The sequence below is a fragment of the Paralichthys olivaceus genome, chromosome 4 (assembly GCF_024713975.1).
Source record: "Paralichthys olivaceus isolate ysfri-2021 chromosome 4, ASM2471397v2, whole genome shotgun sequence".
Lineage (NCBI taxonomy): Eukaryota > Metazoa > Chordata > Actinopteri > Pleuronectiformes > Paralichthyidae > Paralichthys > Paralichthys olivaceus.
The window spans coordinates 19,093,947-19,166,035 of record NC_091096.1 but is presented as its reverse complement, the minus strand read 5'-3'; the positions used below and the strand labels follow the sequence as shown (position 1 = coordinate 19,166,035).

The window sequence follows — 72,089 nt, the reverse complement described above, 5'->3', positions numbered from 1 at the left end:
TGTTTTAAGTATAACCTACATTTCACTCCCTGCTGTTTTATATTTGCTAATAAAAACTGATAGATGGATAAATCAACGTTTGTGTGCTTCTTGCGTGGCCTCACAGGTCAAATCCACAGCGTGCGAGCTGCTCTGCTTCCCAGTTATTAAGCGTTGACTGACAGCTGTCATGTCCTCATCACTGCAGACTGATATTTGTCAGGAGCCATCTCTGTGACAGAGGATCTGAGGGTCTTCTCAGTCGAGTAGACGGCTCACTCCGCGACACTGCACACAAGACTTCACCTGCAGGAGAGCGATGCCTGTAATCAGCCTCTGCAGATGAAATTATGTCCTTATTAATTCATGTTATATTTTGTCATATCAAAGCACAATACATCCTGAGGTTTCTTTTTTATTGTGATGATTATGCATTGAGCTTTATTGTATCATTTGATCATGTTGTTACTGCGAAGCAACGTAGCATGAATACACAACTGGATTTACAGTAATGATTATTAACTCCAACTGCATTATTTGCAGGGGAGACAATACGCATACCTGTAATCCATTTCTGCATCAAGCTGTTGTCTGGGTTTTTAATGATGCGTACTTTATAATTTATTTAAAAGTCTATCTTTCACCACGTGGCTCTGCGAGGTGTTTATCATCATTTATCATCTGCATCAATGTGCCCGGCTGTAGAGAACCATGCTGTGAGAATGAGTCACTGCTGTTACAGTTGCTTTGTACCGCCGCCTGAACAACCCAATCATCTGGCCCCACTCTCACTCTCCTCATCAATGCAAGCGCCGTAATGTATGATAGAGCTATGATTTATAATCCACGCTCAAAATTAAACAGCATAAATTACTCTTATTTACTCTGCAGGTGATAAAGATCCCGTCAAATAATGTCACTTGAGCATAATTTTTATAGAACAAATGAAATTTGTTATCAGGGAAAAGCAGGTCAAGTTCATCAATTAAAAGTCTACTCTTTTTTTCCCCTCCCCCTCCCTTCGCTGTAAATGGTCCAGTGCTATTTAAAATGATTGATTTTATTATTTCTTCATTTATTAAAGTACTACGTGAGGCTGTAGCATGAGCAATCAAGACAACAGATACTGACTCAGCAAAAAGTCTTTAAACACCCGCACTTCACATTTCAACTCACGCTCTGCTCGTCTTTATGAGCGTTTCGACCACGTTTGCTCAGGCACAACACACTGGGGAGAGGGTTCAAGATAAAATTCAGAGAAAAGTGACATTTCACTTTTAAAAGGGCCCTATTTAAAGAAACATCCTATATTCCGACTTTGAGTGGAGCATAGATGTTAAGTGCTTTTATGTCTGTCAAACCTTTGGGAAATGACTTTCTGAATAATGTATACAGCAGAGGGAAGTGGAAGGATTTTTATAAATGTCTTGTCACCGACTCAAATCATTCAATAAACGAGATGAATTCAGTTTTTTACCTGATGTATTTTAAATTTTTTATTGTGTTATATCTGTGTACTCAGGAGTGACCCCCACTGCAATCGAGGGCGGAAAGAGTTAAAATCTATGTGCTCCCTGTGTGAGTGTGTCCCCCAAGGAAAAGGAATGAGGTCCCGGGGAATGTTTTACAGATAAAATAAAAAGAATCAGGAGAATGAGGGAAAGAAGAGAAGTTGAATATATATTTCATGTGATAAGAGAAAGATGAAGCGCGAGAAAAAAGATTCCATTACAGCTGCGACAGTTACAAAACTGCTGCTGTGTGGAGTAGCCTCTGTTGAAAAGATTGATGCAATAAGGACTGACCTTGGCTTGGAGCAGGAGTCGGTGATGTATGTATGAGCATCTCCCTGCTAAATGGACCCAGATTTGTAGCACTAATATACATGGAAGCCCAGTACCAAACTCGCCACGGCTATAAATCAACAGCCACTTTGGGTGTCATTTCTGGTTTATATTCTACTATTGTTCTGTGCTTTTAATTCGTGTCACTGCCATCTGTTCATTTGATACAGTTTCATACTGTATGATTTGGCTGCAGAGATTCTGTGCAGACAATCTCTGTTGGACCATCAGTGTGGATTAACTGCACCGGGTAAATTCCTCTGGGGGTTTTCTGGCTATGTAAATAGAATGTGAATTGAGGGAAATCTTTACACATTGTTTCAGTGCAGAAAAAAAATATAAAGATAAAATTTAAATAAAAAAGAAATGTGTGTGTATATATATATATACACACACACTTCCTTGATTTGTCAAATCTTTCTATATAATGCTTCATGTATTTGAGACCAATGTGTTGGGGAGTCACGTTCATTTTATTCAGTCAAACTGCAGGTTTTAAAGTTGATCCTACAGTTAACTGACACTTGTGTCTCAGTGTTCATGTGCATAGGTTCCATCTACAAAGCATCTAAGGTTATTTTGGATCACATGATTAATTGACTTGACAGTGGATGTGAGAGCCCTTCACAGCTCAACAAAGAAACTTCGTTTAATCACCTTCATACTTCAGGAGTATCTCTTTTTTTAAGTATAAACTTAATTTTGTTTACAAATTCCATGACTTTAGTTGTTAAAATGTGGTTTAATACAACAGATTTTCAAATGCTCAATGTGTGATTTGTGCAAATGCTTCTTTTAATCAACCCTTAATCCCAATACTATTATATAATATTATTTATGTTTTTAATAGTTAATAATAAAGAACAAAAAAAGTCCTGCTAATAGATGAACCGTATGAATGTGTGTGTGAATGGCAAACTGTACTGTACTGCACTGCACTTTCAGTGGTCATCAAGAGTACCCTGCAGGAACACAGAGTTTTATATGCACTGAAGGAACAATGAGACTGATCATTACCAGACCTGATTAGACAGTGGTCAACTCTGTCCTCGTCTGCGACGGTAAAACGACCGGAGAAGAGTCGACCACTGAGCAGAGATAATGTGACTCGATCTCCATGTAGTGTCCCCCATCTATGGATTCTTTATTTTGGATTTAAATAACACAATAAGGAATAGTGCCCGAATATAGTTTTATCAGAAAGTAAACTTAGAGTAGTTTCCCTTTCACTAGAAAAAAAATTGCATTGAGATTAATTTTGAGAAAATGGGGTAAAATAAAATAAAGAAGAACCCTTTTTGACATAAAACTTTTCAATTCTCTGTGTAATTCCTTAAACTTTGCTGTCTATTCATTTTTGACACACATAATAGGATAATATTTTCTCTTCCTTTATATATATATATATATGTGTGTGTGTGTGTCTGTGTGTGGGTGTAGAGACGAAGTACAATGACAGAGGTCATAAAGGCCATTTTTGTTTTCCTTCTTAAATCCCCAGCAGTGGTGGACTGGACATTGTGTCTTAAATTGTGTGCATCACCCTAAACCAAAAATCATCCGGCGCTGCCTTTAACAAAGCCCCCGATAAGTCCCCTTTCATCCCGCGGCCGCTTCAATTTTAGTGTGCCTCTGAAGTTATTTAATCAGCGCTGCAGTCTCCCCATTCACAGTGTATTACCAATTCTGTCTGTGATCTTTATCAGTGCAGTGATGTATGTATGAGGCAGATGTTCCAAGAGGCAGAGGAAACAGAGGCCATGAATGAATGAATTATTGGACCCACGAAAAGCAGCTATAGATATAGAATTTTGAGCCCTGTAATATGTTTGCTTTCACTCCCTTATCTTGCCAGACAAAAATATACCTTATCTCAGACTGCTGGGGTCTGCATGAATGTGGAGCCTCTCCAGATCGTCCTCTTGTTCAGTTTCTTTGTGTTGTGTTTGGGTATGTTGTTGCTGTTTGTTAGGGCTCTTGTTATTTTCGCTGTTGTGTTGCTCTCTGTGTGTAATTCAGGATCGGATCTTCTGCTTTGTTTTTTGTCACTGTTGCTGTCAGCTCAGGTGAGGACAATGTGCGGAGATTTACTTTTGATACTGAGTGTACTTGAGTTTATGAAAACACAACATAATCACCTATACAGGCAAAACACACATGCACGCTCGTGCAAGGCCACGCCCTACATTTTGCCAGAAACACACATGCGTAAACACACATGTCCTCCCTTTGCCCCAATTTGGCTGCCTTGACAACAATGAAACGCAATGATGCCAAATGTTTCCCCACCATGTTTCCTGTTATGTGAATTTGCAGTGAGTGTGTGGAGAAAGGAAAGGGCATCTGCGCACACACACAAACACAAACACATACACTCATACATACAGCTGCGAGCCAGAAATACACTAGGCTGCTGGATAATGAGGGTGGACAGGGCGGAATTATCACTTCACATCACAATAATATTATCCTTCTCACAACTCCTGCAGCATCTTCCATGACGGTGTGACATTTCCATTTTACTCGAGTTTAATCTTGGTCCTCTAAATAAAACCGCAGCCTACAGGCCCTTCCCAAACTGACCCAGTCCTATTTTAATCACATGGAATTAAATAACTACAGTTTAACACTGCACTTGTTCTGACAGCAGTCATGACAAGTGGTTTCCACAGCAAACTTCCCCTCTAGTCAAATTCAGAATAAAAACAAATGGAGGCTGAAGATGACAGAAGTGATACAGGGAAGTATTTAAATTTACAGTGGAAACAGAAAAGAACTGAAAGAAATCTGCATTTCCTGATTAGATATACGCGACTCCATTATTATTTAAATTTGCGAGCAGTTTTTCTTTAAAAATAAATGCAGTTTAAATAAATTTGACTTTGTAATGCATAGCTACCATTCTACACCATAGTCACTGTACACACTGTAAATCATTTTCAGCTGGTTCAACTTAAAAATAGGTTTTGCCTTTATATGTGAGATAACTGGACTAAAGTTAAACATCTAATTCACAGTTGGCTGATGAGTTGTGAAATATCCAGAAATAGTCTTTACTTAACAACAAAGCAAGTTTCCATCACTTTCATTAAATGATATATGTTCATCATGTTTCCTAAGAAACTTTAGTTTAATGAGTTGAGTGAATACTGTGCATTACAGCAGCACATTCATTTAAAATCAAAACAAATCATGTTTTTCTATAAATTGGACTTAAAATATAAATTAGATATTTTAAGCTGAATTTGCTTGAAAAAGACAAAAACAATCTTCACGGGATGACACAAATAAAGTCCATTAAATTACTGTTTATCATTCAACCTGCTGCCTCTGCTCTTCTTTTGCTAACAACTTGATAATTTGATGAATCCTAAGCAAACCGAGCAGGAGAGATTTTTACTGGCTTGTAAATATGTCTGTGATTTTCACATTATGTTGCAGTTGTTGCATTTAAGTGCCTCCAATCATCACCTCTGGTTTAACAATGCGAACGTCAAACCACTCAGTTGGCTAGACTTGATTTCTTGGTCAGACGTGACAGAAATATGTACTTGCATGATATTTTTCTGCACTTCAAATTACACCGAAACAACTTCCATTTTGCATTTCTTGTCAATTCAAATGCTGTGCATCTCTCCCTGTGAGCTCGCTCTCCTCCTCCATCTCATTCCTTTGTTGCACTGGGGCTGAACACTATGTTAACCTAGTAATTGGCACTGGGCCTTCCCCATTATACAGCTTTCTATTGAGCCGTTCTACATGACTAGTTAAAGAAGATGGCATGAAGATTAATGAAGTCCAGCTAATACAGGAGGGGGGTACCTCTCCAGCACTTCCATTGAGGAGATAGCACAGACCAACAACAGTCTGCTCCCTCAGCCGTTACTCTACACCTTTTTTTTAATATTGCCTGTTTTAACCCATGAACTCTGGACCTTCCACTTGTGTTGCAAAGCCACCGCAGCGTCCTGGTTTGATTTATGTCGCCAGAGCAGTCAGTCTTTTCCCTGTGAATTGAAAGGCCTGGCTCTCCAAGATAGATTTTACAGCACAATTCACACCGGCTGCAAGTAGATAGAATGGCAGGGCAGCCCTTTATGCAGTTTCATTTAAAACCTCGGGGTGGCTGACATGTTCATTCACTTTCAGCAAATGTACCTTTGGATAAAGTCCACAGTCCACACTTTTATATTGTCTGGGGAGGCTTCATCCCTAATCTTTATCAGTAACATGGAAGTGATAACACAGAGAATGTGTGCCCACCAAGAAACACAAAAACAAAATAACATTTAATACAGAAAATATGAATCACCTGGGGGCTGTATGTTCAAATAATCACATTGGCCTCAATCTTTTTATTTGGGCGTCAGTTATTTAAGTAACATAGCTTTTTTTCTTGCACGCCAATCACTGCAAGTGTATGGAGATGTTTTTTTTATAGAAATTCTGATTCCTCTCATGATAAACAATAGAATTTGCAAAATTTGGACAGTTGTTCAGTAACAGAAACAAGTGGGTAAGCACATGAAATACATCTTATCACCATTAACATTTATATGGCTCTGTCAAAGTTTGTGTGGAGAGCAAGGTGGGCCTAAAATGTAGGAGCGAGGCAGTACCAATTCAAAAAACTGAATTTATACCAAATAGGAACAAAACAGGGAGCAGGCGCAGTAGGAAACAAAGACAACACTCAAACAGTCCAAGAAAAAGAAAACAAGGCAGCAAAAAAACAACCTGAGAACACTGGAGACAAAACCAACAGAGACTACAATCACAACCAAACAGACAACTCGACCGAGGCAGAAGAGAGTGACTTAAATACTGAACTGATGACAAACTAGCGACAGGTGACACAGGACACACAGGTGAAGCAAATCAGGGCAGCAAAACTGGAGGGAAACACACAAAGGCAGGAAGTAATTAGAACAGAAACAAGAGGGAGATCAGAATTTCAAAATAAAACAGGAAACAGAATGAAACACAAATCTGAAAACAAGGAAACCTAGGTAAAAGTCAAATAAGAAAAAGAAAAAAACTCTTTATCCAACCTTAGTATAAAGCCTGACACAATCATGACAGGCTGGTGTATTAGGAAAAAGTTCACACATGTATAAAATTATTATGATTCGCAGATTGTTTTTCTGTCAAGTAATAAGTGTAAGTCCAATATTCCATCTTATTTCAGCCCTGTTTTGGTCTCCACCGACTGACAGATATATGTGTCAATCTGGCAGCTAACTTTGTCTGTCTGCTGTTCAGAAGTGGGCAGGTGGTGGGGACCAAAACAATGCCAAAATAAAAGATAATATTGGACTTTTTTTTGGGTGGCCATCAACAAAACCACATCATCGTTAATGCTACTGTATGTGAGGATAGACAACTTCATCTTAATACGTCAGCCATATCATCGTAAATGGTGACATCAATTGTTAGAATTATACAAGTCCAACATTTCCTTATATTTTATGTCTGATTTTGTCTCCACCAACTGCCAAGTGAAATATAAGCAGGTAAATGTTCTACTATGTTATCTAGCAGGTGGTGTACAATAAAGTTTCAGAAATTTTAGTTACAACAAAATAGTGTCTATATCATTTAATGGTATGATTGTCACAAGAAAACAGTTGAGGACCATTAAACCAATAAACTACAAACAAATAATGAGCTAAAATTCATTAAAACAGTGTAGAGCTGAGGGGATGTGCAGGGTCAGGGGATATTTTTTAGTGGGTTGTCACAAGGAATCCTTTTCATGTTGTAAGCAATAAGTTGTTCCATTGCGCAACCTAAAATATGATTATAGCATCTTTAAATAAACATATATGAAAAAGCTGTTCTTACCAAGGACGTATGTTACCGTTTTTATTGTATTTGAACCAAAAGAGGATGGTGTATCATTGCTAACGGACGTCTTCGTACACTGTGTAAAACCCCAGAACTGCTTAGATGCAACACTTGTGAAAGGTTGACTGCAGCTTGTTCTTTAGGTGCTCTTGTAATCAGATAAATTAACCAAAGCTATCAAAAGATTGCAATAACACTCAACGGCGCCATAAACCTAAGAGCTGCGACTGTGGCGGGAGCTTTATGACAGACGTCACCAGTGCACGCTGATTTATTTGTGCACCCCTGTCCTATCGATCTTTAGTACGGAGGCCTTGCTTTGCCTCTCAAGAGAGACCTCTCAAGCCAGGTTCTCACCAGCAACCATCAAAATCAACTCCAAAGCAGAGGGATATTGAATGTGCGTGCATGTGTGTGTGTTCATGTGTGTGTCACTGCTTTTATGACCCTGAACATGTGAAAGTGAGTAGATTTTTTTTTTTAGTGAATGCATGCATGTATTCCTCTGGTGTTTGTGTAACATTAGTACATCAGGAAAGAACGCAGCTAATGAAATTAAATAGAAAGCATGTGTGGGTAGCAAAGTGACCCGTATCCCGTTTGTGCATGTAATCAATATTATAGCTTGGCCTCTCTCGGTTGTTACTTTAATCAAGAACAAGCTCTACCTCTCTTAATCGCTTGGTCCCAAGATGAATGTTTCACAAATGCTGCGGAACATATGCTTTGATATATGCATCTGATTGGTGCGTATAATGTACGAGGGCTTTCTTTTTCAATCGGCTCTGAGAAATGTTATAATTTGGATGGCAAATTTCATTAATTATTCTTATATATTGAGGCCTTTTAAGAATCTCTTTTTTTTCCCTTAAAGACACCTTTTTGCCATTTTAATCATAAATGAAAAGTATGACACATAAGGGCACCCAATCATATGGTACACATTGCCTCATCCTTTTAACAAATATGTTTCATAGCCCTATTAAAAGGGGTCTTCATCTGTCCTGTCAAAAGGCAGCCTAGCAGGGTTTTTTAGTTTAATTACACTATCCAATTAAAAAGAAAAAAAAACGGAGCTGCATTCTGATTCGCCTCTCCTTGGGTTTGAGTGGATATGACATTTACAAGGCTCGCCTTTCAAGCAGACAATGGCGTGATTGATGAGGTGCAGACGCTATGAAGGAGGCGATTGCCATGTGGAAGCAGTGCTTAGTGCACTCTGATTTATTTATTATCTGTTTCTAAAGCAAGGCTGGCTGCTGCGGGTCCACACACTTGCTAAGGTGAGGCTGCAGGCGGACGGTAACCTTGGTTGCTCTGTGCTCGGGAGTTTAAACAGCGGCAAGGCTGCTACATGACACTTTAACATAAGAGGCACCCCTTGTAAGGCCCTGAGTGGCAGTATCTTAAGGAGTATCAGGCCTCCAAATTGTTGTTCTCATTGTGCGCTGGTGTTGAGTCCAGTAAATGTTGCTTTTATTGACACTGACACGCTGTGGTCAACCAGCAGGGGCCTCTTGTTAGCTGACTCTTGCTGTTTTGTGTGTTTAGAGAATGATTAATTCATTGGGTAGGGAGAATAGCTGGATACAGTCCACAGACATACGCTGACGAGAGAAAACCAGAGGCTGCGGGCACAATCATACGTTGCCTTTATGTCAGAAGTCTTTGATAATATTATAGAAATAGATTAAATTTACAGTCTGATGTTGAAATATTTTTTCTGTGTGAGGGAGTTATTGGCTCTCTATAAATTGTGTTAGACCACATTTATAAAGAATTCAATATCACTTTCTATGAAACTAAACCATTCTGAAATCTTTTCGTCCTCAACCACACTAAGACTTTTTGGCACAAATGTGAGATCTCGTATCGTGTTTCAGAACTCGCATTCTCAAGCTCTGCTCAAGGCGAAGGTAACATCTTGATTGGAACAAGATGAAAAGCGCAGCTGCATTGAAACGCAGCGAGGCGTGCTCACTCACTGCAGCCGCACCACCGACCTCATCAGAATCCACTGATGAACTTAGCCTCTGACATCTCTCTTGTCTTCACACTTGTACCGTCATGGAGTCAGAATAATTTAAAGCAATATTTCTCTTTCTTTTTTTCCCCCCACACAAATACCTCGGTATGGGTTCATGAACTGTTAACCAGTGATCCTGGCTGACTGAGGTATCCATAGTGATGTCTCTCCCTCGCCTTCACTTGGAAACGTAATAACTGAAAGTCACACTTTTGTACGCATTCAAGACGTTATCATGTGGGGGTGAAAAAAACCAAGAGAATCTAAGAAAGTCTGTTTTACTCTTTTGAATAATATTTCACGAGGTGGAAAATAATGAATGAGCCTATTTGCGTGACAACAATTGCAAACCTGCAGGTGAATATGATCTTTAAATATAACAACCATCTCATTTCCACAGTACAGGGTTATAAAAACATCTAACTCAGAAACTCTCTGATTCGTCAACATCATCTCCTTCATCCCGCTCACACCCAGCAGTGATGGGTGGCACTGATAACTCAGCATGATGATGGTCAGCCCTTGGAGAGGGAGCAAGGGTGAGCCACCTCTGTTGTTTATGTGCTGCCTCCCCGGCCGCCTCCTCCATACACAGACTCAAGGGGGGAGTCAAGAGACAGATGCTTAACGACTCCCTCAAGGCCACGGCTCCGGCCCTTATCTCATCCCCCAGTTTGCGCCGCAGGTTGCCATAGTAACTGACCAGAACACTTGAAAGGACGAGTAACACCACAGTATATATTGGCCCCCTAGAAGAATTTATTGAACGCACATACCAATAAAAGCCTAATGTAATGTTGGGTTAATGCAGTTATAATGTTCACTGCATTGCGTTGCTCACTATTATAAATGTGTTGTTTTTTTGCTGTAACATTGAGCAAAATGTTTACATTGGAAGCCATATTTTAATAATCAATGAAGTAATTCAGTGTCAATATGCAGCTCCTGTGGTACATCAGGCCATTTAATATGACAGGTAACCCAGATATTCCCACTTATTATAGGAAATTGACAAGGACAATGTCGCATAATAAATTATTCTCCATCTTCTGTCACAGTGACTGCACCACACAGACAGAAAGTAAATGTAATAACCGAGGAAAGAGAGATTAAATCCACTGTGTGAATTGTAGACCGAAATTCTGTGTCTTCTTTCACATGTGCAGTCGTATTTGGAAAAAAGAAATGTGCAGTGTCTTTGTCAGCAGACGTGTCCATTGTGTAGTCCCAGCCTGGGCCTTGAAGAGGAAGCTAAACTAACAAGGACTGGTTGCACTGTTGCTGGTTGCTCCAGCATGTGCACCATGGTGATCAGACAGGTGTTTTGACATCTCCCTCTCTCCTCTCAGAGAAACATCTGGCGCTGCTGCCAGGCCTAATTGTAACAGTATTTTGCAGGCTGTCAGTAACCTGGACACTAACAAGCAAAACAAAATTATAATAATGATGCAAGTAAAGATTTTTTTTTTTTTACTGTCGGCCGATGATACACATTTCTAGGCGAGTAAAATATATTTGACTTGTATTCATCTTTTTCGAGTTAAACTTTCCCAACTTGTATTGCATGTATACTATCTGCTTATGACAGCTATTACTGGACAGCATGAATATCAAAGTTTTAAAATATTTTTCTCAGGTTTTTTTTCAACTCATTTTCCAAAACAGTTGACAGAAAATCTTTCTGTTTTGCTGTAGACAGAAAAATGTTTTGGATACAGGTACATTTTCACCTCTTGGTTGTTAGCTATTAACATTGAATAATCAATAAGGCATCTATTTGAAACTTTTCTTCAATAATACTGTGAAGATATTACAAATCAATCCACCGATGATTCCTAGTTTTGGCTGAAAAGCTGTTGATTGGTTCACGTATCTACTAAAAAGAGAAGTTACTGACACTTCTGTCACTTAACTTTCTTAACACTTTAATTTTACTTTCCTCATTAGGCACAGTGTGTAAGAGCAGTGACACATGGTCCCATGTGAGGGCAATGACTGCTGGCAGCCTGCAGAGCCATTCACATATACATATATACTCTATTACTGTCTCATGTAGTCTGACTTATGCTGGATATCTGCACACATCATTCTGCTATTGGGTAAAAAAAACACTGTGGTTTACTTGTATTTCTTTAAGGCAAACACAATTGTGCCTTTGCAAAATAGGGGGACTGTTCTTGCATGTGGGCAGGCAATCACTGTCATTAAAATACCTAATTACCTGCTAAGACGTATATTTTTCAAACAATGTTGTTTATTCCTATAGCATAAGGGATTTGGAAAACTTTGTGTAGCTTTATTGATAGTCTGTATATCTCTATGCGTCTTCACATAATTTCTTTGTATCACAACCACAAAACACAATTTCTAAATCATATATCTTGAAATTAGTCATGATTATAATTGCTGCCTATTTAACCCTGGCTGCTAGATTTCTGCGTGTAAATTGGTTTGAAACAAATCCATATGGGTATGGATTATATAAGCACATTATGGATTCTTCCCCATGAGGTTGACAGCATCAGTCGTTCACTAAAATGTCTGTGTCACCACCAATCATCCCTAAACCAACCACACAAGTGTTGATTATTGTAACTATAACAATGAGGTCCTCTAAACTGAACAAGTTAGTCAATTGATGGTGTTTCTCTTCTCTTTTCTGCCCAAACCAAACCTTATCATTAATCTGCTTATCAATACAGAGGGAACATATTTCATTCTGAAGAGAATGGACAGGGTTGGATGAGGCCATGTAATATCATTCAATCAATAATATAATTGTGATACAGGGCTCTGGTGCATTATAGATGAAATATTAACTAATTATACGGCATAAGTAAAAAAAAATAATTATCTTTAGATGTTTGATAAGTGAGCATTGATTTGTAAAATGTAAATAACCACAATAAAAATAATAAAAGCAGCAAAAGTCTGACAGTGGGTGGAACAATAACTGATTTGTGATGTTTATCATCACATTAATCATACTTTCATTTCATGTTTTGTGTTTTCATTCAGTTTGAATGATGGCTCAGTAAAATCAACCATTGTCAGTCAACCAACAGTTGTATATCATGATGTATAGTCATTAACATACTTTATACCATAGAAATGACAACATGTCAGTCAACAGGTGTTTATCACAGATTGTAAACAAAACTACACTTCTGATTGACACTGCACTCTGTGTGACTTTCCATTATGCCATAATACTTCAAACCCGGTGTGTCTGTGTGTGTGTGTGTGTGTGTGTGTGTGTGTGTGTGTGTGTGTGTGTGCATTCTTTGACAAATGGAGAATGAACAGTTTTATAAATGTAGACAAAGGGTGTTAAGTAGGACCGTGGCACAGAAATTAAATGAGTACAATAAAAATGGTGAGAGCCATTTTGCGAGTGACAAAAGATGCTTACTTTTACAGCGTCCAGAGGACAAATTCCTGTGGCAGTTGTAAGGAACAATTACTTAAATAACTGGGCTTTCAAAGAAAAGATTGATTGTCTAAAAGCTGTTTTCTGTGGAGAATCCATTAGGGGAAACCATTTTTTCTGGCTCCTTGACATAGTGTTTTTATTAATTTCTACTTGCAAAGACGCATGATTCCTTGGGTTTCTTTGCAGTTCTGTCACTGGCCTGTATGATGAACTGCGCTGCATGGGGAGAAGTCATCAGATGAACAATTTAGATGAACAATTTAGATTTAACCTCTGATTTACCGTGGCTATATACATATAGATTTCTCAAGCCAAATTTTATTTTCATTTTGCACTAAAATAAATGTGTGCTGTAGATCTGAATGTGAACTGTAATGTCTTGATGAGAGAAGAAAGTGTGTGTGCAGTACTCTACGCGCGTGTGTGTGTGTGTGTGTTTTGGTGGTTGCAACAGTACGGTAGCTTCTTTATATTCACAAAGCTTAATTAGCAGCTATTCACTACATGCTCTTCACACTGTGAGGAGAGGTGAGGGCTGCGAGCCGGCTGAAGGTTATCTCCCAGACAAGCCTCTCGGAGACGCCGCAGCCTCGTTCAGAGTCGACCGCGAGCCACGTCAGGCGGGTCGTGCCCTGTCATCTTAAACCCGATTTTGTTTTGTCTCATTTTGAGGAATATATTTCCTCATCTAGATCTCATTTCTCGTCTATGTGCGATAGGCCCTACCCTTGACTTTAATGTAACACTGTAAGTACCCAGATGATTGATTCAGCATCTCCAGCGGTGTGATGTGGGGTTAGGGTTTTGGGGGGGGTGGGAGTGGTGGTGGTGTGGATGTTGTTAAAAACGTATCAAGCTGGCGGGATGATAAGGCGTCTCCCTGAATGCTGTTAATGTGAGGGGGGCCCGTGGCCATCTTGAGTCCCCCTTCTGTTGTGCTGATGGGACAGAGCCACTGCCATCTGCTTCCCATCCTCCCTGTTCCCCCACCCACGGACACGGCCGCTCTCCGATGCCCTCTTACATTGTCTTCCATCTCTCCTTGGAGGTCATGCGGTGTGTGCAAGTACAATAGCCTGAGCAGCAGGAGCGAAAGCAGGCCTTCATCCCTCGGCCAAGATGCTGCTGGAATTATTTCACACACGTAAAGAAGGAGCAGGTGAAAGAATATGTTGGAAAAATATATGAACATACCTGCAGTAAACATGATGTTTTGAGTTGCACTGCTAATATTTTTGGTTTCTGATGTGAATTCCAGGCCGGTCCTGCTGCAACATGCATCATCACATGACTCCATAAACCTTGGGGCTGATAGAAGTGATGGTGTGCATGGTGGAGTATTATGTAAATGTGAGGAGAGGGAAGTGTATTCCAGGAAAAAAAAAATCTCTTTATTTATGTGTCCTACATCTCAACTTCTATTTCAATCATCCCCCCCTCTGCTCCCCCTCCTCCTGCCCCCTCCTCTGAGAAGGGACCGGCAGCTTTGCTCCGGGGCAGTCTGGTCCTCCTGTGACTGACACCCTCCACCGCAGCCCCCCCACCGGGATGCTTCACACACAACCTGCGGGGCCCGTGTAGAATTAGCTTTAAAAGTAGGGCACGGATAATTGTCTGGACAAGAAAGTGTATCAGTGCTCTGTCATGTTCAAGTTCCTGCCACTCAGCCTCATAAGGCTAATCCAGGAGAATTACCTCATGCTGTAGGGGCAGAGTCGCCGCTCCGCTTTTTGACTTATTTCTCTGCACTGGTACATACATGTTAATGCACACCTCAGCCCAGGCTGCTGGATATAATTAATATGTAAGAAAGGTGAAAAGGGAAGAAAGAGGTGTTTTTGATTAATTGTTCCACTGTGTTGGCTTTACCGTATTAATAACCAGGAGGATTAAGAAGGTCAGGACTGACCTGGTAAACATTAAAATTTCATGGAAGTACTACACATAGCTGACAGTAAAAAGACAGTAAGCGTACACACGCGGGCTCTCACGCTGGCATGAATATAAATTACTCACATGGCGTAACACCAACCAAATCTGAAAAGTGTGCTGGGATGTCATTAATAATAAACAGGCAGGCTCCCATTTATTAGAATAGTGAAAAGTCATGTTTTCTCCAATGTGGCCTATTTTAAAAGTGCGTCTGTGGGAATAGAGGAAGCGCTCGGTGCTTGTCTCAGAGCAGGCTTTCAGGTCCCCGCTGGGAGGAGGGATGGCTCGCGAGCAGCTGAACACACTCCTCATTCTGGTGGGACAGCGCTGGGACAAATAGTAGAGGGAATATTTTTGCAGAGGCTTCACTCCAGCTAGATTTCCTTTAAACTCTGTCTCCATTCTGCTTATCATGTAAAGATCTGGGGTTTTATTAGCCATGAAAATGTTCCGTATATTTTTATGCTTTAAGCTATAAAATGTAATGAAAGGGGAACACCCCACGGTGCATAAAAATTGTTCAGATTGTAGCACGCCACCATAGGATCCAGCTGATACAAGGCCAAAGGGTCCATTTTTATCTTTTGATTCTTGCATTAACCTTCCATTAAAAATTATCTATGTTATCATCACCCGAGATTTAGGCTAATAAATTCCAGTTTTATGAGCCATCTTGGAGGAGAATTATCATGATGTTATAGTTTAAGCAACATATGTTCCAATTTACTGACATCTACTGGATTTGACGTGGCATCAGCCATCCATTCACATCATCATCATTTCATGGCATGAAATCCCCTGCAATAAGTCGCCTTTGGATTTTGGTGATCAAGCAGCACATGGAGCCAGAAATGAACCGGCTGCTGCCGAACCAGGAACAGGGACTGCTGTAGAAGCTAATGGGCTTTTATGCTTATTATGATCACATAACATAATGTAGCAGAGTCTCTTTAAATAGGAAAAGAGACGCTGCCACTGCACTGAATAATCACCCAATTTTCTTTGTGAGAATCCAATTCATCTGTAATGCTGAATCCTTATATTTATATTTAAACTTCTTTATTGAGTGGAGTCCTATTAAGAAAAAATACATTGGATTTCTACGTGATTAATGTTGGAATATTGTTCAAAATCCCTCCTCATATACTTTATTTCCTCCATTGATGTATTGGACGTTGTGAAGCAAAGCACCATGTAGCCATTCATTTTGCACGAGTTGTAACTAATGGTGGAATTTTAATCAGAGTCAAATATTTTCTGAGGTCACTGGAGAAGTCTTGAAGGTGTTTATTGCCAGGTTTACTCGTAGGAGGTCGGCAAACGCAGATGTAAATCAGAATTTTAAAGGTTAATGCTTTTAAGAGTTCAGGAGTCGGATTCATAAGTTTTGATTTGCCCTCTGGAGAGCTGATTATCTTTTCTCCATGCTTACTTAATTTTTATGACAAAAATAAACTATGATCTAATTTAAAGATTTGTATTAATAGTAGAAAAGAAATAGTGAATTTAATGAGTGTTTAGCAATGTCCCCACCTTTGTTGCTCCACTGAGAAATTTGAATTAACTGACTCAAAAACGAGATCACAAGGTAGTCATCATGTTTTTGAAAATACTGGAACAAAAGTCTGCATGTGTTTTTAAATCCCTGTGTATTTCAAGTGTAAAGTGTGTTTGTTACATTTATATATCATCTATATTTTTATGGTGTATTTAGAAAATATATATTGATGTAGATCTGTGATTCTGAATGAACCTTAATGACACAGATTGTAGATGCCGTTCTTTATTCTTAAGAAAACCACTGACGTCAGTTGTACGCTGTGGTACCGTACAGTCATGAGTCATACAAATGTCACAAAGTAGAACTGGAGTGAAATCACTAAATGTCTCTCACCTCTACATGGGGCCGAGCCTTTCAGCAGGTCAGCTGGAGTCAGATGGTTGAAGGAAGACGCTGGGACAAAAAAAAATGAAGCTTCCCATGGACAGCTGCTGCAATAACGTGAATAGATGTCTTCCCCTCTGCAATTAAACCCTCCCTGATTACGTCTCTCCGGCTATCGATTGGAAACTTTCACTTAATAACCACTAACATGGTCTCTTATCTTAACCCCAAGGTCCAGCCTTCAAGCACTGACTGTGCAGAGATTTATGTCCCCTTCCTTAGCGAGTCCTCCGGGACATTGTGTCATTTCTGTATTCCAAAGTGTGGAGAGGTCTGTTGATTACTTGTTAAATACAAGGGTATAAAATGACTCATTGTGCCATCGCACCATAACTTCCTCTCATTGTCACTCACTATACGTTAAAAGCAGCATCAAGGTCGTATGATTGTATTACTGCAAAAAATGCTGAATCCAGTTAAGTATTTAAATTCTGTTGCTTCTCTTATAAAAGTGCTGCTCTGAAAACCAGTCGATGGAAAACAAACAAAACACAAATGTAGGTTTCCCCAAAACTGCCCTTTAAAAATAACAGCGACTGTCACATGAAAGTATGTGAAAAATGATTGTGTATAACTATGATTTTCTTTTAGTTTTGGTCATTGGTCCTATCAGTAACTACAATAGGACTCAGTAGAGATCACCTCAGCCAAGGCCCAACACCAAGCTGCATCAAATCACACACAGATATAAAACAATCCTGGGTCTGCTCCCTGATGTAGATCCACACCAAACTTGAATGCTTCCCTGACCCATCCTTTCATTAAGTTTTATGGAAATCTGTCCTGCAGTTTTTGCAGAATCCTGCTAAGTAACTAACAAACACAGATGGAAACATAACCCTTATGGCAGAGGCAATAATAACTTTGGATTTATGAAGATATTTGCTAATGAAGCAAGAGGCAAGAAACACAAGTAGACATATAATTTTATAGGATTCAAACAAAACCCTTACTAATGATATAACTAATTTTTGAATAGATAAAACTATTTCACACTTTGATCCAATAAAATGACTAAGATCTATACAACATAACAGTTTGTCCAGTTCCATGAGGGATAATTACTGACAGTACTGCAAATACACTATCAGACATTTCAGGTAAAGTATGTGGGAAATGTTTTACAGGCTGTGATATGTAGAATAAATAAGAGGTCACTTAGCCCAGGGTGTTAAACACAGCAGGGGGAGCAATGTTCATGTGCTCCAGATGTCACTAATCTTTGTATCTATGTATATGTAATAGTACATTCATAAATATATTACTACATTATTACCCTTTAAGTACAGAGCATCTCAAGCATCTCGTAGCAATCCCATTGCCTCCATGTTGTTCTGAACCATCGGAATAAATCGACAACAAAGGAGTAATAATTAAAATGATGGGATAGACTATGCTTAAAAGTAATAACATGTGACACAATAAAATGTATTAAAACTGTTTCACCCTTAACTATAAATGGATAAGACATATTATTCATCATTCATTCAGAATCCATGCAGTGTGTGAAAAGTTTCTTGGTATTGCTATGTGTTGGTCGAATCTTTTTAAAGAGTAATACACTGATGCACTGGGTGTGATGACTTTTTAACAACAACAGGCATTTATATGAAAAATAACATATAAAGGCCCATATATTTATAATAAATAAATAATAGAGGTGATGTTGTCTGTGGGTGAATGTAGACAGCCTCCTACACAATCTGAGATCTCACCGAGAAAATTCAGATTTTACACAACTCACATCATGGTTTAAAAACAGAAAGCTCAGTGCCGTGCTATAATTTATATTTTACTTGACATGTTGATCGATGGGATTTTAACCAACATTTACTCTTTTTACTTTAACCCTAGTGCATTAATAAAGTTACACAAGCAATGCAAAGTTCCTCTCTGTCTGTGCCATGAAACAATAGAAACCCATTTTGGCTTTGGAGAGGAAAGAGTCACAATGCGTGTAAATGTTTCCTGGGACGGCTCCAAGCCGCTGTTTGCTCCAAAAGCAACACTGACTTGTATAAGAAATTCACCCTTCACAGCTCACGCCTCTGAATCATACACCTGTTTGGTTTCAGCGTGCCAGTCTTCCTCACTCGCTCTCTGCTCAGCCATGTGAACACAGCGCAGGTTGTCCACAGCACTACCCTCAGGCCCCGCAATGTGTTCACAGCCCGGCTGGCTGGATGGGTGGATGGGTGGATGGGTGGAGGGCTGGGTGGGTGCCGGATGCATGCAAGAGAAAGGAGAAGGAGGGATGGAGGACAACTTAAATAAATAATAGCATGGCCTTTCTGTGGGTGAGTAAACAAAGAGAGAAGCAGAGTTTTCAAGTGGTAACATGGTGCCCATATATTTTCCAGAGCATAGAGTCTGTGCTCTTGATGGTAAATACAAAGCTTAAGATGATATAGTTTGTCTCACACTGTTTGATGCAGGAGGAGATCCACCACAGCTATAGACGTGAATATATTGAATATTTTAAATAGGTAATGGTCATTTGTTGAACATAGCGATGCATTATCTTTTGAACTATTAATGGATTGATGGGTTTTTTTCTCTGCTCTCTCTGTTTGGTGTCTGATCCACAGCTAACTGCTGCATTCATCAAAGGCCTAGTCAGACACACACAGACAATAGCTAATGAGTAGAAGCTCCCAGTTGGGCTGATCTGGGCTTTGGTGCTCCAGACAATGCAACAACATCTGTGCTGCCGAGTGCTGGTGTGTGCTGACAGAGGCGTCCCCAGAGAGAGAGAGGGAGGAAGAGGGAGGGAGAGGGAGAGAGAGATGGGGGGTGTTTTCATATGTCCAGGACACAGCCTTTCTTTCCCACCCCCCCCCCTCCATCCAAGCCCTCTCCTCACCCATCTGTATAGGGTCTTGACACGCAAGAGGGGATGGGCGGTGTGCAAACCGTGATCCATTCCTCAGCCCAGGTTCACCAATTGCACAAAACTTGAAACCCCAACTAAAGAAGCATTTGAAACGTCAAGAGTTTTGACTTACCACTGGAGGAGGGAGAGAGATGATTTTTCCAGAGTGAGGAAAGAGGAGGGGAGGGGGTGAGGAAACAGGTGTGGACCTCCCTGTGGATAGAGCTCCTCAAGGGGAGGGTTAGCAATGACTGGGGCTGGATGGATGCCTCCCCACAGGGAGAGAGGGGCACATAATTCAGGGAAGATGGCGGTCTCTCCCATATACGGAATTAGTTATGTTGAGTGGTGACAGGCCAAGCATGAACAATAGGATCCCCGTTTGCACTCGAGCATTATACGTTACAGTGTTTAAGGGAGTATCTCATTGTAAACACGTGTGTAGGGATAAAGCGGGTCTGAGAACAGGCACGTCTGCACGCTCACTCCCACCAAGGCGATGACCCATCAGGAGGACAAGGTGTACCTGGTAATTAAAATGCAATCTCTGCTGCTGTGCCCCCTGGAGTGGTGGTGGCAGCGGACTCACCCAGGAGCCTGAGGGCGAGAGGTGCCACCTGCACTGCCACACCACCTGCGCCACTACTGCCTCCCTTCATTAAGCCTGGTATTTATACTAGTGTCTGAACCCCCCCTTCCACCACCACCTCTCTCCCTCTCCACAGCTCTGGTCTTCATGGGCCCTGGTAAGGCAGCGGCTTTATTAGAATTAATGTGGCACTTCAGAGGAGAGTGTCAGTGTGGCGCGTACCTGGGTGCCGGGAGAAAGAGTCCCCAGCTCTCCTCTGTCACATTGAATAAAGGCGGCGCGGCCGGCATGAAGCTGAGATGAGCGTGGACAGCACATGACAGAAATGTTTTCCAGGGCCGAGGGAAAGCAAAAAATATTCTTTATTCAATCTGGTCTCATGTTTACAGGATGAGCTATTATATCATACACAGAGAGGATCAAAGCCTCGAAGAGAAGGCAGCGGCGTGAGACAGAAGGTGGTGTCAAACGTCAAACAAAAATCGGACATCGAACAAATCTCAACAGAGAACATGTGTGACAGCTGAAGGAAATTAATATCAAATGCCCCCTACACTCTGAGGGTTTAGTGGAGCCTCCCTGTCATTCAGTTTTGAATGATGTCATTGTCAACTGGGTCTAGATATAATACATCATACATTACACCCAGTTTTCTCACTTAACATGTTGGTTTTCATGTCTGCTATATGAGCAGGACTGATGAAACATAAACCTCACCCACCTTAATATGGCCAGTTATCAAAAACCAAAAATAATCTGATACAAACATGATTTAATAAAGTTACATTTCTCACATGAGTCATGAGACTGTATCCATGGCAGGAGTGTCACAAACACTTTTGCACTTCCTCACGTGCCAGGAAACAAAAAAAGAACTGTGGCATTTAGATTACTGCCTAATATCTGCATTTTGTGTTGCCACATTTAGCGGGGTGTTGGTGCGAGGGTGTTTCAGACATTGTTAGCAGCATGTTTGGTCATTTCTGCGAGGATAGATGGAAAAGGAGGGGTGGCAACACTGATGCTACTTGTAGTCAGGCAGCAGGGGAGGGCATTAAAACCTAGTTTGCATCACTCAGCGCCTCCAATTAAACACGAATAATCAGATACAAGTTCCTGTCTTCAGATGTATTTTATGAGCCTGTGTGCAGCGGGGGAATTCTCCAGATATACTGTACATCTCCCCGCAGTTGCAGATCTCCACTGCATGCCTCAGTTCATTAGCGTTAAAAATGGTAAGCATTTTAGAGCCAGATGTACTTTTTAAGTCTTATTAGCTTCAGATGATGTTGTTTAAGGGGCATGTGAGGCTTCCAATTAAAGTTGTAGGAAACTAAAACAGAAGTTTCTCCAATATATTTTTTTTTCCTAGAGTTCTGGTTGAACTTTTTCTAAGCCCTGGGCCTAACTGTTAGCACCCTCCTTATCAAAGGGAGACATCAAAGGACTTGTGCAGCTTCTGCACACACAGCCATATTAATCCAACAGACAAAATCTTACAAGCTTGACTCTAAAAGAGAAATGAACAGTCGTCAGACATCACAGGCTGTTGATCTCGCCCGGACTCCCATACGCAAAAGTGACTTGAAGATAGCAGTGGTGTGGACAAAAACAAATCTTAGCATTGGCAATACTGTACATATCTCAGCTCCTATTCACTAAAACAAAGTTGATTTCTTTGCACACTACAATGCTGTTGTACAGTCACTGAAATATCTTTAAAAAGTAGCATAACATCTTATCTGAAAATCCCCTTTTGCGTGAGCTAGGTTAAAACGCATTTGACTTAATTTGTCTGCAGGCCCTTTGGGAAAACTAATCCAACAGTTTGTTCCTGAATATGTCCAACTTGACTTTGACCAAAACACAGCTCTGTCTGTTTTCTAATTTTGTGTTTGGCCCATTCTAATGAGTTCATCCTGAGCAGCGGCAGAGGCATGAACAAAGCCCTTTAGCATCTCCCAGTACGGGGAGGTGCACCGAGGCCGGGGCCGCACCGCACTCCCAATCCCCTTACAGTGCTGTCACTATTCATTCACAGCCTGCCCTTCCTCCTCGCGCCACAACCTCAATAGGGGCATCGCTCATGATAGAAAACAATGAGCATGATTTGTGAACTCTCGCCGTCTTTGTAATTTCATCAGTGTAATGGGATTATATTTCAAATCACCACTCCTTTGTTCATTACACATTTAAACTCCTCTGACAGACAAAAACTTAAATAAAATGTGCTTGTCAACCCTGGTTGACTTTGCCTGCTCCTGCACTTGATTAGACAAACAGTGTACCGGGGCTGTGGAACAGGGGGAAATAATGTGCTCATTTATTCATTTTTCAGACAAGTCACAATAGATTTTTAACGACCAGTGTCTGACCTCCCTTAGGTACCTCTTGCTTAGGGGGGTTAATAAAGCCTAACGCTCTAGCGCTCAAGCAGCATGGCGAGGAGCGGGCTGCGAAGACGCCTGTGATGAAATAAAGACAGGACCAAATCAAGAGTCTCCAAATGCGCGATCCAACCCCTGAGAGAGGAAGGGAGAGAAGGAGGGTGTGGGGGGAGTGGTGTTGGCGGTGTCAAGGGGGGGGGGAGGCTGGAGAAAGAGACTGGTATTCCACTTAGACTCCAATTCCATAGGTCTCTAAGGGACAATTATACCAAGAGAGGAAGAAGTACTCTCTTTTCTCAATGCACTGGGGCGTGCATATTAGACGCCGCAACCATGGTGATTCACTCGCACACAGAAGAGTCTGCCAAGATTTAAACTGGGAAGCTTGTAAAAGCCACTCTGAAAACTTCACACTGACATTTTAGAACAGAGAGATCTCTCTGAATATAGTCCTGAGATTTAAAGTGGAGTTGTGCGCAGTTAAAGGATCTTCTCTGAGTTGGGGCAGCATTAAAAGAAATGTGTGTTTGCGAACTGAGAACCTGCATAATTACTTGAGTTTTAAATTGCATTCACATGTACACAGGCCTGTTACTTGTGCATCCAGACGTCTTTAGATGTGGTGTTTCTGGGGAAAATGTCAAAAGTTTGGACTCACCAAACACACACACACACACACGCACACGTACACAGGAAAACAGAGGGAGCCTGTGCAGATGTGCTGCCACTAGACATCCATCTTGTTTTTTCCGCTTAGCTCAGTGCTCTATTTGTCTGAATCTATGTCATTTTAGCTCACTCAGGTCAACAGCAATTCAACCTCCTCTTTCGTCTGAGGCACTTCAGAATCATAATGTGATGCATGTGGGATAGGAACCTGCTAAACACAGTCCCTGTCACTGCTCAGACATTGCTGGATATAAATGATGTACGCCCTGCACTCGCCTTCCCTCGTTCTGAGCCGTATACTACATCCTGTTTCCACCTGTCCGTGATCACTGCTCTGCTCGAACTCTCCCACACCTTCTCAGGTGGTGTTCACCATGTGTCACATTATTAGTTTATAATCACACCTCCAGAAAAAAGAACTCTTAGTGATCTGGAGGAAGAAATACAAACGAAAGGATTTGTGCACAACAGTCAATGTTTCATACTTTTCTCTGGGATCAGCCTTGTTTCGCTTCTCCTAGTTGCCGCAGCTCTCTGCTGGGCGTCTCAAGGGAGCGGAGAAAATTACATCCTACCTGATAATTAGCAAAGTTCAGAGCAAACTAAAATCTGCCCCGTTCTCGTTGCTCCCCACCACTGGCAGCTTTCTCTTAGCAACTAATTAAGTCCGCCTCTGAGGTTTTCAGACAGCAATGGTGCTGGATGCTGCAACAGCAGAATTAAAAAACAAAAGGAAGAAGAATGGAAATGAAGAAGGAGAGTTCATTTTTTATTTAGTTTTTTTCTTCTCTCTGTTTCATCTTTTTCTACTGACAAATAAAATATGACAATGGTATTCCTGGAGGGAGTATTATTATTTCACACATGGATGCATTCTTCAAATAGAAATAACAGTGTTGGTCGCCATTACGCACAGTAGCAAACAGCAAAGCGCCCTCTGTCCATAATGTTCTTTAATTATTATAATGTCATCATCCATATCTGGCAATGTTGCATGAAAAAGGAGGAGCACACCAGGTATTAAATGCAAATCACTAATGTCCCCACAGTTGAATGAAATCACACTACACATACAGCGTTATTAGTGATGTTATCGTCCCTGTTGCAAATCACATTTGAGACTTCTCATATCAGACATGTGTGGTTGCAGAATAGAGTTTGATGCATGTGGGTTTTTTAGCTCATATTTATTCATTTATGGTTTAAAAGTCTATTGATTTTACTTTTTTCCACGTCAGGTCATCAGAGGGACTTCAGCAAAGCAGGGAGTTAATAGCAAATTTAAAACAAATAAAAAAATAAGAAAGGCTCAGACGCTGATCGTAATCTGTCATAAACTTCGACTCAGACACTCGAATACAAGTTGCTCATTAGAGACGCTTGAGCCACTGATGACTCGCAGTGTAAATGGAGTCAGCTTTAAAAGGCAACCCAGCCGCCTCCTTCGTACGGCGGCGGGTTGCACTGAGACTATTTGTGATGTGCAATCCATGAGAGACGGAGGAAGCGGGCAGGCAGACAGTCATTATTTTCTCCACAATTACCTGAAGTCCTTGATAACGAGCAAAAAAAATGCCATATAATTAGAAAAACACCAGCAACACCATTATTGTCAGGAGAACACAACAGTATAATGAAGCAATTATAAATGAGCAGCTTTGTGCTTGTCATTAATTTCTGCTTTTAAGGATGTGGAGATGAAGCATGGCTGAACGTCACAGGCGGAATAAACTGAGAGGAGGTTTCGGTGGGGTGGGCTACGAGGAGCGCACTCTGGGGTGTTGAGCTTGTGAGGGGCTGCGGCACAGACAGATCAGGCCTGCAGAACGGCTCATGATAAGTCCACCAAGTCTCTGCGTGGACACAGCGTCCACTGGGGGGACACTTTAAACACATTATAATAACCTTAGATCATGCAAGTGCAAGCTCACAGTCTGAGGCTTGTGTTTCCAGGTACACACAGATGAAGACGCGCAGGTTCCAGCGCGGCCACAGACGGCGGAACATCATCACACTGTTTTCAAGTTGCTTATTTTGTATCAAGTGGAAGATGCTTTGGTTGCCAAATGAAAGGTAATGAGGAGACGTACATGCTGGGCGAGGAACTTGCCCTTTTCACACATCATCACAGAGATTGATCTCTCCTTCCCTTGCTCTCAGTCCCAGCTACTCTCAATTGAGAGATACTGCATTTGAAATTCATGCATATATTCCTTTGAAATGTATACTGGGCTTCTGATGCAGATGCGCAATTAGGTAACATGTTGCATTTCATTAAAAAATCCCCCCCCACCACCACCACTGAGTGTATTAGATACACATATTTTTATTAATGAGCCTTTTTCCCCTCTTTGATTTCTCCACATATTGAGATGAGTGGAGACAAGCTGAAATCCCAGTTTCCTCCTGATATGTCAGCGCTGAGCCGATACTCGGCGCAGTTGTTTGCCACCTCAAAGGCATCAAACGGCGCAAAGGTGAACAAACGAGAGCCGTAGAGTGAGTGAAGTCACTCCACTCTGTAAATACGCTGAGAGTACAACTCCAAAGCATTGTCCTCCTCAGTTAGAGATGCCGCCTTATTAACACATCCTTCAGCTCACTTCATCATATTGTCTCGAGAAGGCAATTGTATGGAAGGGGCAATTAGGACGGAGAAGCTGTGAGGTTGCCATTATTTTAGAATTTAATGACCACGCAATACGGAGCTAGATGTAGAAATGAGGGCTACAATACTACAATTATGCATAATCTGGCAGATCTTACCGCACCCCCCACACTCCTCTTCCTTTCCCCTTGAATAAATTTACATGGAAATGCATCTCTGCCTAATTTATTCAGTAAAATTAGAATATACATTACAAATATTTCCATAGACGACATCAGCAACATGCGGTTATGAATTTAATGACTTATTTCTTTGTATTCATGCTTATGGATTAGGTCACCCCCTCCCACCACCACCACCACCACCACCCCCTCCCTCCTCCTCCCCCAGGCAGCAGGGTTTTTAAGCAAACACATAAATAATTTAACTCAGACGTATACATTGATATTTATATTCACCTTTCATTTTTTTTCCCCAGCTGCCGTGCCATTCATTGTATAGGAAAAGAAAGCTTTCCAGCTCATAACTCCAGAGAGAGCGAGGAAGTGTGCGCGCCTGTGTGTGTCGGATGTGTGGGGTTTTTTTTATGCTGGTAAAATCCAAGTGTGTGTGCCACTTGTAGTGGCAAGATGCATGACTCTGGACACAACCCAAAAACAGGGATTATTGACATGGATGCTCCTCCATTAATAAGCCGCTGTATCCTTTGTGTTCGGGGTCGCCACCGCCGCAGTTAACTATAACTTGTCAAGGCTGCTCCGGCTGCACAATGCGCACCTTATGCATCTCCTGTCAGCAGGCATAATTCCTGGATGCTGGCACGCCGCTGATTTCTGCATAAGTGATGCGAGCCTTCTAGTAGAGTTAGGAGCATGAGTCTTTTGCCATTGAGAGATGTTCATCATTCTTGATCTGGCTCTGTCAAGACCTGGTGTTTTAGTGCCTCTCACGATTAGGCAGAATTGACAGGCCAAGAAGGCAGTGAATAGCAAAAATGTGAGGAACTAAGGGGGTGTGGCGTAGGCTGCAGGGTGAAGTGGAGTGTGGCCGCCATTTAATCTGCAATTTATCAGTTTAGGCTGCACCATGTAACATCAGGGAGATTACATTCCGAAGAGAAGGAGCTCTATCTCTCCTCCATCCCCCTCCTCCTACCGTATCTCCCCTCGCATGCCTCCTAATGTGGTGTGATGGCAGAGCGCGGAGGACAAAGAGGGAGGACTGTCTTTATTGTCACCATTATTGTTCCTGAAACCCTTAATTAATATATAGCATTGTGGACTCCTCTGTGGGAAAGCAATGAGGTGCCAGTGACACGGAGACACAGCGTAAAAGGTTTGCTGCAGTGAGACCGACGTGTTTTACAGAGGCACGTTTGTCATGGAGGAAAAGTTGAACCAGACTTAACATGCACAGGCAAATAGACTGCGCCACACGCACACACACACACACGCACACACACACGCACGCACGCACGCACTGCCATTGACATGTGCACATGACCTCTGACAACAATGATCACGTTGGACCAATAAATGCTTAATTGCCATTTTTCCATCGGGCTGCTTTATTGATATCATTTCAGAAGTGATTAATATGAACTGTTAACTAGCTGTTGCACGTAGCACTAAACCAAACTGAACTGGCACTTTGAATTATATGGATTTCTTTGATTTTTCTGACATTGTTCATCCATAGAAATGAATTCACAAATGTGTTACAATACAAATTATGTTGACATTATACTGAATGTCTCTGCAAATTAGAGTCAGTGTGGAGAAATTCATCCCAGGTGAAATAAAAATGTTATAATATTCTGGATGTGTAGAAATACAGGGATGCCAAATTTTAGAAAATCCAATTTTTTTGCTATTGTAGGTGAATGCAGGTGCTCATATTTTTTGCATTAACACAAATATCATATTCAAGTGAATCAAAAATATTTCCTCAACATTTGCACCGTCTGCACACTCCAGCGTGGTGTTTTCAAAGGCCCATTAACAGGGTCACTCACTGTTTTAATATACACTGGTAAAGAGGACCAGCAGCACGCTCTCTCCATACTCCAGTTTTTATCTCTGGTTGTGGGAGGGCAGAAACAGAAATATGAAGACACGGGCTCACAGGAAGGAAACTCATGGCAGCCTGATATTAAAATGGTTCAGGAGTCAAGTAGAACAAGTCAAGTAGCTCGAAGGCAAACACGAGAGAAAGAGAAAGAGGAGCAGGTGAACAGGTCATTCTTAAAAGCTAATGGACTGTCAATGCTCTTATTGTAATAGATCTAATATTATAAAATGTTTGCTTCATGTTAAAACGGCACTATTAGTCATTGACTGCCCACTATTTAAATTAGACTATTAACCAACAGTGATAAAAACGATGACGTTGATTTGACAATGACTTTGTAATTGTTATATGTTTTTTTCTTTTCTAATATATAATTCCCACGCTCACTAATCTGATTTTAACTTTTGGTTTCAGTCCCTCTTGTGTTCATATATAAAGTACTATTAGGTGTCTATCCCTCTTTACCAGATTCTAAATATTACTGAATACTTGTAGTAGAGATGTAGTACATTAAAACAGTAACTAGGATGTGTAAGTGCTTTGTTTGCTTTCATTTTGTTGATCTGCTCTCGCTGAGTCAGGAATGTTTATGTTTACTGATTGTGATTGAGCTGTTTATGATGAAAGCTGGAATATTGCAGCGTTGCATAATTTAGTTTGATGAAATATGAAAAAAAGAAGGTAGGACTCGATAAGTATTCACCTCTTCATACTGATTTATTCATTTTGAACATTTGTTGTTGAAGTTCACTTGTTGGGTGCCCCTTTTTCTTACATGCATATATTAATGTCTTTTTTTCTATTTTTTTTAAATGTTAAAAATAAAAAATTTACCAAACCTATATTACTCTTCTTGTTTCACATGTTAGTGTTTCCTATTATGATTCTGAGTAACATTTGATTTTATTGAAATTATTCATGTGTTTATTTATGATGTCTTGTAAAGATAATTGTTATTTTATTATCATTATCCCAGTTTTTCAGTTTGAATCAGATTATTGATACACCTCTTTATTTCTCTGTTTAGTCTTTCTATACGTGTTAGTAACCTTAAGCGGTGTCTGTGGAGAGGAGTTTGTCGGCCAGCTGCTCAGATCAGCGCTCGGCTCTGCTGCAGCTTACAGTGATATCCAGCAGATGGACTGCAGCCTGAATATCAGGCCACGCAGGGCTCATACAAAGCACACGTCTGTGCCTGGTCACACAGAAGACAGAAAACTACCAACACTTGTGCAAACAATTCAAACAATTCAACAACACTTCAGCTCTCAAGCAGAGTGTGTGTGTCCATTTAAAATGTGCCGTTTTAGGATACAGGGAGCGCGCCCACACACACACACACACAATGGTGCAATTTATCGTTTCATGATCACTGATAAATATATAATAAATATGCCTGTATCCCTACAGTTATTTCGTAGACGTTCCCAGGAGGAAGCATGAGGCGCAACACTTATCTGCACAGCCTCTCTCCAGCGACAGAGAGCTTGATCCATCCTGAAAGGGGGATTGAACTCTCACAAGATGAAGACATGACATCTTCGGCTTACTTGATGTCAATGATAGGACAGCTCACTTGTAGATCGGGCACATTGCCAGCCAGCTCTCCCTTGGTCCTGAGTGCCGCCGCTGAACAGAGGCCAACGACACAGATGACATCCGGGAAAAGCCCGTCACCTGTTGCTTAAGGACAGAATAATCAAAGTGGGTCATACCGGGACACTGGCCTCACAGTGTGCGCAGGGCTGATGTGTTCATCTCATTCATGTGTGTGTGCGTTTCCTAGACTTATCAGGGCAGCAGCCAGAACTGAGTCCTGAAATCCCCCCCAGTGACAGAGATCATCAGCATCAGCAGCAGATCTTCAGCCTGGATCATGTTCACAGTGAGGGCCATGCCAGCCGGAGACACCACTGCACTGTCGGGTCGCACAAAAAAAAAACCGCTGCCTGCCAACACATCTCCGAACATTGATTTAGCAACATTCAAACACATAAGCAGCACGAGCGTCTCTCCAGGCAATTACAACAAAGGTCATTTTAATATAAGCATATTACAACTTTATCGATTTACATGCATCCAGGTAAAATACATGTTATTATTGCCCTTAAGGGATTTTTTTTCCCTTGTACGATCCACTCTTGGCACTTCCCTAACAATATTGCTTAATTGCAACCTCAATGAAACACTCACGCTCAATCACAGAGGGAGTTTATTGTCGAATTTATGGAAATGTGCCGAAGAGGCCCGTGTTAGTTGCAGGGTACACCTGCACTTGTCAAGGTACTCAAGTACGCTGGGTAATTGGCTGTTGATTGCTGCCATTAACATGTGATGGCTAAGTGCATCTAATTCCTGTTCCATTTCCACGGTTCAATTTGATGTCACCACCCACTCTTTCTCTCACAGGTGATTAGCCGAGCCTGCGAAAATTGTTCTTTTTTTTTTTTTAATGATATAAGCACAATACGAGGAAGGAGCTGCAACCTCAGACGCAGGAGTCGTGATTGACACCCGGGCGTGGAGTTTGGTTTGTGGAGAGCAGTACAGGAAACGTTGTGCGTCCCAGTAGCTACTATTTCAGAGCAAATCTCATTGGTTTAATGTCACAGTAAAAGAGCAAGAGGACGCATTAGGTCCACATAACTGTGCTCCGAGATGACGCTACAGCTGAGACAGTTGTTAGTGTCTTATCATATATCGCAGTTCTATGGTTTAACATTGACTCACTACAGCAACTGTTCCAATGAACCAGAGCTGCTCTGTTATTTGTTACAAGACACACATTTCCCTGACAATCGTTTGCCTCTGATTCTTGTTGTTGTTGATTTTCAGATATAAATAATTAGAGAGAGGATGGAGCTCACTCTTAATATTTGCGTTGATATCATATTTACAGTATCGCTACCTCAGGGCACAGAGTCCTGGTGTCCCTCTGAGTTTTAATCTCCTCGTCCGCGCCTGCATCCTCGCGGCTATTTCATTTTAAGTTTTAATATTGACACCCACTACACACACACACACGTACACACACGTACACACACTTAATTTAATTGACGTGCTGCTGCCTTGTGTTGCTTGTTTTGTCCTTTGTGGAGATTTCCCGCCACTATCTGCAGCATGTGGACCTGCAACATGCCGGGTGCCACGTGCATGAGGGAACAGGGCACAGAAGCTTGTGCTACACTTTTCAAAGAATAGGAAAAACGCCTCAAGGAAATTTGCACTGCAACAAACAGCCTCATAATGTAATTATTACAAAATATTAGCACTTTAATAACCTGTTTTTTGAGCTGTAAGTGTACCGTCTACTACTACTACTACTACTAATGATAATAATGATACTTTGTATCCTGTTAGGTGGACGCACAGTAAACGCTGGACAGACCTGACTCCAGACAGCAGCTCCCTCTGGTTTTCTGCTGCTCTTCTTTGTCTCTCTCACGTCAGCTCTGCACAGCGGCGTCAGGAATGGCGCGTCTGCCATCTGCCGGACACTGAGTGTATGACACAGTGTTTGTACTGATAGTAAGATGTTTGTTCAAATCTTGCAGTTGTACTTTGTGTTTAATATGGACATGGACGGAGTAACAGATCCTTGGAATAAGTTAAAATAACTGTAATATTGCAAATAATGCTCTTTTGGAGTTGTATGTATTTTGTGGGACCTTTATTCATCATATTGTACTTTATTATCTATACTTGGAGTACTATACTTGTATTATATCTAGTTTGGATAATTTGCATGAATTTTCCATTCATAATATATCTCTCATTTTATTTTACTTCAGATTGCTTTGTGAAAATGAGCTCTGTCAAACAAATGACAATGACCTATATTTTCTAAAATCTAGAAGTGGTATGAAATTATTTCTCAGCAAGGCTTGACTGATCATTTTAATGTATCACTATAATAGCCACACTCTCCTGTAATGGTTTTTCAACATGTTAAACCTGCATGGAGCCAGTCTCAGGGGAACCTGTGTCTTCATGAGATCATTGTGTGGGTGTGATGTGGTGGAGGCCTCAGTTACATATGGGAGGAGGGACGGCTCTCCTCCGCTGCTGCCCTACAGTCAGGAGGTACCAGACCAACAGTGTGAAGTCATGCACGAGCCCCCGGTGGACTGATCATCTGCTGTTCTGCAGCCATCTGGGTGAGAAGACCCCCAGGCCTGTTTGTATCTTCAAGCAACAGTATGGCATTAATACAAGGGTCAGTTGATACAAACAAACCATCCTCCTCCTCTTCCTATTCTTCATCACTTGACCCCCCACCCTGCACTGACACTAGAAGTAACAGCACACCTCATTTAAGTGATGTTGCCTCCATGTAACTGCTGAAGCTGGTATTAGTTAATGCTGAGAGCGCATGCTGCAGTTTAATACAAAATAAAAACCAAGCCCCCTCCCTTCCCCTTGTATCTCACATCAGCAAAGTGTCACCTAGTCAAAAGATCCAATCTCCAAATCTGGCCTATCTAGCCATTGGCTTATGCAACTAATTAACTTCACACACCAAAAATTTGAATTTAAATTAACGACTGCGAGATATCATCTAGGGACACAAAGCACCCCACCAAGAAGTTTATGATGAAAAAAAGATGAGTATTAGAGAGCAGGCGATCGGTGAAGTAAGGAGGGCTTTTAGATGAGGGGATATCTCCAATTACAATCCACCGTACACTTGTCAGCAGTAATGAAATGTTTGCTGAGAGGTTGCTATTTGTGGCTGCTAGATTGGATGATGCTGCTCCACTGCCCCCACTAACAATTATATTCCATGCATAAATTTCCCTACATCTCTCGTATTGTGTGAACTGTCGGGCAGATATACCTACAACTGTCCGAGAAGCCGCAGAATAATGAACCGCTGTTGTGCGTGTTTACTGGTCGTGACACTCCTGTGGAGAAAAACTGCATAATGTGACACAGAAGAATAAAAAAATTTAAAAAAAAGGAAAAACTTCTGCTTCTTTTATTGTTTTTAAAGAATTACATAATGCATTAATCACAGTAAAGACAAACCGGCTTTCCCCGCATGTCATAATTGTGCAAGCTTACAATTAAATGGAAAATTAGATGTAAAACATTTCTTTTCTTCTCTGCTGAACCTTTAAACTGAAGTTGTACAGGGAGCAGAGCAGTAAAGCTTTGGACCAACTCCTCAGTCTGCTCACTCCACACCACTGTCCAGTGGTTTGCATACGATCACATCTAAAAATCACAGGTGCTATATCACAGCAATATATATATATATATATTTATGTGTGTAAATTATTTGTTGTTTTAAACAGTTCTTCACGTAGCTGCTGTGCCCAGCTGTTCGGGGAAACGCTGAAACATAAGCCAGGTCCAAATAATTTCATCAGATTTGTGCAGTATGTATTTCCAATTAAAGTGACATCACATAAACTTAATTAGTATAGATGCAACCTGCAACTTGATTTTCCAGTGCATGGTTTTCTCATCAAATTGATTACAGACTGCATAGGAAGTGTACTGCACATATGAATCTGCTGCACATGCTCCTGCAGATGGAGGTAAAGATGCATTTGTAATGTTGCTCATAAACCTGGGTGTTCATCAGCTTGAGAAAGTAACAGTCAGGTGCTTAACTTTTGCTACTCAAATGTTATTTTAATCACAATATGTTTGTGTTTATGACTGTAAAGGCCAAAGGGAACGACACTTCAAAATGCACTGCTCCCTGTCAAATCGGAAGAGCCATCTGCTTTGTGCAAAATAAAATCGAGTTCTGATATGCAAGTATCACAAACACAAAGAGAAGCTTTGCATCCTCTTGCAGGTTCAATTACTGGCCTGTGGCAGATACTAATCCTATTCTACTGTTTATCATGACTGAGGATGTACAGACCATTCAATGACTTCATGCAAGAGGAGGCAGAGGGTCAACCAATTACGCAGTCGTCTCAAACACACTCACTAGACGGAAAAAGAAAACACACTTCATGTACTACATCAAGCACTTTAAAATAAACTGCGAGTCAGTAACAAGTCAAAAGTGTTGATTATTTGCTCTTCTAGCCTACTGTGTATTTGTGCTGTGAGGTCATTTACCATGAAAAGAAATGGATCATTTTTGAAAACTATAATACACGTGGCACGTCCGTGCGCAGAAATGAAGCAGAGGATTTCGAGAGAAAAGGAGTTTTAGTCGTTTCTGGTTACTAAAAGACATGCTCGTACTATAATGGAAAGATACAATGACACTGGGATATCACAGCACGGCAAATTGGGGAAAAATAAAAAATATAAGTGCACATAAACACGAGTCCCTTTCTTGAACTTATGAGGAGGTAGAGCTAACATCCAATAGTTCACTGGTCTGCTCACACAGACACATGTGATATCTCAGGTATAAGATTAGAAACTAAAACATCTTTGTTCGCTAACGAAGGCTTGTGTTAATTAAGGTGACGTGACCACAACAGGCATCACAGCAGCTCAAGATCCAACTTTTCCTCCCTTTCCCTTCATTGTTTTTTATAACCAGTGCAAAAAAAAAAGATCCAGTATTCTGTTGGCAACCGAATGCAGGACAGGTAAGTGTTTCCAGACTGACATCAGGCTCAACTGTGAGGTAAGATCAAGAAATCTAAAGTGAACAGTTGTTGTTCAAACTCAAGTGTATTAAACTGAGCTGTGACGTTCAGATGTACCTGCATGGAGGGCTGGACTAAGGTTCCTCAGTGAGACATAGTTGGCCCATTGTGTGTGTGTGTGTGGTGGGGGGGTGAGGGGTAGGGATAATGCCTATGCTGGGTAAAGACAAAAAAAAACACCCTCATCCAAACCTGTAAAGAGTGCCCCCTACCAAAGGCACTGTTTCCAGTATTGTCATAAATGCCACCACTACTCTGTGCATAAATTGACCCTGTATCATGAACGCCCAGAAGCCCCCGCTCGAGGGCAACTCATTGCTAAGGTGCCTTTCCTATCCCAAGCTTTTCTTGCAAGTTTAATATAACGACACCACTACCAGCCTCAGACATCTTGAATGGCCATGATGTGCATTTCCATTATGTTTAAAATTAGATAAACAAAGCATTAAATAGATTTACAGAAATAAATACATTTTATTTCATATAAATACGTGGGCCCTTATGTCCAAATTGTCACTGACACGTGTTTTTTGGGAATAGGATGAAGTAAACAGTTCATGAAATAAGCTGCCCTACTGTCTGATACACTAACCTGATGAGTGCTATGGTTGTGAATGGATTTCAGTGTGTATGAGTCACTAAATCCCACTAGTAACTTGTCACGCACTGTAAATCCCCACGTTACAATGCATTTAATCAACATTATACTGTAATTTAATTGGAAGCCCTTCCCTCTCACTCTGGGGGGAAAAATAAGATCAGTGATCACATCAAGCAAGTCTGGTCCCTATATCCCTATATAGGATTATCTTTATGTTGATTTAATGTCATACTGGTAAATGTGTGGATATAAAATTCCTAATACAGACCCCAAAAGTGAAACATGACTGCAGAGACAAAGGTAAAAGGAAAAATCCAAATCAGGTTCAAAGTTAACATCTTGCCAATTTTTCCCCCAAGGCCATTTTTTTTTTCCACCACAGCTAAAACCTGGATTTGTCCACATACATACAGTAATATATATCTTGTAATCTTTCAGTGTCTCTGGCTATGTACAAGCTATACAAATAAAGAGCAGGCTGAGGGCCAGGTTTTATAAACTGTGCAGAGGGAGCAGTTGGTTGGGAAGTCTCCCAGTCTCCCGGCTCCTTCCCCCGCAGTCTGCCCATACAGGTGGCTGTTCTGCTTCACTTGCGATCGTCGATGGTCTTAATGAATTCCACCGCCGCGGTGAACTGCATCCACCAATAGCACTCCTCCCCACTCAGCCGGCTGGCGTAGAAATTATTGATGTACTGAACGGTGGACAGCAGGCAGGGCGGGTTTGCCTAGAGGGGAGGAGATGTGGGGATGGGCCCACATTAACCGCTGAAAGAACCTCACGCAAAGCCGTGCAGATTATAATTATAAAAATGGAAATATGGAAAATATATCTACACAGGTTAGCAGAGAGAAGTCTTTATGGTGTACTACAATTACAGTTGTTTTTGTGGAAGCATTTTCTGATGATTATTCTCAACTTCACTGACAAAAAGTCAATAAATTATCCACATGGAATGTAGAAACTCTTGGAAATATCAGTTGGTAGCAGCACAGTGTGAAGGAATGATGTACGAGCAGACTTACCCTTATGAGGACAAAGACAAGTACAGGGACAAAGTCGTCTGCTCCAGGGACGGAGTCTTCATTAGCCAAACTGAGGAGGTTCATGATGGTGGAACACATGCGCAGTATACACTGGACTTTGTCTCGTGGCGTCTTGTATGCATTGATGGTCCTGATCTCAGACTGTGCAGATGGCCAGGGAGCCTCCCTCAAGTAAACCTGCAAACAGAAAAAGTTAATCCCACGTTTGAAACAACCTAAACTTTTTAAGGATTTGTGTAAAGACAAGTCACTTCGTCCATGTCTCTTTCAGTGCACGGAGGTAAACATGTCAGATACCTCTGGGATTTGAAGGGCTTTATGAGTGGCCGTCACCACTTTTGAGAGCCGCTGGATGTGTTCATGTAAAAGCCTGTGTGAGACAAAAAGACTCAGGATACGAAATCAAGCAGAACACAGTAGAAAGCTACTTTGCTTATTAGACAATGGAATTTTTTCCCCCCTTCATATTCAGAAACAGATGGATAGATAGAAATTACTAATTGTGGGTTCAACTCAATATGGATGGTCAGTAAAACAGACCTGGTCAAAATTACTTTCACGACAACATGATGGCAGTTCTCTGAACTGAAGGAGGTTGCTTCAAAAAGGGATTTTTTTTCGTTGTTGTTTTTTGTTTTGTTTTACACAAACAAAAGAAATTAATTGAATTTGTATAATTGTCAAGATACATAAAATATTATCTTGGAGTCAAGTCAAAAGAGAAGAGGTGCATGATGGGACCTCAAACCACCATCTGCATTGTCTGCTTTATAATTCACATTTACTCTTTTTACTTTACATTCTGCTAAGGTCCTCAACCACTGCTGTATAAAATCAAAATCTAAACTGTTATGATTGACATCATTTGATATTCTATATTACCTCCCAGCACATTTCTTTGTTGTCTCCACACTTTCAATTCTTAATAAAAAACTGAAAACAGAACCTAGTCCAGCTCTTTGTTTGTGGCTACTCACTGGTCTCTGAGAATATCTCCATCCTGGTTGGGGTAGAAAGCCAGTTTGAAGATGCGATTCATAACGCTGCGCTCGATAGCCATCTGGGCATCCTGCAGCTGGTCCTCACTTGCATACTGCCAAATGGCATCACGGGCCATAGCACCGTACAAGTAGCGCAGAAAATCCTCCACTGCTGCTGTCTTGTCATCCGACGCTGTGCACCCCTGGAACGCTGAGGGGGAGGAAGAAAAACAACAGACTTCACATCAGCACAGGATACATAGTATACAGTAACACTGCTTGTCTGGTGTTTTTAAGTGAGATGAGTTTTGTTTGTAAAACCCATTAAATGCAAAGACGATATCTTTACGTGATTTAATGTGTGACTGCCACGGCATATTTGCTCTTTTTGTCTGTAATAACAGCAAAACAACTATAAATCCTGCATATTACTCCAAAGATGGCAGCAAAGGCCAGCTGAAGAACACATTTGTCAATCTGCTCAGTACAACTTACAAATAAAATGAAAATGTGGACATACCTTTAATAAAGTCAAGCATCTTGGATTCCATGTGTTCAAGAAGGAGGCGAACACAGACAGTGGTGAAGTAGCGGTTCGCAACCTCCTTGTCTCTCAGCACCCTCTGGACGAGCCGCTCTAGATGAGCCTGAGAGGTTTGCAGGCCCTGGCGACACCGGGTTAAGTAAGCTATGTACGGTGCCCGCTTTCTAAAAGAAACACACAGAAGGTATTGCAATTTATCTTTAGGTATTTTTTATGTTGTTATATACAACAAAACAGCAGCAAAATGATCCACTGGCTGTTCTAAATATTAATTTCTCCTGGCCTCCAGATTTACCTGTAATCCTCCGCAATGGCAGCCAGCAGCTTCCTGCAGGTGCGTGCATCGAAGCGGCTGACGCAGCGTGTGGTCTCCTGGATCTGGGCCATCTGGTTCTTATCCTGGAGGTTGATGGCTTCTGCGAGCTGGACCTTCAGGAAGCAGACGATGTCATTGTCTGAGAGAGGGCGACAGGGAGACAGTGTTAGATGATGATGCTCACAGCTCACAAAGGGACGCCTGGTCGCTGTAATCTGATCAACCTGCCGCCTCCACATGAGTGACTGATGGGCACAAAGGTGGGACTCTTATGGTTTTACCATTAACCATTTCATTGGATGCTGCCGCCGCCTTATTCTGCTACTGTCCTGCTTCAGGATGTGAGGGTCCCTGCAGAGCTGTGATGAAAGCTTAGGAGGTCTGTCTGGAATTTGTGTAGCGTCATATTTGTATTTCTCTGCTAAAACAGGCCAATATTATTCTATGTGGTGACACAAGTATTTTTAATATGTTTGATGGTTTAATAATTTGATATTTTACTGACACCATATGGGCATTCTCTTTTAAAAGGACTCACTCTTTCAACCTTGCCTTAAACCTTGGGAGGTGAAACAGAAGGTGAAGGTGGAACAGATTTGGTGTCTTGCTTAAGGACACTTTCAGGTAGTTGGTTGCTTGCCAACATTAAGGGCTTGTACCGTGCTTCCTCTGGAGATTTGTGACAAAGACGCCTCAACTGTGGTAGATGAGACTAAGTCGAACAGGCTCAGTACAAAGTTTTAGCACAAATGTACAAGAACTCCTACCTTCAGAATCCATATGATCAGGCAGCCCGTTTCGTGTGGTTGCAGGAGCCATGATGGGCAGAGCCACAGAGTCTGCAGAACACAGCGCTAACCTCAACTTCTTCTTTGCATCACTGGGAGACAGAAACAAAACAAATCTAATAAACAGCAACGGCTATACAGAATGTGTTAAGAACACTAGACAGTCTAGAGTGATTGTTTAAGGTGTTTGGTGGTTTTTCTGCAGGATTCTAAATGTTTGACCTGAAAGAGAACTTGGAATCGTGCTGATGTGCTGTCTGGCTGGCCGAGTCTGGGAGGTCGTCTGTGGAAATATTCTGCAGAGTGTCTTCTCTTGGAGAGTCGTGTACGTTGTCTTCAACACAAAGATCTGTGGAAATATACAAAATAAAATGTTTAAACATCACCTAAAGCAAGTGCATGTAAGGTGCAGATGCCATTTTTTTAAACTGACCTCCGGTACCGTCATAGGAAGCTCCAGCTGTGGCTCCGTCACTTGGGCTGGGCCTCTTGATGTTCCTGTACTTGTCAAGGATGTCTTCAGCTGCCTGTGCGTGAGTGCTCTGTCTAGGCAACATCTCATCTGACAAAACCACCAACATACAGGTTCCATTAAAAATAAAATTCACAGTGGTGGATTAGTTTCAGCTAATTGGGAATTAATGCAATTTAAGCAAGCCAGGACTGACCTTGTGGAATACGCTCCTGGACAATGTCATCTTTCTCTTGTTTGTCCCTTTTCCGAAATGCTGCGATTGGAGCTGTGGAGTAGAGACGTGATGATTGACTGAGGCAAGGTGACACTATTTTTACTATCACGGGATGACAGGCCGATCATGAGTCAGCTGTTGACAGCTTCTTTAAATCTTCGGTATTTTTTTCATGGCTTTTATTGAGACTAAAAATCTCAATGTGGGATGCATGGCATCATACAAAACCGATAGCCGATTTGTAGAAGTTCACTGAGGAAAAAGCAAATAAATAATGAAATGGTGAATGAAACCAGAATATCACAAAGATCCACAGTCGCTTATTATAACAAGTGCAGTCTGTAAGGATGTAAATAATCATACTGATGCATATCCTGTTAACACAAGAGGGTGTAAACAGGACAGACTAGAAACACACAGTCTTAAATTTGATGATGCACACAGGAAACACTGGGTGGAGTAATTACACTGATATTCTGTATTCTCCATACAGTAAAATGGTAACGTACTATGGCGAAACCAAAGAAAGGGATGATCAAACGGATGCAGGGATGAGGAGTGTGGTCATGTGAGCTACACCATGTCATATCACAGCTCTACTGCGCTAAGGCGACATCTACAAAGCAGCATGGGTACACAGCCGCTGGCTCCAGCAGTAAAGCTAGCTCAATGAGGACAGCACGGAAGCTTTACCTGGGACATCACTCTCAGCCGTCCAATACAGCACTGTGAGGAACACAACAGACAGGGTTGGCCTTTCACACACAGGCTGCCACTCTGCGGGACAACTGACTGCACGTCACCATACAGAGCAACAACAACACAGTGGACTCTACAGAGGTTTGGCAGGAGACTGGTGGTGCAGGCTTCACAGCTAAGTTAGCAAGTGCACACAGTCCTCCATTTTATGAATATCAATTTATTGTTTACTTAAGAAACATCATTAGCTCAAAGAGTAATAAGCACTCATTCTGTGTGGGCACAGCTCATTATTTCCCAGACAGATGTATGAGAGATGGCTGTAGAGTAGAACTGCAACAAGAGATGTGTCATCTATCAGGGCTGATGACAGAGAGGTCTATCTAATGACCATTAGCCGCTGGCTGACAGCACTGCTGGGAGGGCTACAGCCATACAATCTACACCGCTAAAGCTCCTCTGATGACTGATTAGCTTTGAAAAGTCTATATAAATCTGCAGTCAGTGAGACGTGAGAGAAAAAGGTCTGTACACGTCTCTGGAGTAACTTCAAACAACAAGAAACATCATTTTCCAAATGGAGCATCAGCAATGGAGTGGACAACATGGATCATCATTCTCTTTCTCATGTTACAAATTGGTTTTCACTCAGCTCTTTAAAGTGTGATGCTTCCTGCCAGTTGTGATTAAGAGAACTTTTTTCCTCCCCACAACAAAAAAATAAGGGAGCGCTGCAATCAAACAGATCACTTTTAAATGCACACAGGTTCATTTTTCAGATTTGAAGAGATGAAATGTTAACAGTGACCAATGCCCTGTTTCCTTACCTTTGGGAATGGCTGACACAAAACGTTTCTTCCACCAGGGTCTGTTGCGATCAGACTTCTCGTCATCACTGTCTTTCCTGTCCTCAACCTTTAAATGGAAACAAGCTTGTCACAATTGGGAACTTGCAGGTAAGTTCATTAAATAAAACCTCTTTGACTGGCTACAGAAGAAACCATTTATCTTTAAGCTGTTTGTATGCAAACGCACAAATGTCTGTGGCACATTATTAACCCAGAGCACTACAACAGCTGGTTACCTCTCCTTTCAGGGAGTCCTTGCTGGGGGACGAGGAGGGTCCTAAGGCGAAGGCCCCGACAGGGTCACGCTCTTCAACTGCTACCCGTCGGTTCAGGCCTGGGTCGCTTGTGGGCCGACGCCCTGGGCACACAATGTCAGAGCTGCGGCTGCGGACCATCCTGTCAGGGAAGGAGTGGCGCTGCTTGGTGTGCTCCAGCTCAGCCTGGGCCAAGCAGTGGGGCATGAAGAGAGAGTGGCGCGTCTCTTGCCCCAGGGCGCAGGCCTCAGGGATGGGAGGGTCAGGTGGAGGGTGAGCGGGCCTGGCGTAGTGCACTTTGGGCCTCACAATTGTTCCAGTGGAAGAGCCTGAGGTTATAAAAGTCGTAAGCATATACAAAGATAAATTAGACATAATTTCATTACATTTTAGTGAATGAATTCGGACAATATTTAAATATCCATGGGCACTTTGTTCAAGTAGGTTTCATTACATCCTCTTAAATATTCTAAGGGTCATTTACCAGCCCACAGCACACACATAACCAAGACTGAGTGAATTCTCCCCAAGTAGATACTTATATTTAAATGCTTTTAAAACCATTTCATTAAATAAATTAGTGAAATTCTACCAGTAGATATATTAAAAGGTACTATTGGTCTGTACTACTCATCTCACCTAATATGACTAAAACTGCTCCCTCACAGTTGTAGGCTTCCACCAAGAAGTGCAGTTTCAGTTTACATCCATGACTGCACAGACTCATGTAATAAATGTAGTGGAGACTTAAATATAGGACTATGGAATTTAATACAAGGTATGATGAATATTTATTTGTAATAGAGATATAAATGGATGAGACTGTTTTACTGCTTTGTTGTGCATTTGTCCACTGTATAAACTGCATATACTATACACTGTGTAAGTGCCAATGATTGGCAAAAAAGTAAATTCTATTGTAGAGATATCCTTATTCATTAAATTAAAAATAACCAATAATATATAATAGTATAATGTTTTTTTCTGTTTCTGCCTTTTCACCTACCTCTCTATAAGTTCTGATTTATTTTTGCTGGTCCTCAAATCTTCTAGGGGCTTTTTGAGGGTTGAGTCTTGGTTTTAGTGTTTTGATTAGGTTTAGCTTAATGTTAGAGAATGGGTTAGGGATAACCATTTGATTACAATGGTACAGTCAGACACATCTTTAACCAGACAGCAGAGAAAATCAAAAAAAAAAAGTTTCAAGGTGGACATCAGAGATTGGTGTCAGCATTCAGCATCCGATCAAATGTGAAATAAATTCATTATCACCCCTACTACTCCTGACATACAGTATGATGTTAAATAATGGCCAGAGAATTGTTTTTCTATTGTTGTCATAGTGAAGCTACCAGTGTCTCCTTTCACTTTAAATGTTGTAACTTCATTGTTTTTTTTTTTACAGTTTTCCAGACATTTTTTTCATCTTAATTAGCCCCTCAACCTTAGACCACCAAGTTCGAATTAGTTAGTCTCTGAATAAAAAATTCTGTCCATCACATTCATGACAATGGGATGAATGGAGAACCTGAAAACATAATACCCTCAGACAAAGCTACTGCAGGTATGAAGGCATAATAAAACCAGTAGAGAAAAAAATAACACCTCAAAAGTGGAGAAGAGTGCTAAAGAGAGATGTTAGAGGGAGATGAGCCCTAGGTGTAGGTAGGCCACCTGTTCCAAGGGTAGACTCTCTCTCCTGAAAAGCTTCCAATGGCAGACTCGTGCCATGAGCACAGTGGGACTAGGGGACAGTGCCAAAGAGCCTGGGGTGAGGTCTTTCAACCTGTCATCCCTTCACCTTGCCACAGACACACAGCCACCACCATTGCTCTCTCAAACACCTCCACATTCCACCTGCTCCGCAAAACTAAACACACAAAAGCAGGAACAAAGACTTTGGAGAATAAACTGGGATACTAATTGAGCCTAATCAAGTGACATTTCACTTGCACTTTTAAGCTGAGGTAAGTAAGGCTCGCGTGAGGGGGTCCAGTCACTCTCTAGGTTAATTTTGCAGGGCTCAAGCTGTTCTGTGCATCCATGACATTAGGGTGGGGATTTAATGATACTCGTTTCTAGCTCTGATTGGCTGGAGAGCATTCTGGAGGTGCAAATTACCTTCGCCAGAGGAGAGGGGATCGAACATGGCCAGTAAGGAATCGGCCTGTGAGGGTGGAGATGTCAGATGGTGCGCTCCTGCAAAGACACAAGAGGATATGAGACAATTAACAGTGATTACTACATCAACTGTGAATCCACCCAGCACAATGCTCATCACTGTTTTAAACTGATTTATTCCACTGAGTTGAAAAGATAATAGCCTAGCCTTCTCATAGTGTGTTTCCCTAGCCAGGCAAACAAAGAGTAGTTAACGCTTCAGTATAACTTTACATAACGATTATGTGTTGGGTGTAAAACAGCAATTTAGCTTGGTGCCAGCTGTAGAAGTGACAGGGACTGATCACTCGGGCTCATGCAGTTTTGACCACATAAGACACACAGGACTGATGGCCCAGCGACCCTCGCTGGGATTTGACACTCTCCTACCGTGGCCTGACTCCTCCCCATCTGGACTGGTCACAGAGTCCTTTCCTCCAAAGTCTGAGCTGCACTCTGACCGCAAGTCCTCGATCTTGTTGGGGATGTCTTCTGAGGTTGCACTGATACCTGCGGCACAAAAAGAAAAACAACCAAAAACAGTTGTGTTGACATTCAGGACAAAGGCAACTTAGTATCACCTTCACAGTGAACATTTTAGGGAGTCAGGAAAGAGAACATGCATGTTCAGTGTTGCTCAAACAAAAGAGGATATTTTTTCTTTAGACTATGCTGTATGGCCTCTCTCAGATTGGAGCCCAGTGGGAACTCTAAATTGGTAGCGTAAGCTCCCATGGGTTTGGGGAAAGACACAGATAAGAGTGATCATCAGACACAGACTATCCATTGGCCGGTTCCCAAGGGACGTTTTCCAGTGAGCTGAGCCAGGAACATCACCGCTGGCTTCCTAATCTAGCATACTACTTCATGCATGTTAACATTGCATGTCCACCTGAGCCCAAGGAAAAGACAACCAGTATTAACCTCTGTGTCATACAGAAAAATTCCAGCTGACCCCCTGTATGCTGGTTAACAACCCTCCCAGCACCATGACCGCTCTTCACAAAAACAAGGAGACAAAGGTAGATTTAGTACAGGTATTTAACAATGCAGGTCATTTAATGACTTTTCATCGTGTAGAAGACAAAAAGGACTGCAGATACTAAACAGACATAGAACTGTGTGTTACAGAGAGAAAACACAGGCAGACAAACTAATAGTGAGGTAGAGGAGAGATGAAGAGGTTAAATTTATACCTGAGACAACGCTGAGGCCTGGGGTGCTGGGTCTCGAGCTGACCTCTCTGACCTCTGTGTCATCCGAGGTGCTGCCGACCCCTGAGCAGCTCTCCAGCTCCTGCAGACGCTCCTCCTGTTTCAAGTCTGGGGCCTCTGCAAACAAAAACAAAAAAAAAAGACACCATTGATGAGATGTCTTAGATGTCACGTGAAGTATACATAAATCAGAATTTACATCCACTTTACTGGTGGCGGTTTGCTACAGGATGTCATTTTCTCACTCCACCTCTACCTCTGTTATGATTATTGGGAAACCAAGTCAAACAAAGCATACATTATCATGTCTTCAACCTGCCAAACCAAACCATAAAGCTAGTACAGCCAATTGTATGGCTACCCAACGGAGCTGTTGGGTCGAACCCAGAGGCTCCATACTAACAGCAGTACTCATTTGCATGCTCGTTAGTAATAATGTGTTGGTGAAGTGCTCTTCAGAGTGTAGTTTTCTGCTGCCTAGCCATGAAACAAGCACTCCACTCGAAGCAAGCCTCCAATCGTGCTATTACAGAGCAGAACAGGGGCAGCAAACGGAACAAAAAGCAATCAAGACACTCATGCATGTCATTTCTGTATTGCACATATTGAAATGGTGTACTACTTCAATTAACATAAGGCCCAGGCTTTTCAAAGAAACACTTAACACCGTTAATAAAGCACTCTACTGATTTTCACAAAACACTAGTTTCAAACAGGGGGTTTGAGCCTGTAATCTCTCCTTAATAAAATGTTTGGATGGAATGCTCAGTGTTCAAGAACAGTCAAGAAAGTATAATCTAATACTTAAACAAATGATGTCCTGACGGATTACTGTCAAAATGTGATGTCAACAACAAACTGTGCAGATGAGCATTGCAGTGTTTGGACAAACAAAAAAGATGACATGTAAAGTGACTGAGGACAGCTGCTCTCCTTTTAATTCCCTCCCTACTCCTCCACCACAGGTGCAAACACACCTGGTGGTCCCTCTAAGGAAACCCTGAGCTGCCTTTTACTGGCACAGGCAGATCTGTCCTGAAAGACAGGCAAATGCACACAAATACGATGACAGATGTACGCACACATTTTGGTATGGAATGCGGTGCACCTGGAGTCCCAGACCCCACTATAATGAACAAGAATAAAATGCATGCCTGCACAAGCACATGTGCATGCAAACACACATTTGAGACTGTCGTGGAGATGAAGTGCAAGAATCAAGACAATAACAGGAGCAAAAGAACAGTCAAAAGGCGTCTGTGTCAGCAGAATACACCTGGCTCCCCACCTGAGTCGCTGGGCAGGACCTCCACGCTCCAGGCCTCACTTGTGGTCTCTGAGATGGTGGAGCCGTAGGGGTCCAGCAGCACTGAACTTGAGCCAGGAGGATACAGCAGGCTGCCAAGCATGTTCTCTGCTGCTGCCCCTGAGAACAGAGAGAGATAGACAAAGAGTTAACCTCCTTCAGCTGCATGAAACAGGTTTTTTTTTATCTGGCAAGAGTCAGAGCAGTCACCTCTGAAGTGGAAAAGTAATCTTGAAAGCACCTTTAGTTCTTTACCAAAGCCTCAAAGTATTTGTTGTTAAGGCTCTGCTTTTGATTCATATTCTGTAATTAGTTCTAATAAATTATTCAGATTTTAAATATGAGCCATGTGTGAACTTGAGAAGGCCACAACAGAAAAGATCCCTTTGGTAGCATGAATGTTGTGTGAATGTTGAGTCCCAGGAATGTTCATATTTAATGCTCTGCTCCATTGGTAGGGATGCAAAAAATAATTATTTTCATTATCAATAAATGTTTTTCCATCATCTCATTATTTAGTCTATTTGCTACTGTATAAAAACAAAAGCCGCAAAATGGTTTTTCATGATAAGCTAAACCAGCAAATGTTTTTCTAGAAAATATTTGCTCAATGGATGAAATAATAACAAATCTATTAATTTTCATTTAATCAATTTATCACAAAATTCTTTTAACACCATATGGCACTTTTTTACATTCATTTAATGTGTTACATCTTAATTAGAAATTTAAACTGTTCCATCAGTTTAAAGCCTTCAGGTCTGACTTTCAAACAACACTATAAAAAGGTCTGACATAAGTACTAAAAATACTAAATGGTGCCTCTCTGCTGTGTGGATGGGGTTCCAGAGACAGTGAGCTTTGTATACAGAAACGCACAGAGTTGGAGGTCACATGTATTTCATGCTGAAACCCACAGGCACATATACCACTGTGCCAAAGGTCAGAGGTTAATGACAATATCTCACCCTGCCCTGGCCCTCAGGGGGCCATGACTTTGTTCTGTTGATTAAGCCCAGCATTACTCACAACCAAATTACTGTTTCTCCCAACCCTCACACTAAGTCCTCAGCACAGTGTCCCTCTAGCTCCATTTCAGAAGTTGTGATTTAACAAGGCAGAAGAACGCAGAGGAGGGGGGACACAGCTAGCAGGTGTGAGTGGGAGTCAGTGGCCAAGGCTCAACACCAAAAAGTCGACCTGTGGTAGCCGCACCCCCTGGTACGTCATGCTTCCACTTCAGGGCACACACGCGCCACGAGCACACATGCATGCCAGCGCTCAGGCAACAGTGTGTACTGATGTTGGCGGGGGCCGGGCTCTCATTGGCGGCGGGAGAGCTCTATCCCGCTGTCCGTGTTTACAGTCTTCAAGGTAGGGGCGCAGAGTACTTGTCTTTCAGGTGGATGATTAAATGAGTGGCACAACAAGAAGTGAAACAATTAGAATTTCTGCCTCATTATCATGGTAATCTTATCAGTGGGATAATGAGGTATTAATGGATATTTAATGTGCATCTCATAACCCAATCCCTTGGAGAAAACACATAAGGAAATCGCTGTAAATTCACTTAATGATGGAAAAGTCCCCCAACGCCATATTCCGAAGAATGAAAAATGGTGAATGCAAATGAGAGGGAACCAAGGTCAATAAGACTGCAGGGACTGAGTGAATGTCAAAGAGAGAGAGAGGCAGGGAGAGAGGGAGAGAGAGAGAGAGAGAGAGAGAGAGAGAGAGAGAGAGAGAGAGAGAGCGATGGGCAGAGAGAGGGCTGTGAAGAAAAAGACTGAGGCAAAAGAGACTGGGAGATTGGAATCTGAGTAAAGTAAAGAATCTTTATAGCTGGTTTCACATTAGATAAGCCTGTATTTTTTCTCAACAGACTGTAAAACCTGCCCTCCACAATCCACTTGAGATTTTTATCTTACATATCAGTATATTAGGTTTATACATGTACTTATTAGCTATTGCCATTGTGGTACTACAAGCTAATCTCAGGATGTACATCCAGAGAGAATAACTTATTTTGCATTTAGAGGCTATTTTAAGATGTTTTCTTCTACTTCACAAGTTTATATTATCAATAAGAAGATTATTGCACATTCACAATAATAATAAAACAAACCAAACACAGAATTTTTTTTGTACTCCATATTTAAGATGAACAATACCAAGATCAAATTATAATAACAAGTATAATTACCACGATGTGTTACTCAAACTGAACAATGTTTATAGTTGCACTACAATTACATGAATGATGGTGACCTTAATTATTAGTTTCAGCTCGAATATAGAACAATCTTTCAAGATGATGTGCATTATTTAAATGCTGAAAGGCAATGTAAATATTTTTAGTTGATAAAAGAAAAGTATAACATGAAAAAGCTACAAAGGTCATGCATGTGTGTAAAAAACCACTGCTGAATTAAAGCCCTGCTTTTTGATGCTATTTCATCCATATACCACAAGGTGATGACATTTCCCTAAATCTACTTAATTTAGCAGTCCCTATGTGCAGCAAATTCATTAAATAAAATGTGCAATTATTTCATAGGCCGTGTAGATGGATCAATGTGCTCAGTGATGCAGGAAGTCAAAGTGTACACATGTAGCTAACAAAGCCATGCCCCCACCTGCTATTTCCTGCAGCCGATCCTCATCCATGTTAGGGTCGAAGTCGCTGCCGAGCACGTCGGTGCTCCAGGTTTCGCTGACTGTCTCAGAGATGTCCCGATCGTCTGTCAGTCCCATCATGTCTCTGATCTCAAACTTGCGGAGTTTATCATCCAGGTTGTCCTGAGTGGTGGCTGAAGAGGACAGGATTTTAGAAGAGCCTTCCATGTGGATAAGTTCATTTAAAAAGGACTCACACCAAGTTTTCGACTTAATTTTAAGCAACATTACGACATGCATACACACACATACCCTGTTCATGCTCCAAAAGCTGCAGAGCCTCCACCCCGTTGCTCCCTGATGGTCCAGCTCCAAGCTCAGAGACAGACTCTCCCTCCAGGTCCAGAGACGAGACTGAATTAGAACGATTGGATGGACCTGAACACAAAATGAACATTTAAAAACATACACGAGGTAACAGAATTCAGTAAGCTTTTAGAATAAAGTGATTGTAACTGACCATGTCACCTTTAAATATTTGTATTAAAGTTTAATAGTAAAAAGCACTATAAAAAATGCATTGTTGATGGTATGAAAAAACATAACTATTAATATTCACAATGATGCACTTTCTTTCCACATTTTCTGATATTACTCTGAAAATGTAAAAGAAAACCACAGCAGCAATCTGTTTGCCTCATGTTTTAGATTTGTGTGTCATCAGACAGCAGACTGACCCTCTGAGATGCCTTCTAAGTTGTCACTGCAGAGGGAGAAGCGTAGGGTTTTGTCTGGTTTACCATGCAGTTTGGTATCATCAGCATGACTATCTCCCTGGGCTCCATCAGCCATCTGTAGGTTCAGAACCTTGTGGGCGGTAGAGAAAGGAAGTTCATGGTAAAAGAGATTTATATAGTATATTCTGTATGTCACTTTTGTTTGGTTGCAAAATAGTTTTTCTTGCAAGAGGAAAACTCATTCAAAGGCAGCAGGAGATAATTAAATGGAGCAAGGATTTAGTTCTATATGAGATGCAAAGTTTCTTATCCATTGCTTGAAGCACAAACAAAGCACTAAAAAAATGCATGACAGCAACTCTAGGAAGTCTTGGGCCCGTGCAACACTGCTAACCTCACCTGTGTGGGTGGTCGCAGAACCTCTTGCTTAGCGCATATGTCAACAGTTCAAACAGTCTGCATGAGATGAGACTCTGAGACACAGCTCAGGCTTCGTTGAGAGATTGTGTTGTTTAAGTTTAGTATAATCAAACCCAAGGTCCACTATAACTATGTATTATACAGTCAATAAATAACAGAAGAGTGAAGGGCAGTAGTTTGTTTGCGCATGTCCTTGCTTGCACTCTCTCTCTCTTTCTCTCTAAATTAACGAAGAACTAAATTTATAATTTAATAAAACTTTATCAAACTCGGTGTAGAAAATTAGGGCTGGCAGCAGCAGCAGCACTGCAGTAGTAACACTGGTGGTACGAACGCATACGGGCATGTTAAGGGAGTTCAGTGAGGAAGCCATCAAGCACAACTGAGGCGAATGGCGCAGCCCGAGGTTGACTTCCCTTCAGTGGCAGAAAAAATAATATGGCGCTGCATTTAATTACAAAATCACCTCTCCTGCAAATGAACACATTAATTCAAGTCACATTACCTCATTCTCTGACATCATCCCAGGGACCGTCTGAGGACCAGTTCCTAGTGAAATCACCAGCACCTCCTCTGGCTCCATCTCCTGTAAAGACTCTTGGGAGCTGGCCTCTGCCTCCCCCTCCTGGGCTATGTTGGTACGGCTGCGGCTACGAGCAGCTGTTGGTTTGGTGGGATGGAGGGAATTAGTAAGGAAACGCTGTCATTTTCTGATTGTTACATAAAAAAACAACATGTGTCACTGTGCTTTGATCTGGTTTGGATTTAGTTCACATTTAGAAAGTAATTTTGTTTCAGGAAACAACCAAACAGTATTACAGCTTTAGCCCAAAACATGAACCACACCCAATACTCTCATGTGGCATGTCACACCAACTGTTTTTCATAATTATTCAGAATTTAAGAGGCTTATAAATGTTCAACTGTGAAATGAGCTACAAGTCACAATGGCTCGATTTCAACAAAATAGCAACAAAAAAAAGAATGATTCCCTATTTCATCATCATTGGTGTGACAATAAAGATGAGTCAACCTCTTGTTTCTAGATGTTAGGTAGCAGTTACTTAACAATAATGAAGGTTGGGTTTTCTTCAAATATAAAAGTTTTTCAAAAAGTTCACTTCTTACTCAGAAGCAGATACACACACAAAAACTCATGGTCATCTTGTTCACGATGTCTGTAGAAAACAAAAGATGCTAAAGCTGCAATATCATTTAGACCGAATCATTTTAGCAACACTACAGTAAACACTGTATAAATAAATAACAACATGTAACTAGATTTAGGTTCACTAATGAATTCTGCATGACTTACATTGAAACATGTTACTCTGTGCATGTGACTTGCTGCATCTGTTTGTGCAGGTCTGACAACACTGAAGTACTTCAGCAGTCAGTGACTCTTTAGCTCCATCCACTGGATGTATTTTAAAAATTAAAATAGAACAACTAAGTAGAGTTACTGTTACTCACTTTTACAATAATTTCAAGAGAGATACTGGAAATAATTAAATTTCACACATGCAGCCCTACTGAGTTAAGTGGATTTCATGAAAAATGTATCTTTCAAAGTATAAATGCATGAGCTAATCAACAGTTGGAGCATGTAAAGGATGCTGGTTTAAAAGAATTAAAACTGCTAAACGTTGAGCATTTTTAAGAGATCTGAAGCTGTACCTAAACATAAAGACATAATAGGAACAAAATCCTTGATATTGTCAAAAGAATTGGAGACATTCTGATATCATCTTTCCTTCCCCATACTGATACCCAAACTTTGTTTATCAGCTTATACTGAGTACTGATGCAATGCATTTAAAAGTAAAAATTGTATATGGTATTTTAACAGCTGTATGCTAGTAACCTTTTAAGAAAGTGATGAAGCTGTTTTGGAGCGAAGAAGAGATGATTTCCGGGAAACTTAAAACTTTTAAGACGTGGTATCGGATCGGTACAGAGGCACATATTTGCAGACTCACCAATGCCTGAACTGGCATCTTAAACATTGTGAGAGACTTTTCTGATGCTGTATTAGTATCAAAACATCTCTAAAAATAGTATGAGAGGAGAATATGCCAAATAGGCTACTAAGACTAACTATACTAGTGTCTCCATAAGGAGGCCAGGAGGGGAGGTGGGAGGCAGATTAATTTACCCACTATACCTTGTAATGAATAGCCATATTCCGCTGAATGAGAAGGCAAAAAGGGGAAAACTTAGAAAACATAATGAGTGAAAAAAACATCTTCTCTCTAATAATGAGCCAAAGCACTGTGCAAAGCAAAGCAAGCATGGTGAGAGTACGTGGACAAGAGCACTACTAGGTAATAGTAGCGAGGCAGCGTGGTTACTGTGCAGCTGGGAGCCTGAGCTAGATGAGTGTAGACTGGGTGAAACAGCTGATACATGGGTAAAGCTCTCTCTAGCTCTAACACGACTGACCGACTACCCACCAAAAGGGGCTACTAATGGAATGTGGGCAGACAGAGTGGTGCTTGTGGGGTCCCAGGATGTTATGGCAGCTAAGTGTTGTCCTGGTCATTCGTTGGCAGCACAGGAGGAAAGGAGAAGGACAAGGTAGGGAGTTGGAGAAAGAATACAGAGTACATTTCATAAGAGTGTTAAATCAAGATCTGTGTATATAAATGTCACATTTCAGAGAAGCAAGCACAAGTGGTTGGTTTCTAATTAAGGGGATGTTGCTGCAGCATCATTTGTCTTGAAATGCTAATGAAGGTAGTCTATGCATCTTTTCCATCCATTCCAATTAAAATTAGCTCATTTATATTTGGTAATTTAATTGGTTGTCATTTCTGTAATTGAGCCTCAATCCAGGCCATGCTAATTATCTTCATAACAAGCTGAGAAGGCACTCATTAGCTTCTAATAACACTCAGGACTTTGACTAGCCATCACCACTCAGCTTGTTTACTTTGCTTCTCATTAAACTAAATAGTACCCTTCCATCTATGAATTCTTGCTTCAAATTGTGAAATTTCTATGAAGCAAAATATCCTTCAGATCCTCATACTGGGAAATGAAAAGAGGTTGCATCATATAGACCGATCAACACATCAGCCATCTATTCTGAAAACCAGAATGGCAGAAAGGCAGAGGCTTAGAGGCGCAGTGCAGGTAGGTACCTATGGGGAGCCTGTTCTTCTTGTTGGCAGGAGTGGTAGCCGGGGAGAGCTGGGGGGTGTTGGAGGGTGTGAGCTCCAGACTGTTGCTCTTCACAGTTCGAGACTGTGGCACGTTGGCCAGCAGGTTCTCCAGGGCCATGTGCTCCTCCTCCCGGAGTTGGTCCCCTGCGGTCACATTGCGCACAAAGTCCACCTATGCAACAAAGGAAGGATGTTACTCCTAAGATCATGACAGTAAATCGGTCTTTGGACAACACTGTGTTCTTTATTAATGTAAGCTATTGTCTGGTACAAAATGTAATGATGGTGCTACTCATAACTATGTGAATGGTGTAAAGTAAAGCTCTCAATAATGATAACATATGTCAAACAGAAAGATAACAATTGGTCATAAGATGAGGATGAACACTGACTGGAAGACGTGTGCTAAACAAGATATTTGCTCTTCTGATCTTTACCACAAGAACATTTAACACAGCTTCTATTGTTTGGCATTTTTGTTATTTTGTCCACCCACTATGCACAGAGTGTGAATTTAAGAAGCTCTTATCAATTGGTTTAAATAAATGTTTGCAGAAAAATCTTATCATATGACCTGGTTTGTTGGAGAGCCTATGATGCAATGTCACTAATGTCACTTATATTTGGATATCAGTAGCAAAAGAGCTTACCATTGCTAACAGCTGATGATGTGTAATATAGACCACAGTCCTGCTGAGTCCTTCTAGAAGGTTCATCGAGGACATGGGTGGGGTCTCGACTGCTCTTCCTCCAATTACCACATCCAGAAAGGCAGCAACACAACTCTGGTGACAGAGAGCCAGAAAGGTGACTTAGCATAAGGAGACATTTCAGGAAATTAAGCCAGAATTAAAAGAAAATGTACACTAGTTCCACATACCTTATCAAATTTAGACAAACTGCTTTTCCGCCTTGGATCTGCATCATCATCAGCCATTGCCAACTGCTGCAAAAGCTGTCCCACCTGTGTCACAAAAAAGATAATGCAGTATCAGTCTTCAGGAGAAAGACTAACACATGTTTAAGTGTGAAGAAGAGTAAACTCACCTGCATTAGATTAAAGCGTGCAACTTCATTGATGGGGGCATCAGAGATTATACCATACTGCTCAGGGTTGACTATAGCTGGACAGATGAAGCAGGTCAGCAGCAGGTCTGTACACATGGTGCGCACTTCACCTACTTCAAGGCGCTCCACACATGACAACGTCTTGTACATCTGGGACACAATCCATCGCAGGCTGTGGGGGAAGCAGTAGGTGTTTTGCTTCAAGTAACCAATAAATTTGTTGACCAGAGCCACCAGCTTGGCTTCGTTGGCCTCCACAGCTGCCTGCACCCTTTGTTTGTAGCCCTCAGAGCCCTTCTCTCCAAAGCGCTCCTGCTGAGCCGGAGTGAGGCGCTCCGTAACCTTGCCTGGGTCCGTCTCCAGGTGGTCTTCATCTTCCACCAGCAGCTGCATAATGGGTTCGTGGAGGGTGGCAGTGAGGAAGAGCTTGGCTGAATACAGGCCCTCTGAGAAGAGCTTGAAAAGGATGCTGAAGGCACAGGTTCCCCGTCGCAGGAGACGACGAGGGTTGTCACTCTCCTTCAGCTCAAACTCTACCAGGTATCGCAACACCTAGGAGTTGGCAGGAAAATAAAAAACATGTGTAACAGTTAAAAACATTTAATCTTGCTGAGAAGTTATAAAACTGCTTTTCTACTATGTGACACTAGAGGGCCCCATACCTGTAGCAAATAGCTCTCGTCCTCCTGCATGATACAGTTGCCATAAAGTGAGGTGAAGACTGTATGGATGACTCCAGGGCTGTGCTCCTGGTTCAGCCTCTCTCCTGCCACCAGGCAGGATGCTACCAGTCGGGGGTTCTCCCTCAACCGGGCCAAAAACTCGCCATAGATTGTCTCCTGAAAGCCTAGTGTCTTGTAACCATCAACAAACTGTGTGTCCTCCAGCATTTTGGCATGTTGGCAGCATTCGGCAGGAGAGGCCTCCGCACTATAGACAAAAGTTGTTTCATTACTAAAATGCATAATGTGAAATGAATGAATGAAATGTCAATTTTACCAACCACATCTATTTTCTAATTCACAATTCTGTCTCAAATTGACATATATCCACCTTAACACAAGTACATCACTTTACTTTCCCTTTTAGGACAACTAATCTAAACTGAACTATCTGTGAACAAATTGTAATTTTCTACAGATTAAACCAACAAAATACAAGTTCTATTTGCTAAACTAGATTAAGCACATCCTGGCTGTATTATTCCTTTTTCAATTCCTTGTTAAGGCCAGAGTGAATCATGATGTTAACTCTGACCTGGTGAGAATGAGACGATCGAGGTTGATCCTCTGCTGCTTGGCGATCCATGCGGCCCTGTACAGCCTCTCAGCTGTCTTCAGCACATCGCTGTTGAGCCTCTGGATTAGCTGCTTTTCCGACCCCACATACAGCCGCTCCTGCTTCAGGTGGTGGGCCAGAGTGTGGATGTCTGGCTTCACCATCTTCAGCAGCTCAGACAGGCAGAGAGGTAAGTGACTGGAGCACAAAGGAGACAAAGATGGAACAGAAACGGGTAAATGAGGTGAATATGTGGAACACAACCGTAACAAAAAGCTCAAATTACCTTTTTTTTTTTAAATGTCAACAGTTTCAATAGCAGGTTAAAGTTTCTTAAGATACCTATTTTAAGAGGAACTCCACCAGTTTCACATATAAAAGTCATTATACTTGTCAGTGACACTATTCCATATCTGAACACAGTTATAGTAGTTATTATATTCCACTGTAGCTCTGGGGAAGCTTTGTCCAGTCAGACAAAATTATCCTCATTACATTATCAGGTGTTCATAAAGTCAAAACAGAACATGGAGTATAAAATAGGTGTGTATTTTTTCAAATCAGATAAATATATTACCACAAAATGAGCTATTTACAGACATCAGTACCGTTGTTCATGATTGTCGATATGTGCTGATAACATTTATATTTCTGCATTTGTATTTACATTTTGCACAACATATGTTTATTTTCCGAATTAAAGTTCTGTATATACAGTTTTTAAAGTGTTTTCTTTAAAAAAAATTAAATTTACAATAAAATTGAGATTCAAGATTAAAATGTAAAATATCAAGCCTCAATACATTTTTGTGTCAAACTGATTTGATAACATCTTAGGAATCACTGCCAATTCTTTATAGCGTTTTTTTTCTCCCAAATATTGACATTAGCTCCCAGAAATCAGAGTCAGGCTCTAGGAAACATAGAATCCTGTGTTTCTGGAGACTGACTCAAACAAGGAACAAAAAGTCAAAATATCTCGTGCTTCAAATATGACCTTTTGATTAAACGTGTCCTGTAAATCCAGGCATTTTATAAACGTGGAATACCCATTTAAGCTCAAATGAAATAAACTGCAATGATTTTTTTTAGCAGGCACCACTAATCGAGTACAAAGTGCATTTTCAAAGAATCAGTTATATAACTCTCTGCCAGGAAACTTGTACCAATGCTGGGGGACCATCAAGCAAGTGCAGTTGTCTGTTACCACACAAACTTTTCAATTAACCCAAAAAACTACCATTCTAAACCAACGTTTGACTTGACATGACAATACAGTAAACTTCTCTAACCATATCTAATCCCATGACACCACAGTATCTGTATTCATTCACAGAACATTTTAAATAATATTCTTTCAAAAGGAAAAGCAGAAAATGCTCGCATTTTCTGTAAAACTCTGGCTGAGCACCAGCTCACACATGATACATCGTTCAAGGGAAGTGATCATTTGCATTCAGCGTGTTGCACACACTGGCCTGACAACAACAGCAAAAGCATGCTTCACAAGATGCTACACAGTGGAATGTGCAAATTACTATTCCTCTTCCAGACACAAGCAGCCAAGGCATACAATCCAAGTTGGGTGCATGAAATTTGGATGATTTCTCTGTGAAAGTTGTATACAAACGCCTCTTTGTAACTGGCCACTAACATAGCAAACACACATTTATCTGTGGAGACGGGGCTGTGGGAAGAGAATGAGACGAGACTGGAGAAAAGTGCCTCAGAATAGAAATGACGGCAAGGCAGTGTCATTGTTCACAAGGTAACAGACAACCACAGCTTCAGAGGTGATTTGCCTCACAAATCAAATTGGTCATGCAGATTCAAGCATACATTGATGGTTCTACAATAAAGTCCCTCGATAAACAGAGAATAAACAGGGATTTAGTGACGGATTCTTCTTGTAAAATCAAAACAAAAAAGAGCCTTTTCAGTCAAATATCAATCTTAAACAGATATTCTGTGGTTTGGGGAGAAACGTGGATATTCTTTTTTTTTGGCATAATGCAATACAGCTCCTCATCACATGAGGAATATGACTCTCCTGCTGCAATCACTCGATGAAAAAAAACAGCTATCATCAACATTTTCTAAAAAGTTTAAAATGTGAGTAGCTTTTTATCATTTCACATAATTATAAAAAATGTTGTGACTTGTTATGGCACTTCTGACTTGCTTTCATTATTTTTTGTTTATCCAGACATAAATGTATAAATGCTTAATAGAAGTAAGAGAGGCAAAACAAATACTAGCTACAGCACAGTCTGGGAATTTGTAACTTATGATCACATGACATGACTGGTGATGATTTAAGTTTGAACAAATGCAAGTGATCCTTATCGTTATCTAACAATCGGTTGATTATTTTCTGCATTAATCAACTGACTGTTAAAGAGAAAAAAGTCCATCAATTAATGTCCCAAGGTAGGTGAAGTCTTCACATTGCTTTCTACTATGACTACAGGAGGCTGAGAACAGCAACAAATATTTACATGTAAGAGGTTGAGAATGGGCAAGTCTGACATTTTCAAAAACTGAAACAATCACTTAACAGTTGTATAAAAAACAATTTCAATTTCAGCTCAATATAGCGATTGTTACAACCAAGCAAACCCTGTGAAATCCTTCTTCTAGTACTGTGAATCTTTCATTTATAGAAAGATGTTGATCTCTATTTTGGACAGATCTGAATAGATCATTTAAAAAGTCAAACAAGAAAGGTTTATTTGTTTGTATTTTACATCTGAATGAACTGGCAGGTAACAGGCTCACAAGTACTCACAGGATTCACTTCCACGTATGCACTCATAAGCACATTCCTCACATACTCGGAAAGGAAGTGAAAGCTACTATGCCATTAAGTGGGCGACAGAGAGGTTAACTGCTATTGACTCCAGTGCCCATTCAGTACAAGCTGCAAATAGAAGCTACCTGGCGAGTCAGTCATGGAGAGCACTGAGGAACTCTAAAGCAGAAGCAAAACCAAACAGCCTGTGGGAGGTCTTCAGACTTGTGATTCTTGCTCCTGAGTGAAGGTTGTGGCTTTAATGTGTTCTATGTGCGTAGACAATGACAAACACTTGATAAACAACAATTTTACAAATTAGTGGTAGGTTAAATATGTGTTATACCTCCTCACTAAGCTTGTACAATGCATCAACATTATGAGGATACACTGGACTTTTGTTATATTGCTATTAATGAAAATTATATTGTGATAATTATTGACATATATGTTTCCAACAAAGCATTCAACTTAGAACTATTAATATAACAATAAGGCAGCATAAGAGACAGGTGGCAAATATTTCATGAAAAAGTTTATGGGTTGAAAATTATTTTTTGTTGTGAACGACAAAACAACTCTACTTTATAAAGGAAATGTATGCAAATGTTGCAGCACCACAGTTAAGGTGTTTAGAACAAAGCCCACTCCTCCCACTACAAAATCACCCACTCTCTCTCACATCATGCTTTTTATAGATATTCAAAAGGATTTCACTTTCTACAGAAGGTATTCATGGTTCTGAGCCAACATCCTCTTCACGCTTCCCTTCTAGATAATTTCTTACACTGCTCAGCAATATGCTGTGCTCCACACACGTGAGGTTTACAGGTGACACTTTCTACTCAACCTTGAGAAATAACCACAATGTCTTCGTAAGACCAGTTATCTGAAAAAGTTAAAGCCAGCATTAAATTCTGGTTGGATGTTTTGAATTGACAGTCAGTTAAAGTAGATAGGGCAGAGTCAAGCACTTCTCTTTCACTTTCCCCATCCAGATCTGTCCTGACGTGACACAAGCGCACCTATCAAGCTTTCAGGCCACTATTGCCTCACAGGAATGTTTAACCTGTGTTCACTCTCTGTGACGCTAGAAGCTGTAGTGGTGGCAAAATGAAAAATAAACACAAAATACACATATGCTGTGTCCCAATGCAGGTGCTTCTTCCTCAATCCATGTTTCTAAACCTACTAACAGTCAACCTGAATATATAGTTAATCGCTGGGTGTTATGTTAAACACTTTGATAAACAGTATTTAGCAGTGACATGGAACACAGTTTACAAATTGTCCATCATGTGTTGAAGTTAAATGTTACAGCTTGTACTTTACACCCAGGTATCAAAACATTTAACCCAGTTTCAGTTACTGACACTTTATCAGTTGTCTTGAGGGCAACTTCCTGGTGGTGAATTTAACCTGCTTTCAGATAAGGGGCTGTATGTGAGAACGCTAATATTCGAGTCACTTGCTCTGGATATTTTCTGGCATCCTCCATGTAGAATGTCAAAAGTCTGAGTGGGCTCATACAAGAACACAGAAGGTAAATGTCGAAAAAAAAGTGAGCAAGTGAGTGTGTTGACATAACAGAAGAAAAACTTTTGCATTCAGCACACTTAACTCAGGTACCACCCTCACCTAAATGTTCCAGAAATGTTCCTGTTGTTGTTGTTAACAAGTATGACTGACAATCTCCTTCTACATTCTCCATATGTGCAAAACAAAGGAAAAAAAATGTCCAGAAAATTGGGTCTGGACATTTTTCAGAACTCATGTCTTAAAACTGCTTTAGAGATATCTATAACTGTTCAGGTAGACCCAATCATCTGAGAACACGGAAGGAAATAAAGAAGCAATGACTTTATCACATTTACACTGAGCATCAGGTGAAGGAAAGAACAGAGTAGATCAAAGTAGAGCATGAATATAAAATGTTTGCGTTTTCAGCTGCGTCAGTCTCTTGTCTGTTATCTGCAAATGTTTCATTACCTTGCATCCTGACAAGGAAACTGCCGGGAAATATTGTAAATCTAACAACAAAGCAAAGACGTGGGTGACATCAAACCTGAGCTTAAAAATCATTCCACTCAAACCAGGAAATAAACCTGATTTTCCAGCAACACAGTCAAGTCTTTTTCACTCAGACTGAATCTCATGATTAACATTAATCATAAAAAAATCAGGTGACAGAACCAGAGTACTGACTAATACAACGCAGATTACTTGAATATAATGTGTCAGCATTTGTCTACACAGCGGGGGAGAAAATATTACTGACGAGAGACTAAACTGAGATGTAATGACTTGCTTTGTAATCAAGCCTCTTTATCATTGTTTAGCATTTAGATGTTGTGTTAAGATACTCTGTGGGTGTTTGCCTAATCTGTTTAGCCAAACACAACCAATATTTATGGTGACATCAAGTAGAGAAAAGCAGCAAAGCCTCACATTTGACTTATTTTTGCCAGATTACTTCAGAAATATTGGACAAAATGAGAATATTATTCATCTATGCTAAAAACAGTTGTCAGTAACAACCAGTGTTTGGACATCCATGCCATTTAAACGGTATGTTATTATATCTCAGGGCTTACAGCCACTAGATGTGAATGCTTGTGTTGTTAGGGAACACTTGAGACATTCCTTTCAGCGGCTCGCTGGGTGGGGTGGGGGTACTTTCGCCACAAAAGCTGAGTTTAATGTGCTGCTAATGTGCACCACCAAGGACTTGATGGTGGAGTATCCGGACAGGATGAAAGCCAAGAAATGAGAGAGGTTAAGTGAATGCGTGTTGTGGTTTGGTCGTTACATCGAGGGGGCTCGGACGCACTGATGGTCATATCTAATACCCCGTGTGACTGTCGTTGGGTCAGCTAAAGGCTAAGATGGAAACTGACACTAGACACCCAGCCGTCGTAATGGCATCAGCGAATAAGTGTTTGCACTGTGTTGGCACTGATTCGAGCGCTCCACAACACACTGGTGAGCTAAACTAAACTAGCAGTCGGCTGCTAACCCTACCCAAGTTGCACTCGGCTAACCTTTGCTAGTCGAGACGGGTAAGCTAACGACAAGCTAGTTAGCTACGTTAGCTTAGCTTTTGGCTGCAAGCTCCCGAGTGGCCGAATGCGATGGAATAAAACGCGCTAACTTGAATTGGACAACTCACCGAGCGTAATTGTCGTGTGCTGGTTGTTCGCGGGTTCTCCGAACGCAGCCGATCCGAGGATGAGTCGAGTCAGAGGGGCAGTTTGTTGGCGGCTAGCCGTCTCACACTGGGTCTGCTGCAGGAGCGAACTGTGCTGCTGTCATTCGCTGTCATCACGAGGAGACACGCGCCACACGCATGCGCGAAGGTTCGTTAAAGGTAGATTTCATCGTATTTCACGTTTTACAAAACAGGCCCGACAACCAAATCTGCCAAGAGTTCGTCCAGCTGTTCCAGACTCTGCTGGAGGGACAAGTTGTTGTGTCCTGTCTTTGGTTGTGTCTGCTGTGGTGGATGGCTGCTTCTGATGCGGTATTCTCGAAGATTGCGTGTTATTTCTGTCTTGAATGATCGGTAATATTATTTCTGTCATAATAAAAATAAAACTATTAACATACGGGGGGGGGGGGGGTGATGGTGTCGTCTGGAGTGGGTGTGCAGTTTGTGTTAAAAAATTCATATTTTACTGGATAATATCTGTCAATCTGCCTTATTATCACTTACAAAACTAGAAGAGGACTAAAGGCCCAACAGTCACCTTGTGAAACCACATTTAAATTCACCAAATCCAGATTTTTGTAAGTTTTCCATCCAGTAGTTTTTGTGTAAACCTGACGGACAAACAAATGCTGAAGATAGCAGGTAATCAATGATTTCTCTTTTGTTTGCAAAATACAGCTGATTTTATTTCACAATAAAGACACACTGAAACTATTTGAGCTACCCCTACAGCCTTTGAATGCAACAGTCTGACAAAATTATACTCTAATACAATGATGTGTAATATGATAATGAGAATACATTCACAGGGGATGGAAAGACACAAGCTTAATCATAATTGTTGGACTAGAGCAAACGTTTAGACTGAGGTGCACTGTCTTAGTATCTGGATCTACAGTCATTCACAAACAACACTGCAGTTGAAATACTTTTACCTGAACTTCATCCCCTGACAGTGCACTTAATACTTATTATGATGGAATAACAAGTCAAACAAAGAGTTTCAATGTTATATTTTGAAAGGCAAGTTGACTATACAGTAGAATGCAGATTAAAGATCTATAATGTAATGTAATATATTTTTATGCTGTAGATAATTTTTGCATTATTCCACTAGGTGGTGGTCTAATAACATGGAAGAATGAGGCAACACTAAACACAACACAAGATTCGCAACGTGAAACTTATGAGGGAATCTCAACATTTGAATGTCTCACAGAAAACAATGAGATTTGGAGGAGAGGTTATTATTCAAGCTTTTATTAAGCAGGAACTAATATTTTGACAGACAGCATACCTTCATCAGAGCAGGTTTACCAATGCAAACGTACAGTCGCTGGTTAAAATGTCAGTTGCCACATATTATTAAGAACATGAACAATAATAGTGTGTTCTAAACCTAATCCCCCATCCTAATCTTAAACCTGTACTTACTGTAAAATGTAATGATTGTAAATAGGTATTATATGCACTATGCAAACAAAATGTTTTCTTATCGATTTCATGCACTTTTGTGCTAACACTGACAGTCATTATATCAAAATAAAGAGAGGAGAATTGAAATAATGGAACACCAACAAACAGTGAATGATTTCTGAATTCATGAGGGACGGGGCAGTTCTACATTGAACATGCCAGTCCTTCATGTGTGTCAATAAACAGAAAGAGAACTAATCATCCCAGCAAAGAGCAAAAACAATTTATAACTGATGTCAATGTGCAAGTCTATCTATCGATTGGAAGATTAGTTCAACCTCCTGTTCAAAAACTGGATAGGGATTACTCTGGTGGAGAAATGCAAAGCCACAAGGTCACTCATTAAATTCCATTTATTATATATTTATATATAGGTTATAAACATCACAAAATAGAAACTTGTGGAAGGTCTTGCACAAAGATATATGTATATAACCGAGTAAAAGAGCAACCTTAGATTAGTCAACAATGGCAAAGGAAGCAAGCATATCATCTGGGTTCAGTGGTGCAGCTATGTTAGGAACATTCTGGTTTCATAATTTATGTTTTAGTGCAAACAAAGTCTTTGCAGCTCTTGGCTCCAAGGAATTACTCAATATTAATAATAAAATAGGGTTTACTATATAGATGTTAAGGTTGCTCTTTTATTGCATATTGTTCAAGAACATACTGCGGTATTAGTTACAATAAGGTCTCAAGGTAATGATGTTCAAATGATCTAATATTCAATATATATTATATTCTTACATCTCATAGCATCAAATTGTATCTCATTAACATTAAACAATTAACTATTAGCAATATAAATATTAAAATACTTGATATAAATAACATGCTTTGAGCAAAATAATTCTTCTTTTACAATGTAATTCAAACAACCTAAGTCAAGAGCTGTCAAGCCTTAGAAATAGCTAAACCTATACATTGCTTTGTGTCAAATGCTTTTTTTTTTTTCGTCTGAAGGCCACTTTCAAACAAAGCAATTTATACAAGGATGACATCAAGTCTTACAACAAGATGAAGTAAGGTCCAACAAAAAATCTAAATGAGATAGAAATAACTGTTTGATTGTACGTCTTTGTCAAACTATCAAATAATAACTAATATAGCAATAATAACAAATACCCACATTACTACAGTATACTTAGGAAACAATATTTAAGTACTAATAAAAAAGTTGTAATATTACAACTAACAAGGTATAATATGCATTTCGGCTATGACATTAGTCAAACAAAATCAAAAGTGGGTGACAGTTACAACATGAGACCTGGCTGTGCCCACTATAATGTGGAGGCAATGAGATGTGTACTTCATAAATATTATGTGCTTCATACATAGTCTGCAGAAACTGGACAGATCAAACATATTCACACCTTAAACACCTGGATAACTGTTTTGTGCCTAATCTACATGCAGGCTATTAACTCTTCTGAGTGCAACAGGATCAAAACAAGCCAAAAACAATATAGGGCAACTTTTAAAAGTGTGAATGTACACTGTAGTATATATGTGTGTGTCTGTGAGAATGTCCGTGTGTGGCAATAGAGAGAAAAGAGAGAGCGAGAGAGAGAGGGGGGGAGATTGCTCACATATACACACATATTTCTGTATCAGTGTTCCATTTTCTTAATCACACCGTGTATTTACAGTATGTACATAAAATGTACTGACATCATTACCATTACTATTCAGTGATATATTATATAATATCATCCAAGAGATGAGGGGTACCCAACCAGTCCAGTGTTCTTGGCTCAGATGCAGCCATGATCATGCACATAAACTGTTTCCCTGTTCTCCTGTCTATTGGGTAAATCGTGGTAGGAGTGAACCGTTTGTTACTCTCCACAAACTCACACAGCTGATTGTAGATCTTGGGATGCTCGTGGCGAAGGAAGACTCCCCTGGTCCTGAGCTCACGCTGGATGTTGACAAAGCAAACCTCTCTGGCTTTTCTACCTTCCTCCCCCTCCTTGTCAATATCTGGTGTGCCTGGAGGTGGAGTGAGGATGAGTGTTTCCATTTCACTGTCCTTCTTAAGTACCTTTTTGTCAGGACTTGAGGAGGCCAAGGACACCTTTGCATATTTTCGAACTGTTGGTGCTTGGACTCTTGGTGAAGGTCTATTAGGCACTAGTTCACCAACAGCTATCGATACATTCAGGAGGAAACATTCATTGGGGTCATACTCATTCCCTGCCAGCTGCAGTTCCTTGCAGTATTCACCTAGGTTGTCCTTGAATCCATCCAACTCTCTGAGAGATAAATATGTGGGAGACATGAGGAGGCTCTCCAGCCCAACTTGCAGGAAGTTGTCAGCTGTCTCTGGATTAGCAAAACCCAAAAAGAGAACACCTCTCCCTCTGGAGAGGTAGCCAGCTTTAGCAACGCGAGAGAAGGCCTTGTGGATCTCTGAGCTCTCTCTGCAGAACTTAAGAGTGTGTCGACACACACTGCTTACACGGCCATAAAGGCAGGTTTCTTTGTGGGTCTCCCAGTTGTCCCTGCGGCAGTTTCGTGAGCAATAAAAGGTGTAGCAACTGTGACATGATTTGTAGTACAAGCAAGCATTGAACATACTCTCAATACGGTTGCATTTCTTGTTAGCACACACCATAGTGTCGTCTTCATCTGTGCTGTGGTCTGGAGAACATTCTTCTGCACTCCTTTGTAAAGCATCACACCCACTATCGGGGTCTTTGATTGTGTCAGGGCTGGATTTAGAGGACAGCTGTGTGTTCAGACAGCCCAAGTTTTCAAGTCCAGAAGATTCTCTGTCTTTGTCATCATCTTCAGTAATGAGTTGTTTTAGCTGGTCCAAAAGGTCTTCACTTGATTTTCTGCAAGTTGGTGGTTTGTAATCAACAACCAAATCTGCCAAGAGTTCGTCCAGTTGTTCTAGACTCTGCTGGAGCGAGAAGTTGTTGTGTTTCCTGTCTTTGGTTGTGTCTGCTGTGGTGGATGGCTGCTTCTGATGCAGTATTCTCGAAGATGGTGTCTTTTCAACATCCGGCATATCCCAACGGACAGAGTGCACATCACGTCGCTTGCTATTGGCTGCACAGATGTCATTGTCTGTTATGGTAATCTCAGGTGTTACAAACCAGTTCCCACTCTTGATATTCCTCCACGGACTGCTTGACCCCTTCTCTAACGAGTTTTCTGATAGTGACAGTGCAGCATAACGCCTTGGCGAACTGGAGAGGTTAAGTATAACAGGTTGAGATGTAACATCAGCGGGTGCTCCATGCTTTGCTTGGTAAAAGAGGTTCTCATAGCTTCGTCCACGAGGTACTGACTGCTCTCTGTCATGCCGTGGATAAAGAATATTGTCCCAAGACTTGGAATGGTTTTTGACCTCTGCTCCTAGTCTACTTGTGTCTACACAGCTGCTAGTCAACCACGGGGGTATACTAGGGTCTTGTCTTACACTTGGTGGTGTGTGCAGAGAAGACCGGTTAGAATAACCAGATATACTTGAGCGATACCAATCATCTGAAAAAGCCTGGGACATTCGTGGGCGTTGACGACCCTCCGTATGATATGGCCTTGGGGGAAAGTACTGCTCCTCAGGAGAGCTGAACTGTTTGGGATAAAACAACCTTGAGTTACTCATATGGTATGGATTGAACCGGCTGTCCTCTCCATAGTAAGATCTTGACAATGGAGTTTGAGAAAAGTAGGACCCTGCCTCACTCGTGGAGTATGGCCTACTATATGCAGAGTGTGCTGGCCCTCTGTTGGACAGGTGGTCTGTGTAATATGACCTGACTGGAAGAGTATGCACCCATCTAGTCCTTGGATCATACTGACATGTCATTGTACTACCATAGCTGGTTAAACTGGAGTGATCATCCTGAAAGTGTGCTCTAGAATAGGGATGGCCTGGATACCGAACAGGGTCCTCTGTGTAGAAAAACTTGGTGGGTATGTTCGGATTTGAGTAAGCTCTTTGCTCTTGACTCAGATATGGTGCTGTTGGTGATGGCATTCTGTGCATGTCTAGATGCTGGTAGGAGATGGGAGACATGCTGGTGGTGTAGTGGTATCCTTGTCTAAAATCTCCACTATAGCATTCGCTTGGTGTTGGTGTTGGCGAGGAGACAATCTGCTGTGGTACATACAAACCTCGGCTGCTACTAGCCTGGGAATATCTCTGCCAAAGATGCTCAGTCCGTACATTAGGAACCTGCCTAGATGTGTGCTGCAGTACAGAAGCATCTGGTTTAATGTCCACACGGCACCTTACATGAGGGGTTACGGCTGGTTTATCTGGTTTGTCCTCCTCAAAACAGTCTGACACATAGAGGGGAGAGTGGGGCTGAAGTTTGATAGGATGCACCTCATTCAAAAAAGCCCTGTTTGAGGTGTAGGCTTCTCTTGGTGTTTCAGAAGTCCTCAAGGTATCTGATGCAGCCTGAGGTGCATCCCTGCCCTTCCTGGCTCCTGGAGGAGACACTGAAATGGGCACAGGAGTGAGGGTTGCCTTAACCCTTGGTGCACTTTTAGATCTTGTTCTCTTTTTAGAGTCTGACCATGTAAGATGGCTGTTTTTCTCGTGGCTGGAGTGCTGCTGGAACTGCCTGTTATTAAACAGATCGGGAGATGAAAAGCGAAGATGTCCCTGTTGATCAAGTCCATTCCACATGAGATCTTTGTTTAATGTCTGATGCTCAGCCCTCTTGTAAGGGTACTCCATTGAGGAAGAGAAAGACTGTGGATCATCCAGTGACTCAATGAAGTCAAAGCTACGGCAGTGTCTTTTGTTAATGATTTCTGGTTTGTCTATCATTTTCAAGTCACATTGCTGGGAAGAGTGAAGAGAAATAGAGTGGTCGGTGATGGGATTTAGACTAATGTCCCGATACAAAGTCGATGCCAGTATATCAGGGGGATGTGTCCGTGTCATCTTAAAGTAACTTCAGTAGTCTCCATTAGGTGTGATTCAAGATCAACACAGCCTGTGGAAAGAGATAAAAAAACAACTGAATGTACTGGGCTTGTATAAAAGTTGTATAAAAGACATTTCTACTTCGTCTGTGAATCAAATCATGTGCTGAAACCATTTGAGTACATTTACATTACAAGCAAATATATACAGCAATATCCTTTTTGGTCTGATTCCTGTAAAGATGACTGGGTAAAAAATTAACAAATTTGATGACTCATTTACAAACAAAGGTGGATTTTTTGCCAGTAGCCAAAACACAATATCTTACCAACTTGACAACCAGTCATTGTTTTATAATATTGGATACCAAAATGTGTGTCGTCTCCACTGCTACTTAAAAGTTGTTTTTTAATTCAAAAAATATAAAATTTAACATGGTAGAGACAATAAAAATAAATACATTTCTATTTTTGATTATACTTTATTACAACAGCACATTAATTCAAATAAGATATCTACAATTATATATTAGTGAGCTTACAATGTAAACAAAGTGGATATAAAATATTTGTTTGATTTTCATTACATGATAATTACATAGTCAAATCTTAAAAAATAGGAAGCGCAACAAAGCATTTCATCCTCTACAATTTTAATTATTTACATCTCCTCAACAACTTCTCTCGGATTCTGAAAAAATATATATCCAGACGATTTTATTAGGTACATAGAGTTTATGTATGCTATTTCAACAATGGATTTTTATGTGTCATACACATGGGCTTTCTTGTTGGCACTCGCCCACAAGCCAACCCTGAGCTACCATCTGTTCATCGCGATGAGAAAGGACTGACCAGCCATCTCTCTGTCATGTCTCCACAACACACCAGGTTCACGTCTGTTCACACATGACCAACCATGACAAACAAACCTTCCCTGTTATTCACTGCTTTGCTTGGTTTGTTAGAATTTCTTGTTCCTGGACATATTGTAGAGTACGTGTGGGTACATAATTTGGCTGCACTTAATAAAGAGAAACAAACAAGTACAGTTGCAGTAAAAGAGACTGTTTCAATAAATCTATAATAATGATTTTATATTCAGTATTTAATTGCATTTATCGTGACAACAATGCTATTACATTACTTCTACACAGTAAGAACTACTGTATTGATTTTATTGTGCGAGTGTTATAGTTTAACAAATTATTCAGTAATTAATTTGGCATGTTAAATTCAACAACTTTAAAATATTAAAGTAAATCCAAGAAGTTCAAGCATTTTAAAGCTATTTAAGCTATAGCTTCTGCAAGCCTGTGAAAACTGCTGCTTTCTCCAAAGTCTGCCATTCTTAGAAATACTGGTTGAATATATTTCATGACTGTCACTGCTGGGACGATGGTCACTCATGTGTAATTGATGTGATTATAACATAAAAATAATCTGGGATTAATTCTGTGTCATTTATTCGGAAACAGCATAAAGCATTGCAATATTAATATCTGATTATTGATGACGGTGGAAATGATGTTTAAACTACATAGGAAAAATAAGTTACTTCAATCCATCACTTCCAATCTTTCTAGGTTTAAATGAAGGATTTGAGGTGTCAGCGTGATGACAACACTTCATTCAGTATAAAGAATAGAGCCGATGAGGTGCAGGATGTGAGTAGTTCACTACCACAATCTATCTACCTCAAACAGAGAACCACTTTGAATACATTAATGGATATGAATAATAGCCATAGTGAGACAACATTGTTAAAGGAGATATTAATGGCTTTGCAATGATAGTGTAAAAAAAGCTCTACATAGCGACTATACAAGCAATTATGCATCAAATATTACAAGAGATTGATAAAATATCAGAATTAAATAGGTCAACAGTGAGGTCATCTTTACAGATGACCACAGACACACTTCTTAATAGAAAATAGAAATATTAAGAGCTTTCCTCTCTGATCACGGACCTCAAACTAAAGAAACACAACAGATTGGTTTTCTTGTTTGTTTTTAATCGAAGGTCAAGACAAGATGGTATAAGACTATAACTCAACACATTCCTCCCTCTGTTCATGGTCTGATGCTGTTTCCATGGGGGGGACTACACTTTCTAGCACAGCATGCCACATACTGTCTCCATGGCTACAGCACACAGCAAAGAAACCATGAAACACTCCTCTTAGTTGCTCACTGAGGGAAAAATCTCAGGCTGGAAAAAAATCAGTTAAATAACCAGTGTGAATGGCTGCAGCCTCTTCACTGAGCCATGCTGCTTCAATTTCCTGTGTTTATGGTTACATGCAGTTTAATGAATGTTAGGCTCATATTCACTTGGATGGTGAAATGCAAGTAAAACAACTTGGGGGTCTGTTCTCATGCAGGGATTGCCAGAGAATAGCAAATGTGATGCAGATCGCCTGAAACCTCCCCCGGGGCCAAGTCGCGGCGCACTGAGCCTCGTTGTTACCCAACACTGGCTCCGACGCACCCGGGCACCCCCCTGATATTTTGGTGCTGCGGCGCAGGACGGCCCTCCATCCTCTGTGGCTGACCCTATGCCTTTCAATGGCATCGTTTGCAGGGGAAATACAGAAGGAGGCGATGGGTTCGGCTGGGGACAGAGGCCGCCCGATGGTGAGCAGAGAGCCCGGTGGGAATGAGTTGGGCTAAGTTTGTGCATGTTAGATTGAATAAGTGAATGCGGGGCCTTACCGTGTCGTCGGATGCGGGGGCCATGGTGGTGAAGAAGCAGCGGCAGCAGCAGCCTGCTCTCCCCCGTGGGCTGCAGCCTCAGTCCTGGCGCACTTGCTGAGAGCCTCCCAGAGCCGAGCGCACGTCCTTCATGCTGCTTTTACATGTTGTCTGTGTCACCCAGCGATTCTCTCACACGCGCTTATGTCTTTGAGTATGTGTGTGTGTGTGCGTGTGTGTTTGTGATGGAGAGATAGGAGGAGGTGTGTCCGAGCCTGCGCCTGTGCGTGTGCCTCTGGAGGCGTGGTTGTGCGTGTTTTTGTGAGGAGGGGGCGCTGGAGGAGAAGGAGGAGGAGGAGGCCGGGGCTGGGTGGGTGTTCACAGCCGGAGCAGCACTGCGGTGTCTCCGTTCATCTCTGAATATATGGAGCTCTAAATGTAAGTGCCTGAGTGTTTCCGGTTGAGCTGCTGGCTGAGTGGTCATCCTGCAGTGAGAGAGAGTGGCTCGCTTATCAAAGCACATCTGATGATGACATTTATTAAAAGTCTGCAAACAGGTTGAAAAGACTGCATTCACAACCGAGCCTCTCCTAAACCTGTGGCCCCTGGTGCTCCTCCTACACCAGTGGACATGGGGATGAGAAAGTCTTGTGCCAATCTTATTATCATTTAGTTGTGGTGGAAGTAGATGTGCGGTTACCTATTTACTTCTTAATTCCATTAATGATTAATGTGCCACTTTTTCCCCATCTATGAAATATCAGAAAACTGTGAAAATGCAGGTTGTAACTCCATACTCTCAGGTGACATCTTTAAATGTTCCTTCACCAAAAAAGCAAAAGTATTCAATTTACTTTCATCATCAGCATAAATCAAAACTTCAAATTATTGCAACAAGATTGAAGCTTGAGCATTTGTGCATGTGTGTGTGTGTGTGTTTGTGTGTGTGTGTGTGTGCGCTTGGGAAATTGTGTAACGGTTGATCAAAACTATTTACAGGTTTTTCTAAAACAATCCAAAAAAAAGTTCCTTTATAATATGATGGACTGTTCAAACCCTGACCTGCATGCACATTCAGATCAATTCAATTTTATTTGTAAAGCAGCAAATCACAACAAACATTATCTCAAGCAAAGTGTTTACAGTGATTCACATCTGCTTTGAGAGCCTGTGCATATACATTGGCACAGACTGGCCCCTCAAGAAACTGCTCACATAAACCACAAGGTTTCTTAGTATACAGGCTCTCTAGCTTGCAGATCATCTATGTTGTTTGTACTTTTACAAGAAGCCCCGTGTAACACACATCTGCCCATAGTCCCACTGAGACACATCCTTCTGCATTGTCTGAATTGATGATAGGGACATCTGGCTGTGAGCCCCGGCCGGGAGCATGTGACTGCCGCAGGAAAACTGCTTACCGTAGCACTCTGACGACAGAGAGAAATCACTACAGACGAAGTGTGCTGA

The 72,089-nt window shown here is 41.1% G+C and overlaps 2 protein-coding genes across 6 annotated transcripts; both read right to left on the bottom strand.

Annotated features, from left to right (window-relative positions):
- Window positions 1-33,149: 33,149 nt before the first annotated feature.
- gapvd1 (GTPase activating protein and VPS9 domains 1) lies at window positions 33,150-61,710 on the bottom strand. 5 transcript variants are annotated; one of them, XM_069524086.1, is made up of 30 exons: window positions 61,516-61,681; window positions 55,535-55,753; window positions 54,940-55,207; window positions 54,257-54,829; window positions 54,090-54,173; window positions 53,860-53,994; window positions 53,189-53,381; window positions 52,499-52,579; window positions 52,210-52,233; window positions 50,551-50,705; window positions 49,626-49,755; window positions 49,201-49,326; window positions 48,909-49,082; window positions 46,255-46,392; window positions 44,949-45,083; window positions 44,143-44,262; window positions 43,714-43,791; window positions 41,575-41,921; window positions 41,318-41,405; window positions 40,485-40,517; window positions 39,771-39,842; window positions 39,536-39,664; window positions 39,325-39,451; window positions 39,082-39,194; window positions 38,294-38,453; window positions 37,975-38,162; window positions 37,452-37,665; window positions 36,772-36,844; window positions 36,454-36,651; window positions 33,150-36,155 (listed from the first exon to the last, which is right to left on the bottom strand). In XM_069524086.1, the coding sequence occupies exons 2-30, from the start codon at window positions 55,717-55,719 to the stop codon at window positions 36,015-36,017; spliced, it is 4,482 nt and encodes a 1,493-aa protein (XP_069380187.1). In that variant the 5' UTR covers window positions 55,720-55,753; window positions 61,516-61,681; the 3' UTR covers window positions 33,150-36,014. The 5 variants fall into 5 exon arrangements, with proteins under 5 accessions (XP_069380187.1, XP_069380189.1, XP_069380188.1 ...); XM_069524088.1 differs by lacking the exon at window positions 40,485-40,517; XM_069524087.1 differs by lacking the exon at window positions 52,210-52,233.
- A 2,897-nt stretch (window positions 61,711-64,607) lies between these two features.
- Window positions 64,608-70,779, bottom strand: unm_hu7912 (un-named hu7912). The gene is made up of 2 exons (XM_020093597.2): window positions 70,641-70,779; window positions 64,608-67,994 (listed from the first exon to the last, which is right to left on the bottom strand). The coding sequence occupies exon 2, from the start codon at window positions 67,940-67,942 to the stop codon at window positions 64,733-64,735; it is 3,210 nt and encodes a 1,069-aa protein (XP_019949156.1). The 5' UTR covers window positions 67,943-67,994; window positions 70,641-70,779; the 3' UTR covers window positions 64,608-64,732.
- Window positions 70,780-72,089: the final 1,310 nt, after the last annotated feature.

Bases quoted from the DNA above. Each gene is read 5' to 3' on its own strand.
- gapvd1 (XM_069524086.1), bottom strand. From the start codon at position 55,719: ATGGTGAAGCCAGACATCCACACTCTGGCCCACCACCTGAAGCAGGAG. The intron at 52,234-52,498 runs GTGGGTAGTCGG...CTTCTCATTCAG, and splicing joins TCCATTAGTAGCCCCTTTTG to CGGAATATGGCTATTCATTA. The intron at 50,706-52,209 runs GTATAGTGGGTA...CCAAACCAACAG, and splicing joins ATATGGCTATTCATTACAAG to CTGCTCGTAGCCGCAGCCGT.
- unm_hu7912 (XM_020093597.2), bottom strand. From the start codon at position 67,942: ATGACACGGACACATCCCCCTGATATACTGGCATCGACTTTGTATCGG.